We start from the raw sequence: 72089 nt of genomic DNA, 5'->3' as shown, positions 1-72089 counted from the left end.
CTCAACCCTTCACTTTAGTGGAAGATATATATTCAAGGCGATTTTAAACGCCCTCGTCTCTATCTCTATATCTCTATGTTAAGGAAGAGTTTCACAAAGATGCCACGTAGCAAAAATTTAGAGGTTCAAGAAGGAGAGAAAGAGGCTTGAGGAGATTTAGGTAGAATTTGAATTTGGAGTCTCAGGGGTTGCCCACTAGTAGCTATTATGGCTAGCATTTAAAAGACACTAAGGGCGGGTTCAGATAAGGCGGCAGCCAAGCTGCCGCCAGCCTGCGCTGCAATCGCAGAGTGCCCCATGGCACCTTTCATTCACAGTGGGCGGTGGAAATCCACCCCCCCTTGCCACGTGATGGAAGAAGGGGGTTGATGTTGTGCCGACCCCCCCCCCCCCCCCCTCGCCCAAAACGTATTCCACTCTCCACGTGCAGGAGGAGCCCACGAAATTCCCAACGTCCATTTTTCCCAACGTTCATTTTCCAACGTTAATTTTCCAACGTTCATTTTCCAACGTACAAACCCCCCCTCCCCCCCCAACACCCTTCAATTTCCTATAAATTAAAGGGTTTAGGGTGAGATTTTGTACCCTCTAGAATTTCTAAAGAACATAATAAGCTTCACAAGTTCCATTCTCCAAGGTGCTTTTACATGCACTTCAATCATGCTTTCTTTTTATCCACCCATTTACCTTTCTTTTAATGTTTTTGTGGTACACTTGACATGCCTTTGACATTGTGTGCTTTTGTTTTTCTTTTAGGGGTGTGCGAAAAGGGCGGGAGGCAACGTGAAGCGAGCGCATAAGGTGACCCCTCACAAACCGCATTTCCATTATCATGACTTATCTATGTGTTTTTAATTTATGTGGTGCTAATATTCTCTTCGTGTTTGATGTAGGTACTATGGATTCCAACACGAGCCATGAATTTGATTCATCGCAACAACGAGGCGACGATGATCCTATTTTCTCCCAAACTTCTCTCCCGCACTCTAATTTCTATTCATTTCCCCATCCTCCTTTTCATGTGCCACCTCATGGCTTCCAAGCCATGCTCAATTCTCCTTCCTTTTCTCCAAACTCTCCCTTCATGTTTCGCCCCCCCCCATTCACCTATGGTAGCGCAACCTCCTAATCGATCATCCCCCCTAGGTATCCCAAACATGGGTTCCATTCCCAATTCCCCAGGAAGCCAACCATCACCCAACTCGCTCAATAACCCCCCTTTATCTTCTCAACCAAAGCGAGTTCGTGGCATGAGGAAGGAGCCTAGCGATGAGGAGATTGTGTCAGAGACCCAACCTGCGCCAAAGAAACCCAGGAACTCCAAAAAGAAGGTGGTGGTGGACTTGGGGGAAGATGACGACAACGACAATAAGAAAAGCAAGTGGCAAGACTTTTGGGTTGACCAACTCATTCATGTCAGGGGGGGCATGAGTGAGGAGTTCAACAATCCTGGGAAACAAGGGGTCAACTTGTGGGCAAAGGTGGCTACAAAGCTAGCCGGCATTTACCCTGATTTCAATAAGGATAGTGAAAGTTGTCGCAAGAAGTGGCAAGCGGTGCTAGCAAAATATAGAGTGGACAAAGCTCACAACTCGGTATCTGGCAATGACAGGAGGCACACATGTAAATGGTTCGATGTGGTGGATGAGTATTACCACGATAGAGCCACGGTCACTCCTCTTAGCCACGCTTCTTCATCAACAATGGATGATGCTACTTTCCCCGGCGGTGACAAGGATGAAGTAACTATAGCACTAGATGACGAGAAGCCACAAGCACCCATGTCCTCAAGTCGTCGAGTGACTCCCAAGTATGAGGAATCTTTGGCCACAATGGCCGATACTGGGAAACATCTATTGGACCATCTCAAGGAGACCTCTAGCCAAAATGTTGCCTTGGAGAGGGAGCGACTGAAGATATTGGCAGGATTGCATGCCACAATGAGTGAATTCCTTAAGGAAGGAAGGGGGGGCAACAAGTAGCCTTGGCGGAGGAAATTCTTGTTATTATTCTTGTATGAGTTTATAAAGTTTGGGATCTCGACGTTGCTTTGTTCCTATGCGTTGTATGGATTTATGAATGTTTCTAAGCTCCTAAGAAGCCATATAAGGTGAGAATTTAATATGTATCAACTTGTTTTGGATTTGCAGGTGACAATGGGCATGTCCAAAGACATTGCACTCTATTGTGCGTGGTTGTGTTCTATAGCGATCTATGAATTGCTTAAAGAACCAAGCATGCACAATGATGAGTGCATAGTGCAGACTTGGTTGCATGTTACCGAATGCATGGCACGATCTGTGAGGTTGAGGAAGATTGCGAACCGTAGGAGGGGTCATGAACATAGACAAGCGTGGGCATATCCACGGCCTCAAGGCTTTGTAAAATGCTATCTCCTAAGTGCTTATAGTGCTACCATGTTCAAGCAGCGTCTTAGGGTTAGCAAAGAAACCTTTCATTACCTTTGTGGGAGTCTAGCACCATTCATGCAAAAGAAAACCACAAACTTCCGTGTGCCTGTGTCTATTCAAGATAGGGTAGCCATTGCTCTAAGCAGACTTGCTACAGGAGATGGACTACTGGGCCTTGGTGACACCTATGGTTGCGCTAAGAGCACATGTTGTGAAATAATCCTTGCATTTTCCAAGGCAATTGTGAAATCGGGTCTCCGAAATATGTACATAAGATGGCCTTCAAGATCTCGGCTTGCAACTTTAGCACGAGAGTTTGAGGCACTTAGGGGAATTCCCTACGTCGTTGGTGCAATAGATGGTTCTCACATCCCCATCATTGCACCCCGTGACAACCATGTTGACTACTTCAATCGGAAAGGGTTCCACTCTATTTTGCTACAACTAACAGTAGCCGCCAATTGCTCAGTATGGAATTATGATGTCGGTTGGGCTGGATCAGCGCATGACTCCTTGAACTTCTCCAGAAGTGATATAGGGCAAGCATGTGCAAGGGGCGAGCTGGGTAACTATTGTTTGGTTGGCGACTGTGCTTACCCCGCACGGCCATACATGTTAGTGCCTTTCAAAGGATGCAAGGAAGGGTTGACACGTCTAAAGTACCATTGGAATTTCATTCAAGCGAGCACAAGGATGCCAGTTGAGAGCGCGTTTGGTATGCTCAAGGCAAGGTTTCGCATCTTGCTAAAAAGATGTGACATGAATCTACGTCATGTCCCAGATCTTGTTGCGGCTTGTCTTGTGCTACACAACATTTGTATCCAACATGGAGAGTCTTTTGATATGGAGTGGGTACGTGAGACGAAAGCAGAATTGTCAGCATGCTCTGGACGTGTAGAAGAGGATCGAAGAGCAATAGCTACCTCCATGAGGGAGCTTCAAGCAATACGTGAAATTGACATAGAGGATGCAATGGAGCGCGCTCAAGGAGGCAATGAAGGGGGTGCGAGTGACCTTGGAGTTGGCTCGGAGCGGCGAGATAGTCTTGCCCGAACAATGTATAGAGAGCAAGCAAGGATGAATGTCCTACAAGTTTTTGGAAGGGTGGCTTTAGAGGAGCTGGACTCACCTACCAACTCCGATTAAGCCTTTGTAATACAAGTCTTTTGTCTGGCTTATTGTGGTTTGTAGTGTGGCGTTTTTATTTTTGTAGTTACACTATGCTTTGTGGACATAATATAGCTTTGTTCTATGGTTTTTGGTATGGTGTTTACTCTTTCTTCCCCCGCCCCCCAGTGTTCACAGTGGGCGGCGGAAGAAGTCAGGCTCCCTTTTACTTCCCCCTCCCTATGTGAACACTTGGACGGCGGAAGTGTGCATTTTGTAAGAGTTCCACCTGGAAAAGTGTGTTTGAGAGTATGTTTTCCGCCGCTCCAATGTGAACCCGCCCGGCATGTGTAGTGTGATGCTTCCGCGAAGGGCCCGAGAAAGACACCCGAAGCCTCAAAAGCACCTCTCATTCGGGACTTGGAAGGGTTGTTTCCGCGAACAGCCCGAGAAAGTCCTCAAGACTTCGTGTAGTTACCTACGAGGCTCTGTACAGAAACCTTGTCAAGACCACGAGCTCCACTAGCATACATCTCTGCATTCTCCTCTCTATTTCCTACACCGACGTCCTCAGGATTCCAAGGGCCTTTGAGCATCCGAAACCCTGTGTATGGCATCAGCTCTTCTTGTTCTTTAATGGCCTCTCCTTCTTCTCTTCAGTGGGCGGCCTTTTACTCGTCACCAGCAGCAGTTTAAGCAAACTCGTGTCTTCCTCGAGATCCAGCAGGGAAAAGCCCCCTTTTACCGCAGAACAGGAGTACGCTTCTACTCCAGAGGGCAGAATGAGTCTGGTGGCGACCTCTTTCCCGCAGTTCATCTCCCTCATCTCCTGCCTCCTGCTCTCCCTCGCCTCTGCCGGCTTCTCTTACCTCTTCGCAGGTCTGGCCTTCCTCCAGGGGCCAACGTGGCCGCAATTCCCTGTCATCCTCATGTGCGTTGTCGGAAGCCTGCTTGACATGGAGATCCTCCTTGAGAAGGTCGACGAGCTGCAGAGAGTGTCCAGGGAGTGCATTCGTTCCCACCCTCACAGCTACGCAGGGAGACTCTCTTTGGCAGCCTCTTTCCTGCCTACCTCGAGTATTCAGTGAACGTTATGGTTATGGTGTAACGGGGGTGCGTGTTAATATAACGCAACGTTGGCTTTCTCTACTACTGTGTATATATGCCCCCAAAACTTTTTTAAATAATTAATTTGTTTGGTGGGAAGAAAAAAATTCACAAAGAAATGGGCGGACATAAAAATAAAATGGAAATGGAAAGGCTAATGTTTTTTTGAAACCTTAAGAGAGATCGGATTTTGCAGGCGGGGGAGATTTCGTGAAGGCGCATATATGGCAGAAATGTCGTTTAATTCTTTCGGTGCCGTTCACTGCAAAAGCGACGAGCCCTTAACCTTAATTGTTAAAGTAATATTAATTAATACGTGTGCATAGTGGGGGCATTGATTAATACACTGCAAATAAAAGCGTCAATATACACCACAAATAAATTAATTAACGGGTTGGGGGTGTGTATAAATCATGGCAATGAAAAAATACTTTGTGGTATAGTTTTATCCAAAGTCCTACCAAATGAAGTTTTGGATTAAGAATCTTCTACAATTATCAAAAGAGACGCTTTTAAAGTGAGTCAACTTTTTGAGAAACTATGGCATAAAATTGTAGCTTCAATTCCCACATACATATATCGTGTACATGTGTGTTTTCTATTCAAAATTGAAGAAACAAATAGGTTCAATATACGATTAAGAGTGAACTTTCATAAGAAAGATGATTGCTACCTCACAACACCTCACAATTAAATCCTATAAGAGCATGAAATGAGCAAAAAAAGATAATACACTACTCCTTTTCAAGGCTTACATGTGGATTTAGATGTAGGTCAGTCAATGATTACTTTTGAAGCATTTCTTCGCTTTAAAAGCTTGCAAAAATGTCATCAACAAATGTTCTCAAATTTGTACTTTCCAAAATATAAATAATGTTTTTTCTTCATTAGCTTTCAAAGAAATGTCTTTTAATGTTAGGTTTCCATTTTTTTAAAGAGTTTTCTATGAATAACATTTTGACCCATGTACACATACATTTGCATCTACCTATAAGTTTTTCCTTCTTGTAAGCTACAATGTTTGTGCTTCTTTAATAGATTTCAAAGAAATGTCTTTCTAGCATTAGCTTTCTATTAAATCTAGAGTTTTTCTAGCTATAATGAATAGTTAAACATAGGTACATAAATTTGAGTATATGTATATGTATATGTGTGTATATTACATGTATACATACATGTGTGTGTGTGCATGTGCGTGTGTGTGCATGTGTGTGTGTGTGTGTGTGTGTGTGTGTGTGAGAGAGAGAGAGAGAGAGAGAGAGAGAGAGAGAGAGAGAGAGAGAGAGATTAAATTTAAATGCTTTAATTTCTCGGTTGTGGAGTGAAGGAAATATATCAATAGAATGAAAGAATTACCAAGAAGACATTATCTCAAGAAAGGTTGGTTTTCTATTTTTTTCGCCTCATGAAGAGTTGGTTCGACCATAGAATATGCTCAATGTAAAGAAGGGATGGTATGTAGTAATGGGATGTGTGATTTCTCCCATGGCTCTTTGCATTTGGCTAAGAGGTGCAACCTTGTGCAAGTAAGGAATCCATGGTAGTGGACTAAGGATGTATCCCACCTTGAGCATACCGAAAAGGGGGTTATGCTGGTTAAGTTTTCTCATAAAAGAATAGCAAAATGGTAAGAAGGGTATTGAAGCCTTTCATGTAGATTATGCACCTACTAGATTTCAAAGAGAAACCTTGTGAAGATAAGCACCCTGGTTGCATGCAAGTTTGGACCTCTATGATGAGCTCTAGTTGATGCGAAAGATTGAGGCAAGTTAGAAGGCACAAGATGATAAACTGCTCAAATAGTGATTACAAAGCAACAAAATGTAAGCTTTGAAGTGAGAAAAATGTAAAAAGAAAGGGGTGAAGAAAGTAGACGAAAGGAAAATCCATCTACTCTGGGTGAAAAGCTACTGAACGAATGCCAAAAATGGCAAAATGGAAGCCGCAACAACTGAAACTGGGTGTAACATGAGGGTGTTTACAAGAACTCTCATGCTAATGGTGTTTATAAACACCATTATCATCATGAGTATCAAAGCCAAGAACACTTGTAGAAGTGTAACTAAAGATAAAGGACAAGGTTAGACAACTCATGTCCAAGATTACCGACTTGGTCTCCTACACAACAAATGGGGTGGACATGCAACGCAGCAACAATTAGGCTATCATCAAGTTGTTTGGGTTGGCTATTTGGACTGCATTGATTCCTGCACACATATACATGGCATACATGTCTTTTTCTATTCGAAATTGAAGAAACAAATAGTTCAATATACTATTAAGGCTTAACTTTCATAAGTAAGATGATTGCTACCTCAGACCTCACAATTACATCCTTTAAGAGCATGAAATGAGCAAAGAAAGATAGGACACTAGTCCTTTTCAAGACTTACATGTGGATTTAGACGTGGGTAAATCATCACTTCTAAAGCGTTTCTTCGCTTGAAAAGCTTGCACAAATGTCGTCAAAAAATGTTCTCAAATTTACACTTTCCAAAATATAAACAATGTTTTTTCTTCATTAGCTTTCAAAGAAATGTCTTTTTAATGTTAGGTTTCCATTTTTTAAAGATTTTTTCTATGACGAATATTTTCACACATGTACACATACATTTGCATATACCTATATATTTTTCCTTCCTGTAAGCTGCAATGTTTGTGCTTCTTCAATAGTTTTCAAAGAAATGTCTTTCAAATGTTAGCTTTCTATTCTTTCTTGAGTTTTTCTAGCTATAATAAATAATTACCCACATGCACATAAATTTGACTATACTTATGTATCTGTGTGTATATTACATGTACATACATGTGTGTGTGTATGTGCATGCACGCATGCAAGCATGCATTTTGTTCATGCACACATGGATGTGCATGTGTGTGTGTGTGAGAGAGAGAGAGAGAGAGAGAGGGGAGAGAGAGGGGAGAGAGAGAGAGAGAGAGAGAGGGAAGGATTAAATTTAATTGTTCTAATTTCTCGATTGTGGAGTGAAGGAAATATATCAATAGAACGGAAGAAGCTACCAAGAAGACATTATCTCTCAAGAAAGGTTGGTTTTCTGTTTTTTTTTTTGGCCTCATGAAGAGTTGGTTTGACCATAGAATATGCTCAATTAAAGAAGGGATGCTATGTGATGGGATGTGTGATTCCCATGGTTTTTTGCCTTTTGCAAAACAAGGAATGTGAAGAGGTGCAAGCTTGTGCAACTAAGGGATACATGGTAGTGGACTAACGATGTAGCCCACCTTGAGCATATCGAAAAGGGGGTTGTGTTGGTTTTGCTTGCTCATGAAAGATGAGCAAAATGGTAAGAAGGGTATTGAAGCCTTTAATGTAGATTATGCACCTACTAGATTTCAAAGAGAAACCTTGTGAAGATGAGCAACTTGGTTGCATGTCAAGAACACGCAAGTTTGGAGCTCTATGATGAGCTCTAGTGACGTAAAAGATTGATGCAAGATGCAAGGCACAAGATGATAAACTACTCAAATAGTGAGCAACAAACAAAGCAACAAAATGTATGCATTGAAGTGAGAAAAATGTAAAAAGAAAGGGGCGAAGAAAGTAGACGAAACGATGAGCTATTTACTATGGGTGTGAAAAGCTCATAAACATTTTTGAAGGAATGCCAAAAATGGCAAAATGGAAGCCGCAAACTGAAGCTAGGTGTAACGTGAGGGTGTTTACAGAAATCCTCATGATAATGGTGTTTATAAACACCATTGTCACATGAGTATCAAAGCCAAGAATACTTGCAGAAGTGCAACTAAAGATGGGGGAGAAGGTAAGACAACCCAAGTCCAAGATTACACACTTGGTCTCCTACACAACAAATGGGGTGGGCATGCCATGCACCAATAACCAGGCTCTCACCAAGCTGTTTGGGCTACACTCATCTATTAATAGCCTGATGTGATGTATCAATAGGAGGATGCTTTGCCAATGGCCTAGTGATGGGGGTTGAAAAGGACCTACTTTGAAATAATAAGGGGGCGGTTTTCTTATGGTCTAAAGCATACAGTCACCTATAGAGGCCCTAGAGAGACTCATCTAGGTAGTTTTGTAGACCCTGATCTCTTTGGTGATGGTTCCATCATTAAGATTTTGCAAAGGGTAGCATGGTGTACACTAAATCCTAAAGCTAAAGAGAGGCGACAACCTCGACTAGAGTAAGAGTGAGAAAGAAGAAAAATGTATTGGTAGCACATATGTAGGTGAAGTTGACAGAACCCACAACTCCAAGCATAGCTCTAAGAAGGTGATGTAAGAGGATACGACCTTGACTGCAGTGTGTAGAAGGCGGAAATAGCTCTTGGATAGTATGAAGGGGAAAAAATGACCTTAAGCTTAAGAGTGGCTGTAAGGCGACTAAATTGTTAATGGTTCGAATACATAAATGATCTTGGTAAATGACCTTGGATGTCTATATTTGTCACCTCATTGACAATGATCAATACATATAGCAGTAGGCAAGAGATGGTGACCTTGGCTACATTAGAAGAAGGAACCCTCTCGCGCCATAAATGACCTTGGATGTCTACATTTGTCACCTTATAGTTAGGCGGTGAGCAGGTTCCTTAGTGGTTTTTCACAATGATCTGTGGCATTTTGTGATGATGTATCTGGGATGATTCTCAAACTTGTGATATTTATTACATTGAAAAGTATTGATTTTAATAACATTAAAAAGTGGAGTGCGTGTGAACTTTGTATTCAGTTTTGTGTGTGTAATAAAAAAGAGAACTTTGGTTACAGGTGTGAACTCTGTATTGAGTGGTTGTTATGGCTCACCCTAACCCTCCTTGAAACACATCCAAAAAGAGCTTACGTGGTGAACTGCAACTATCGTGAGGATCTTTCCAATGGCCGAGCTCGTAACCCTTGAGGTCCCCAAACTTTACAACTCCTTGAGAAGCAATTCCACCGCGTCTCGCGAGCGTTGTCACACCGCTGCATTGCACTACGGGTCCTCGTCCCTCCTCTCATCTCACTTCACTCACACACACTCACTAGTATGCATTAGGGAGAGAGATTAGCAAGAGCAAGACTCAATTGCACAATGGGAGAGTATCTTATATTATGAAAGAAATTCACTTATATACATGGCCATAAGTGTTCACACTCACTTAAACTATGGCCGACCGGGCATTTTAGGCTCATAAGAGGCCTAATGCTATTACAATGACTACTCTCATAATATATCCATGAAGTACATCACTTAGGCCTTCATCCTAACTTGCTACCATACGCTCTTGAAGCGGGAATCACCATAAATACTTCGTCACACCATTACGAGCGCCCATCCAAGTTGTAGCTTTTGACACTATTACTTTAAATTTTGAATGTATGACCCTTTGGTGTATCTATCATGAATCCTTGATGTAAGATAATGGTGGTGGTTCTTATTAATCCCAGAATTGGATTAACATTCCCCCCTTCCTGATGTGACAATCGCGTCCTCGTGATTGCGTTGAAGACCTTTGTGTGGGGGGAATGAACAAGATTGTCGATGGCTTTGATGTTGAATGACGTTCAATGGTCTTTGTTCCTCCGGAAGGAATAAGAAAAGCTAATTAATGAATGAAGAGGTTAGTGGTGTATTGGTAATTCCTAACGGGGTGGGGGGTTTTTTGCGAATGATTGCATTTTTATATTTGTGTGACCCACTTTTTTTTTTGGCCCACTTTGTTTTTGGCAATCATCGGCAAAGTTACATGTGATTTTTGTTAATGGGGACACTAAGAGATATCAATAATGGGAGAGAAGAAAGAGAAGGATCCGGAGGAATGTAGACTTAATCATCCAAAGGAGATGGTCATTCTCAGTTCCTCATTTGATTCATTGAAGTGACATTTCATCATTTGAAGTAATTGGCTTGTGATGGATGATGTCCCTTTGTGTGGCAGGATTCTTGTCAAATGTTGTTGATTAGGACCTGATCCTGTCTTCTTCTGCCCATGTGCTTTTTATGTTTTTATGCATAACTAAGTGCTCTTAGAAGTAGATTTTCATGAAGTACAAGAATTGAGTCATATAGACTCTTATTGAACTGCTCTGTGTTTAAGTAGCCACTTGTTGGTGAGGATTGAAAGAATTACGTCGACTTGCGAGGCTAATATGGATATCTTCACTAAGGATTGAAGATCATTGATTTGTGAAGATGGTGGCATCGTTTGGAGAGATTTGTAATTTGAAGAAAAATTCCTAGCGGTGGGTTATACCATTGATCAGGCTTTCACCCACCATGGCCCCCCCATCCAGAGATATACCTGGAAGTTGTTGATGGTGAGGCATTGGTGCAAATTTTCTCCAATGCATGAGTATGAATTCGTACTCATGGAGTAGCTGCTGCTACATTAATTTAGCCAAAAGAATAGTAAGCAATAAGCTTAACAAATATATAGTGGCTATTGTGTGATATGGCTTAATCCATGATGAGACTTAAATCGTGAAAGTGCAAGTTCTTAAGCCTTGAGATGGAGCTCCTTGAATTTACAAATTTTAATCTCGAATTTTTTTTCCACATGAACTGCTAAGACGCAAAACACTGAGGCGTGAAAGACCAGACGTGAAAGTCATGACGTGAATGGGCAGACATGAAAGTCATGACATGAAGATCCAAGACGTGAAAGTCATGACGTGAATCTGCAGACGTGAAAGTCCAAGATGTGAATGATGAAGATGTGAATCTGCAGACGTGAAACTATAGACGTGAAACTGCAAGGACTGACATGGGCCGTGAATTTACAGTTGTGTTTGCACATGCTTAGGATGGATCATTTATCATTTCCAGAGGGGTGACAAGAGCATTTTTATATTTTTCTTGATGTGCTCTTAAGTCTCCGTATTTGATCTTGAATTTGGTGCTGAAATGATGTCGAGGTAGTAGGAAAAACTGCTAATTGTTTGCTTGAACAGACAAGCTCTTGTATTGGTGCTGAATGCACGAGAGTGGTTAAGTGATTTGCTTAACCACTCTCGTGCTGAATGCACGAGAGTGGTTAAGTGATTTGCTTGCTGTTGCTTGGGCCTCCATTTGTAGCAAACTTTAGGTGAAGTTGTTGGGGTTGAAGTCGGTGGTGAGGTTTTCTTCACACTGTTTGATTTTGGCAACCATATGATGGAATTACCATCATAGTATTTTTGTTGTTGAAGCGCATGCATAGGCACCCATCTTTGATGAACACTATAATTTGGTGGCCAATGTGCTTGGTGTTGAGGCTTCCTTCTTTGTGCAAGTGTAGAGGACTTTGTGATGCGCTTGGGGATCCAAGCTTTGGTATTTCTTTGGTAGTACCCTTGTGCTTTAGCAATGTTTTTGGTACCCACACTTGTTGCATTAGAGGAGTTCTTTGAGGAACTTGCATCATAGGCTTTTGTGGACGGTGTTGTGGAATACTTTTCTTCTTCCTTGGCTTGCGAGTGCTACGTTGAGGAATAGGTTTTGACTGCCGAGGCGCCCAAATTTGATCAGCACCTTCATAGTAGCCTTGAGCTACAAGTAGCTACTTCTCCACCCACATTTTGATACTATTAAGATATCTTGATTGTGGTAGTCTTGGTGGAGTTTTCTTTAGGGTTTATGTGGAAGGTTTGGGGCCCTCCTTAACTTTGGTTAGTGCTGAGGCTGTAGGTTTGAGATTCATTGGCATTGTTGATGATGAGGTTAGAGTCTCTTGTGGAGTGGTTGTCACTGGATGAGGCCTTTGAGCGTGCAATTGTCTCCTTTGGTGAGGTTTGTTGATGAAGATGCATAGATTCCGGGGCCTTTCCTTTGAGTTCCTTGTTAGAGATAGTTGGTTTGTTGGCTACGAGAACTTCTTCAAGAATAGCTGTTAATTGCGAGGTTTTGGCATCGAACTTCGTAGGTGAGGATGGGGTTGAAGGAGTAGAGGCTTTGTCGGAGTCGTTTGTTGACGCAGATGGTAGGTCATTGTGTAGAGGGGCTTTTGTGGAAGAGGCTTGTATCCTTTTGCATTCAGCATCATAGATATCCATTAAAGTTGGATCCTCTTCCTGGCAGTATGGTATTATCAACTTTTTGTTGTTGACCATCATGATGACTCTATCGCTAGCAAAGCACAGTGGTGCTTGGGCAGCAACAGTCCATTTATTCCCCAAGATCAAATCTGCTTCCAACACATACTCAACAAAAAACTTGCAAGTGAGGGGGTTAGTTTCAATATACATTGTATGTTCAAAGTACCCCAAACATGGCATGTTCAAGTCATGTGTAAAGGTAATCCTTTCAGGATTTACTCGTGAGTGTTGGTTGACCTAACAAATCCCATAGCTCGAGGGTCATGAGATTGTGTTCTCATGTTGGATAAAGCTGTGCTTGAGCTGTGGTGATTTCATTCGCAATTTCCAATCCAACCAGAATCCTAGATAGGGATCTTTTCAGTAAGATATGTTGGAAGTTCTAGCTCTTGCATAGCAATTGTACATTGCATACAGGAGTGTTCAAGGTGACTATTTACATGGATTCATCTAGTGAATACAACGATTCACTTATCCAAGGTCTGCTAATGATGACATCATACTCAAGGGAATCTAGGGTAACATGAAATGTAAATTCCATATCGCCAATCGATTGTTCGAGTAGTGTATCTAAAGTAACCTGGAACTTCAATGTTTTGTTCATTGGTTCCTTTTACAGGACTATTGCTTGTCGAGGTGAGTTTAGGTTGTCCCAATGACACCCAAGTGTCTATTGTCACATGATGTTATGACTTGCTCGAGGGCTAATCAATGCGCGTTTGCGTTGAACATCATTGCCTATAGGAAAATCCAACCATACCATGATAGAATCTTCCAAAGGAACCATAGGTGTTTCAGTTATTGTTTCAGCTTCAGATCCTGTGTCTATTTCATATTCCCATTCACTTTCATCCTCTGTTTGGGTCTCAGTTTTTTCAAGAGTACCCAATGGGTACAATGGCACACTTGGCCCTTTGAGAACTCTTAATGAGGGCTATTTGGAAGCTTGTGAATCCTCACAGTCTTGGTTTATGTAGTTCATTATGTCCTTGTATAACTCAGGTTGAGCCATTAAAGGTGCAAGTGTTGATATGATGCTGGCTTTATCGAGAGAAGAACATTTCTCCGAAATAAGGTTTTGAGAGACTATTTTAATCTTGTAAGGGAAGTATCGAATTTCTTACGTGCTTTCTCAAGCCTGTAGTTCGTACAGTCTGTTTCAAATCTCTTCAGTAGAGAGTATGTCTTCCTCTTAAAAGGAGAAGCGGTACTCCTCTAGGCTTTGTATCTTGGTTGCTGTTTTAGATTTGGCATTATGAGGTTCAATCACAACCGGTGACCCTGTAAGACATTCAACCAAGCTAAGCATGCTCTCCTAAGCTTGCTTTTTGCGTTCCGCATATGTCATGTGATCATTATTATCCATTTGGGGTGGTTGGGTGTGTTCTAGTTTCTTGATTGGTTTATATGGTGCACTGAGCGAAGAGTAAGAACTTGTCTCATCCTCACTTAGTGGTGTACTAGAACTTGTTTCATTCTTTGACTTTCTTTAGTTTGTCAGTTTTTCATTATGTTTACCCATACGACGAGATCGAATTTTCTTTTGGATTCTGGTATCATGTGTCGTACATATGGGTGTTGAGGTTTGTGTGGTGGTCTTTGATGTGGATGCTTCTGCATCATGTATAGCTTTTGTCTCTTTTGTGTTTATGTCCCCTTTTGGGTTTATGTCCCCTTTTTGTTTATGTCCCCTTTTGGGTTTATGTCCTTTACAGACTCCTTTTCCCTATCTTTTAACTCGACCTTGGTTGTTTTTCTTGGTTTTAGAAGGTTTTTCTCCTTCTTTTGGGTTCTGTTTTAAAACATGTTCTTCTACCCATGTTGAGGTATTGTCTTTTAAGTTTTTTTTTTTACTGTTTGTCGTGCCTTGGCTTATAAACGTGTAAGCACATTCAATGGCATTGTGGCCAGTTGCCCATTTTATACGCTTAAGATGTTAAGAGTTGTATTTTGTGAGACAAGTTGCATTGAAGTAACTCGTCTTGGGAAATCTTGGAACATGTGATCAATGCCACATCGTTCACACATTGGTCGCAAGGTGTCAGTGACTATGGGCATGGAAGTACTCCAAACTGTGCAGTCTGCCACCTTGTGAGGTCCACGACAACAATAGAAACACTGAAGTGCTTGATTAACTGCTTTCTGAGTAGTTTCTACCCTTTGGACTGTTTCTGTTTGGTGCACGGGAGGTTTTGAGTCCATTGTGGATGAAGTGGGACACTTTTTAGAATCATGGTCAAAGGTTTTACAATATATGCAGTATAGAAAAACAGGTGCCTTGTATGTACAATGAGGATTGGGATGGTCGTATTGATTGCATTCAACTCAAGGCATTTCTCTCCTCACTATTAGAGGCATTAAGGATGTTTGCTTTTGAAGATTTTCATCCTGTCTTATAGATGTCTGTGTAATGTTTTAAGCAAGGCTGCATAAAATTCTGGGAATGTCAATTCTAAGATCGATCTTTCTTTTGCCATTGCTTCACTTGGTTTAGATGAGGAACACCTCGTAGCATGATCATCTTCTAGCATGTTGTCATCTAAACGTGTTACTTCTTTACAACATTGATCAAATGTTTTCGGATTGGTTATAATGATCAAGTTATGTAAGCTGTTATTCTTCAAGCCCATCATGAAACATCTCCTCAATTGAACATCGTTTAATTTTTCCCATGACTCACAACGTGAGTCCAAGAGTTTTATCCGAAGGATAAAATCTATAATGGATTCATTTGGTTGGCATTCAATTGAATAGAGTTCTGTTGTTGCACTCCACCGATCACCTTGTCTGGAAAAGCCATGTATAAAGGCTGATTTCAAAGTTTTGAAGTTGGTCTTGATTGCTGGCATTAATGCGATGAACCATCGACTAGCTTTTCCCTCTAAGCATAAGTTCAACGCATGTATCTTAGTGGGGCAGTTGGGATTTCCAAAGGCTTTATATCTCTGTTCAAACATTTGAATGAATTGAAGAGGGTCTGTTGTTCCGTCATATTTGCCCATAATTTTAGAAATTTGTACAGCCGTATTTCTGTATGAATCATTGAGGCCGTATGTGAGTGCTCTTGTTGGAAGAGAGACTCAGTGAGTCCTTGGGCCAACCCCCTTCCTAGACTAGTTAGTATGTCCAAGGTGTGGGCATCCAGGAAAGGGTTGGTACTTACAGGATTTGTGGGAATGTTAGGCAAGGGACCAAAGCCCGGTGGGATCGAAGTCATAGAAGGTGTAAAACCTGATGACACGCTTGCTATAGGCATGGTCAATGGCATTGGGAGGTTAATTTGTGTCATGGGTCTTAAAATGGCTCGAAGATGTCAGCCATTGGGTTTAGTCCTTGTGTGACCCTTGGCCATCCCTCCATCCGCGGCCATGTCAAAGTGCCTAAATGCTCCTAAATGAGCAATTACAGTTTTTTTTTGTTAGTAATTTAGTGTTAGTATGTTAATCTGTGAGTGTATAGTATGTTAGTCAGATGAGTTACTAGGCGTGAAAATGATGTGAAAGTACAAGACGTGAAAGTCCAGGACGTAAAACCTAAGACGTGAAACATATGATGCGAATGTCCAAGACCTGAGTGAGCAGACGTGAATTATCAGACGTGAAAGTCTATGACGTGAATTAGCAGACGTGGGAGTCTAAGATATGAAAGTCTAAGACATGAATTAGCAGACGTGCGAGTCTAAGACGTGAAAGTCTAAGACGTGAAATTCTAAGATGTGAATTAGCAGATATCGTTTTTTTTTGTCTAGTGGGAAATACGAATTTTCCTTTTTGGAGGGAATATTTTTTGAATTTAGAATGAAAGAGATATGGGCATTTTCCCAAAAAAGGTAAGTGGAATAAAAAAAGTCAACCTTTCATGACACACCTTACACCCTTCATAAATGACCCCCAAAATGGACAAATTGACAACTCTGAGCATCTTCTCATTGAGTGCTCATTAGCCTTAATGAGTTATGTAAAAAATTGATTAAAAATTAATCCTTTCACTAATTTTTTCCTCTTTTACACTAATCAAGGACTCTAATTAATCACTAATCCCTAATTAATTCACACAATTGAGCAGACCATTGGATAGAGCAAGAAAAAACTAATCTTTGTGCATCAACAATTGTATAAATTAATCTAAATTAAGAGATTAATTAGACTCCTAATTATAGTCTCCTCTTTAAGGCAAAATTAAGCAAAGAGAGTCAAATTTCTCCAATTGATCAAACAATTAATGTGATTAGGTGTTTTGATGCATCTAGATGCTCTCAAAACACTTAAAAACCTCAATTTTGACTACTTATATGATCAATTTAGACTCCAATTAACATATTTTCTATTTTTTAAGCCTCTTTGAACAAGATTAATCACTCTTAATGACAAAAACCAGTCCATTAAGAGAAATTAGTCAAATTCAAGGGGTTTTTTAATGGTTTTAAGAATTTTTTTGAAAGATTAAGCTACTCCTAATGCTTGCTAACACTCTAATCCAAACAATTTCAACAAAAAACACACAATTAAACTAAAATTAATGATCTTAGATCTATGCTTAAACTAAAGAGAGCTAACATTCACTAAAATGCATTCTCTTGCATTGTTTAATGCAATGGATGCAAACTAAACCTAATACAAACTATGTGCAAGCCCTAAGAACATGAAAAACCACAAAAACAACAAATTAATCTAAAAATTAAGTAAAAATCATTCTTTTCAAAAACAAAAAAAAGAGCTATTCTACACCAAATCTCACACAAATCACCATCAAATCCACATCTTTTTCACAGAAAACCACTAATCAAGATAATGGGCAATGGGTTATGCGACAACCTGATGGAAAAAGCCAAGGGATGGCTCCCCGACAGCGGCGCCAAAAATGTTATGGCTCACCCTAACCCTCCTTGAAACACATCCAAAAAGAGCTTACCTGGTGAACCACAATTATCGTGAGGATCTTTCCAATGGCCGAGCTCATAACCCTTGAGGTCTCCAAGCTCTACAACTCCTTGAGAAGCAATTCCACCGCGTCTCCCGCGAGTATTTTCACACTGCTGCGTTGCACTACGGGTCCTCATCCTCCTCTCACCTCACTTCACTCACACACACTCACTAGCATGCATTAGGGAGAGAGATTAGCAAGAGGATTAGCAAGAGCAAGACTCAATTGCACAATGGGAGAGTATCTTGTATTATGAGAGAAATTCACTTATATACATGGCCATAAGTGTTCACACTCACTTAAACTATGGCCGGCCGTGCATTTTAGGCTCATAAGAGGCCTAATGCTATTACAATGACTACTCTCATCATATATCCATGAAGTACATCACTTAGGCATTCATCCTAACTTGATACCATACGCTCTTGAAGGGAAATCAACATAAATACTCCGTCACACCATTACGGGCGCCCGTCCAAGTTGTAGCTTTGGACACTATTGCTTTATATTTTGAATGTATGACCCTTTGGTGTATCTACCATGATTCCTTGACGTAAGATAATGGCGGTAGCTCTTGTTAATCCCAAAATTGGATTAACAGTGGTGTGTGCATGTGTGTGTGTGTGTAATGAAAAAGAGAAGTTTGGTTACAGGTGTGTGAGTTCACATCGGCTCCATAGGCCTAGTGGAAGGGCAAAATGCTAGACCCATGGGATGGAAGGGGGCTAGGCTGAGCTTATGGAACTGGTCTAAGTTGTAAAGGATCAACAAAAGTAGGTGGTAGGGTGGACCCCGAGTGCTTTCCAAACTGAGAACCAATATGTTTTGATTAGACAAATACTTGTGAAAAAAGGGGAATAGGATTTGGTGAATTATGGTAGAATGGTTTTCTTCATTGTCGATGAGATAGGACATCATGTTGAGCTTCGAGGAACCATTGATAGGTCCTAATTAAGAGAATACTTACCTAGAGGAATCATGTTCAATTCCTTGTATAAGGACTATTCTAGTTCAACTATGCGTGAAAGTTGCTAGGATAGCCAGATGTCAAGGTATTGATACATGAGATTAGTCTTCCGTTGTAGATTTATAGAGTTAGTAAGGGTCAGGGGTTTTATAGTAGGTTAGATTCTAACACAATACCTTCTCCTTGGAGACATGGGAAATATAGATATTCTATCTATTGGAGCTATTTTAGAAGGGCTTTAGCTTTCGAAGCATATTTTACATGTTCTAACAATGATATATTTTCTCTTCAAATAGTGCCGAATTCCTTCTTGAGATCACATTAGGTGGTGCTTTTTATTTTTATTTTTTACTTTTTAGATAAGTTCTTAAAGATCCGTGTTATCTGGGGGCATCTATGCCGTTCAAAATCACCCGGCCCAACCACGAGACATTCACTTCACCACAATTAACACCCAACCCCAAGAGGCTACTTCCATCCGTTGGACCCAGGTACTTTTTCAGAGACTTCAACGTCCTATCAATTGGATTAGTGACTGTAAGATAGCGGTATTAAAATTTCAATGAGCATATGAGATAAGTAGGCACACCGTTTATTCTCAACTCTTTAATTTAGTGGAGGATATATATTCAAGGCTTTTTTTTTGAAAGAGCTGGAAATATATTAAAAGAAAAGGAAAAAACAAAAACAGACCATACAATCTAGTCTGAGATTACAGCGAAGCTTTTATAAAGAAGCTTAACTTCATATAATTATGATACAGCTCGTTTCTCAATGCCGTTAGGCTGAGGATATATTTCTACAACTTTGAGTCTTTGATTAAGAGGTCCACTTCTTCATCTGCCACTAGGCCGTCCTGAAATCTGTGCTATTTTCGAATTTCGCAGATTTTCTCCTAGTAGTCCTCTTTTGCCTTGTTCACCTGACGCACCTCTTCCATGACATTCTTGGTATACTGCGCTTCACATGCTTTTAAGCTAGCTTTATGTAGCGTCTTCATCTGCACATATAATTCAGCTCTCAGCCCATGCATCAAATTAATGTGTGCATTTTTAAACAAACAGTTATTTCTATTAATCCAAACAACCCATAGAAATTCAGCATGTATGACATTCCAAATATCGGCAAAGCATTTAATTTGTTGTCCAAGAAGGATTTCCTGCCATGTCAGATCCCACTTCTGTACAGGGTATACACAATGGTTCAAAAACTTAATAGCTTACGTGTTGTGGGCACACCCTGTAAACAGATGTTCAATCATTTTTTGTGCGTAGCAACACCTTGGGCATAAGCCATTTCCATATCTCAAGCTCTAAGCTCGACAGGCAAGATTTTTTTGGAGAGATGAAAGGTGACCAGATTTTTTTAAATTTGAACCCTCACTGTTATCTATCCAAAAGGATGTTCCATCTTTTGTTTAGCTTGCAATGGAGCGGCGGGCCTCGGGCAAGGAGAGAAGGAATTGGCAATAGATTACATTTGGACTTCTAAGAAAATGCTTTATGGGTAAACGCGACTCTGAGTTGGATCAACGCCAGTCTGTCAGCAACCATAGCTTCATTCTACGTTGAATTATGAGTATGTCTTCCTCTGATAGTCTGTAGATATTTTTGAGCTCTTGTTCTGAATGGCACCTGCATTCATTTCTGCACCAAATATCCTCCCAGATTTGAATCCCCTTCTTGTGTAGCTTAAACGTTTGTTTATACAATTCTACAGGGATATTACTAGATAATGCTGAAGAGAACTAGATATCCAGATGCAGAATATGAGCATGTTTTCTTGTATTGCTGTGCAGTATGATTTCTGGTCTACACCTGTTCCAAGCTTGCCATATTGCTTTAACCAATGGGCTTCCGTGCGGCTTGATGTTTATAGGGTTGAAGAAGAGCGTCATCAGCGGAAGTTTTTTCCACTGAGGGAACTCTGTAAGACTGAATTTGTCCATGTTACGGCGTAAAAGAACTGCCCAGTCTGCTTGAGGCATAATGAAGCTTCGGGCATTCCATTTGGTTGCCATTCGGTCAGCAGAGTCTGTTATGTTTGGAAGACCCAATCCACCCTGTTTTTTGGATCGTGTGCATACATTCCAAGCACCTTTAGGATTCTGGCTTCCTCTGCATTTCCCGAGACCATAGGAATTTCCTGCATAGTTTCTCCAACTGCTTTAAGTCAGAGTTAGAGGGTCGCCAACATGACAAAAATTATATGGCAGTGGGGAAGAGGATATGCTTTAGAACTACTATTCTACCAGCCAGATTATGTTGTATACCAGACCATTTCCTGAATTTACTCTGCATTTGTCCACAACCCATGAAAATCTCTGATGCATAGACACTCAGAACCCCATTGGGATCCCAAGGAGCCTGAATATTTATCCTTCTTGAAGGACCATACATCCTTGATCCAGTGACTACTGTGATGGCTCTGCAAGCATAGTTATTATCCCAGTTTTTAAGTGGTTAATAAATGAACCTGATGTCAGACAAAATAACTATACGCATTTCCAAAATGTACGAATTGAGGCCGTGTCATTATGTATAAGGCCATTCGTATCATCAGCAAATTGTTGAAGACAAGTTTGGCTTTCATGCGGCAGATGGATGCCCTGCATCTGTCCATCTTCCATGGCCTTATGCACCAACCACTCGAGTGCATCAGCTACAATGGCAAAAAGCAGTGGAGCTAGATGACAGCCCTGTCTAATAGATTTGCACAACTGAAATGGCTTTGTTAGGTTTCCATTGACTGTGACCCTTGCCTTGGCATTACCAAATAGGACATGCACCATTTTTATGAAGTTAGGCCCCAAACCCATGTCTTTGAGGGATAGTAGAACCAAATCCCATTTTAGTCTGTCGTAAGCTTTGTCAAAGTCAATCTTAGAGAATATAAAGTCTTGTTGGGTCTCTTGGGCATGTTCAACTCCCTCCCATAGGGAAATAATGGCATCCAGAATGTATCTGCCTTTAATAAACCCTTTCTATTTGGGTCTTATCCAGTCCTGTAGATGTCTAGATAATCTTCTAGCTAGAGCTTTGGCATAGGTTTTATGGCTGTGGAGAGCATGGTGATTGGTCGCTTGTTAGATATATCTTCTTTGGCCCCTCTCTTATGAATAAGTTTGATGACCCCTTCGTTTATGGAGAGTGGAAGAGCACCAAATTTGATAGATTCTTTCCAAACCTCAAGAAGGGGAGTAGTCAGGAAGTGCTTGAAAGATTTGAAGAACTCTATGGGAAGGCCGTCAAGCCCAGGGCTCTTACCGTTTTTCATGGCCATAATTGCTTCTTCTATCTCCCCACTAGAGAGGTCAACCTCTAGAGTTCCAGCCACACTTTGAGAGACCTTTTTTCTTCAGAATTTTGAAATAGTCTGCATAGCTTTAAATCTTTCTTCTGATTGGGCTTTTCTGACAATAAAGATATCAGAAAAGTGCTCCTTGATAATTTCAAGGTTCTCAGGTATCGATTCTGCACAAGTTCCATTTTTATTCCTGAGCATAGGAATGTGATCTGTTGCTGCCTTCTTTTTTAGAATATTGAACATCTCTTTAGAAGGTCTGTCCAGCTTACCTGCCCACCATTCCCTAATGAACACCATTCCCTAATGAACAGTTTAAAGTGTTGGCATTGTATCTCATCTTCTTTTTTAACTGTTCTCTTACTGAAATCAAATTGTCTTGAAGGTGCAGCTGGCCTTAGCTTATTCTCTGCTCAAGAAACTATAGTTCTCAGAATTTCTAATGCCTTATGTCAGCCCTAATTTTGATCACTTCCTTTTTAATGTCCATAAGCAATTTTTGAGAGTCTCTCAGAGCTTGGCTCCATGATTTTAGAAGGGGAGGAGAAAGTATTGAAGTGCTTTATCCATATTAATTCCATATTATTTTGAACTGTCGAGAGTTGGAATAGTTTGGGGTCCATATGGAACCACCCTGACCTAACTTTTTGAGTCCCTTGGGAGAAAGAACAGAGAATTAGATAATGGTCTGAGAGGGCTATGCTATATTGCACTTTCACTTTAGTGTTTAAGAAGCTATTACATATGGATGATGAAGAGTAGCAATGATCCAATCTAGCCTTTCTCAGTTGATTTCGTTGCCTTCCATTGCCCCATGTGAAGTCATGGTTGCATGCTATATCATGAAGGGAATGAATGCCCTTCAGATCTACCCAGCTTGTCCTTTCTGCACCTCTGATAGTTTGTCCCAAATTCAAGAGCCTATCCTGAGGTGATTCCACCATGTTAAAGTCCTTTACAAGGATGATAGGGTCCACAAAATGGACAAGATTCCCAGAGCTCAGCTTTGGTGACCACCGGACCCGTGGCATACATTGAGACCAATGTAAACTTACGGTCTTGATGTTGTAGATGAATGGCGACCCACCTATTTTGGGAGCCTATCTAATGGTTCAGATACAAGCATCCATGAGTTGTGAAGTCCTACAGAAGTACCACCCCTGTCACGTGGCGCACTTGGATGCCACGTAGACATTTCTGTACAGAAGGTGCAGGACCTGGGATGGTGAACTGGTCCCATGTGAGCCCAGTCCGGGACGAGTCAGCCAGGGATCCATCTCAGTCGTCCGAGGTCAGGTGTGCATTGTCCTGCACATGAGTCCAAGGTCAGGTGTGCACTGTCCTGCACATGAAGCAGTGCCAGTCCGCACTGTGAGTCTCCCTCTGGAATGATGTCAGATGTTCTGTGTATCTGGTTTGCAACTGGATGCCAGGCCTCTGTAGGCATGTAGGTTTGCATGTAGAGATGGGGCCAGCCCATAGGGCTACCCCAGTGCGAAGATTTGCACTTGCACTCTTAGTATGGGCATGGGGGAGGTGTAGAACCACCCCCAAGGGGCCAGGAGGGCCCAAGCTTTGCCCACCAGCCAAGGCATGGGCTGGAAGGGCTGTCGGCCAGCCCTAGGGCTGCTGGACAGGCAGCCGACAGGGGTTGAAACCCTACCCAGCAGGTCAGGCCAGGTGTAGGGGCAGTCCCACACCTCTGCGCAGCATGCCCAGCAGCCAGGAGCTGTCCCAGAAAGCATGCGCAGGCTGGACAGCATTTATTAAAGTGTGAAAGCATTTTATTAAATAAAGACCCAGTCGTGGAGCTTCCTGAAGCCAGCCGACTGGATGCTAAGTGGAGTATAAATACTCCAGCCCATAATCCATGAATCCATCTCATAATTCACCAAGTGCTCCAAGTAGACAAGGGCCAGGACAGCCAAGAACTTGCTAACGCAAAGGGGTGAAGGACTGAAGGTCAAGGACAGGTTTTCCAGCCAAGAAAAGGTCAAGTACTTTGTATTTGTTTTCAGATTTACATCATTCTAATAAAGCAAATACACCATCCGTGGTGGGGGCCCTACAGAGGGTAATTGGGACCCAATACTGTGTCCTCTCCATCTCCCCCCTTCTCTCTCTATTTTCTGCACATCGTCTTTCAGTTTGTGCGTTAATTCCGTCGCGAAAAGAGTGCTGATTTCTGAGTTTTGAAGTACCGATCCTTCTCCGAAGCTTCCGCATAGTACAGTGGTATCAGAGCCTACTTCAAGGACGAAGATTCAGCAAAGAAAACCAGAAAATTTTTTCGCTCGTGTGGTTGGTTTTTAGACGCCGGTGGACTACCCCTTTCGGAGTGACTCCTGTCCCTCGAAGGACGGTTGGTTTTTAGCCTCCGGAAGCCTCCGGAAGTCTCCCACACAGATAGTGGATGGTCAGATTGCGTTCCGGAAAGGAATTGCATTTTCCCGCTATGGCGAGCTTTGGCGACGAGAGAGAACCAGAACCATGGGACCAGAGTGCACCAAGCAGCCCAGCTAGGGCACCCGGCTTGAGTGTCACAGACATGTTCCAGCAGATGATGCGAGCAATCGCAGACCAGACAACCAAGTTGGATGAGCAGAAGGCGCGGATTTTGGCTCTGGAGGAGCGTTCTCGCTCTCCAGTGTCGCGTTTTCCATCTCCTCCTCCCTCTCCTTCCGTATCCCAAATACCAGATCCTCGTCACAGGGACCCTCTCGCGGGGTCACAGCCGCAACCAAGCTCCCTGCTTGAGATGCAGATGCGTGCATTGGAGATTCGACAACGAGAAGACGACGCCATGCGACGAGTGGAACACGAGCGTTACCTCCGAGCTTTGGACGCTAGATTGACACCAGCGGCGCCCTCGAATCATTTTCCCGAGAAAATGAATTTCAGTAAGTATAATGGTAAACTCGATCCCACTACTCTGTATTCATGGTTACATCAATTTGAAGCTTACTTTGCCGCAGTTAGGAAAACAGATATTGACAAAGTGATCTTAGCTAGTTGGTACTTGGAAGGTGAGGCCATTCCTTGGTGGACTCAGTGGGCTCATGCCCACACCAGAGCAGGTTTGGCAGCTTATGTGTGGGACGAGTTCGTCCGCGACCTTAAGCAGCGGTTTCTACCGCCCCACTACCTTGAGCGACTCGAAGACGAGTTCAGGGGAGCGCGTCAGAACGCGCAACCAGTCCTTCAGTTTGCCAAGAAGATTTCGACCTTGTGTCTGCAATTAGGCTTATCTGATACGGACAAGAAAGGGCAGTTTTTGTATGGCCTGGACACGCAAATCCAATGGGAGGTGCGTATGTTTAGGCCAACCACCTTTGAGGACGCACTCTCGCTTGCGCAGAGTGCAGAAATGAAACACAATGGTGGCAAGCCCAAGACTTCCCAGCCGGCTTCTCCTAAGGCTAACGCCTCAGGGGGCAAAAGCCAGAACCAGACGGGGTCTTCCCCAGGACAGAGCCCGGGAGCCTTTGGCTCCAAGAACTCGAACAATGCGTCTAAGCTTACTCCAGACCAAAAAGCGGAGGCAGGCAAGACAGGTGGCAAGTTGAGTGCTGAGGAGCTTTCTCAGTACAGGAAGGAGGGTAGATGTTACTTTTGTCACACAAAAGGACATACTTCTCGGGATTGTCCGAAGAAGCCCCCAAAGGCCGCCGCCGCCTCCACAGCTTCCGTGGTGAGCACAGCTCCCACACCGACCCCAGCGGCTACCCCTAGTTCTTCAACCCCCGATGCTTGAGTTGGAGCAATTATTAGCCGGGAGCTCGAAGATAAGCAGAAGGGCGCCCATGACCAGGAGTATGAGCGCAACGAATTGCTCAAGTCCTTTGGCTACATAGGTGGCCAGAGAGTCGTTGTCTTGTTTGACAGCGGCAGCACGGAGGATGTGATCACGGAAGAGGCCGCTAGGCGTGCCCGTTTCGAGCTAACTCCGGTGGACAAACAAGTTGAGGGTTTTAGCACAGGTATGACAACGAGCGTCAAGTATGAAGCTCTAGGTGCTAAGTTAGTGATTCAGGGCATAGTGTTTGTGCGTGACTTTATGGTTGCCCCTCTTGTAGGAGCAGACATAATTTTGGGTATCCAGTGGTTTCACAAGTTTCTTCCTGATGTCAAGTGGGACAAGCACACGTTCCAAATCGATCGGAATGTGTCAAACACCCCGGTGACCATTAAGTGTGAGCCAGGTATTCCAAACTTTCCGCTCATAAGCCACTTGCAGGCTAAGCGAGCAATCAGGAAAGGCGCACAGTGTGCGATGATTTACATCCAGACAGCCCAGACGGTGGCCAGTGCTTCCGAGAAGTACTCGGTTCTCCATGAAAAGTTCCAGAAGATTTTTCTTCGGGACAGTCTCCCTCCCCAGCTCCCCCCGTCCAGACCGGAGGATCACAAGATTGACCTCCTCCCAGGCTCGGAACCCCCGAGCAAGTTTCCGTATCGCCTTTCTAAGGCAATGGAATCGGAGTTGGACCGCCAACTCCAAGAATTGTTGCAAGCTGGCTTCATCCGCCCCAGCGTGTCGCCATTTGCAGCACCGATCTTATTTGTCAAGAAGAAAGATGGGTCTTCTCGGTTGTGTGTCGATTATCGTGCACTCAACAAGCTGACTATCAAGAGCAGATTCCCGATGCCTCGCATTGACTATATTCTCGAGAGGCTGAATGGAGCTAAGGTGTTCTCTAAATTGGATTTAAAGAGTGGGTACCACCAGGTACGGATTGTAGAGGGGGACATCCCCAAGACAGCCTTCCGTACAGAACGGGCCCACTATGAATTTGTGGTTATGCCATTTGGATTGACGAACGCCCCAGCTACATTTAACCGCATGATGATGCGTATTTTCCGGGAGTTGATTGGAGTGTGTGTGTTCATATTCCTGGACGACATACTCATATTTTCAGCTCTAGTTGAGCAGCATGACATTGATGTGGAGAAAGTCCTTAAGTTGCTGGAAAGCAACGAGCTCTATGTCAATGAAAAGAAGTCAGAATTTTATCTGTTCCAGGTACATTACTTGGGATATATAATTAGTGCTGAAGGCATTCGACTTGATCCGGCTAAAGTGGCCGAGATTGTTAACTGGGAAGTACCTCAGACCGCTTATGACATTAGATCATTTGTGGGTATATGCCAGGCATATTCCACCCACATTGACAAGTTTTCTGATCTCTCGGCAGACCTCACCGATCTGCTAAAGGGAGTGAAAACAAGGAGGCAAAAGATTCGAATGACTCCACGAGCGTTGGAGGCATTCCAGAACCTCAAGGTGGCTTTGTCAGAAGCGCCTTGTTTAGCCCTTGCCTCGTGGGACGAACCGTTTCAGGTGATCACCGATGCGAGTAACATCGCAATTGGAGGTGTATTGCAACAGAATGGTCATCCAGTAGCTTACATGTCTCGTAAGTTACTGCCCGCCGAAAAGAACTACTCAGTCTATGATCGTGAACTCCTAGCAGTTATTCAGGCCTTGAAACATTGGAAACATTTCCTGTATGGCCGTGACTTCGAGGTTCGCACTGACCATCAGGCATTGCGCTGGATTCAGACGATGCCAAGTGCACAGTGGAGTGATCGACAACACCGCTGGAGTCAGATATTCCAGCAGTTCGGTGGTATGATTGAGTACCTTCCAGGAAAGGCCAATCCAATGGCCGATGCTTTGAGCAGAAAGGGACAAGTATCTGCGATTCAGACCACTAGACTTGACCTTGTTGGTACAGGACTAGAAGACATGAAGCACACGTACGCGGATTCCGAGGAATTCGGTACACAGTGGGAACAGGCATTGGATGCCACAGGACCATGCCATTTTCTGATACGCGATGGTTGGCTTTTCTACAAAGGCCGACTATGTGTCATGAAATCATTCCGGGCAGCTCTTCTCCATGATACCCATGATGCCATTACAGGTGGTCATAGGGGCATGAATTCGACTCTGGAGAAATTAGAACGACAATACTATTGGCCAAAGATGAGGCGTGATGTGTTTACATATGTACAACGCTGTGACATTTGTCAAAAGGTGAAAGCTCCTCGTGGAAAGAAGATAGGGTTGTTACAGCCTTTGCCAATTCTTGAGGGTCCTTTCCAGGACATTTCGATGGACTTTGTCACAAATCTGCCTCCCAGTCCGAGTAAGCGTAACACGCAGTGTTTAACTATTGTTGATAGGTTCAGCAAATTTGTTATGCTTATTCCTTGCAGGGCCAATGTGACCGCCGAGGATGTTGCCCAGCTATTCATTCGGCATTGGTACTCGATTGGCGGGATTCCTAGAACCATAGTGTCAGACCGAGATGCCAAGTTTACCAGTCATTTTTGGAGGGCATTGTTTGATAATTTTGGTACTAAGTTGAATTTTTCCAGTGCATTCCACCCACAGACAGATGGCCAGACAGAGATATACAACCAGTTGGCCTTTGATGTGCTGAAGTGTTATGTCCACGATCAGCAAGGTAAGTGGGAATCGTTTTTGCCTTTAGTTCAAGCTGTTTTGAATGACTCTTTTTCTTCAGCTATTAGCAGGACTCCATATGAGGCAGCGTTTGGAAGGCCTTTCCGGTCGTTGTTAACCAGGACTTCGTCTTCAGTACCGGAGGCGAACAGAGTGACGGAGTCTTACCAGGAGATCCTAGAGTCCGTTAAAGACAGATTGGCTAAAGCGCAAGAGGCCTACACCCGACAGGCCAATAAAGACCGAAGGGACATGAAGTTTTCGGAAGGGGATTGGGTGTATCTTCGGATTATGAAGCAAAGATTAAAGCAGGTGGGCAAGCGATGCCCAAAGTTGTCTTTCAGGAGCTTCGGACCATTTCCCATCCGGAAAAAGATTAATGAGGTGTCTATGCAGTTAAAGCTACCTCCGAGTTGGACTATGCACGATGTATTTCATGTCAGTTGGTTAAAGCCATATGCAGGTCCACCCCCTTCAGAGGTCAAAGACGAAGCGGAACCAGACATTATTGATGAAGCGGAAGTAATGGTTCCAGAACAGATCCTTCTGCACCATTTCAAGCATGGCTCAGGCCGAAGACTACGACAGTTCCTCACGAAGTTTCAGGACCGAGGAACTCATGAAGCGGTATGACTCGACAAAGAATTTTTCGAAGACTATCCGGCATTATTGACGGATTATTTGGAGGCTATGCAGCTTCCGTCAAGTTAAGCAGAAGGGGATGTCACGTGGCGCACTTGGATGCCACGTAGACATTTCTGTATAGAAGGTGCAGGACCTGGGATGGTGAACTGGTCCCATGTGAGCCCAGTCCGGGACGAGTCAGCCAGGGATCCATCTCAGTCGTCCGAGGTCAGGTGTGCATTGTCCTGCACATGAGTCCAAGGTCAGGTGTGCACTGTCCTGCACATGAAGCAGTGCCAGTCCGCGCTGTGAGTCTCCCTCTGGAATGATGTCAAATGTTCTGTGTATCTGGTTTGCAACTGGATGCCAGGCCTCTGTAGGCATGTAGGTTTGCATGTAGAGATGGGGCCAGCCCATAGGGCTACCCCAGTGCGAAGATTTGCACTTGCACTCTTAGTATGGGCATGGGGGAGGTGTAGAACCACCCCCAAGGGGCCAGGAGGGCCCAAGCTTTGCCCACCAGCCAAGGCATGGGCTGGAAGGGCTGTCGGCCAGCCCTAGGGCTGCTGGACAGGCAGCCGACAGGGGTTGAAACCCTACCCAGCAGGTCAGGCCAGGTGTAGGGGCAACCACATGTAATAAAGTAGGAACTTTATTAAATAGGATTAATAATGGGGACAAGTCCAGGTATAAAAGAGGGGGCTTGGCCCATGGATGTAACTTTTGATGATCATTTTTAGAAATGGAAACTCATGTTTCTTGGAGCTCATGGCTTCTTGGCTTGTGGAAGGCTATTTCCATTCTCTTGGTGTGAGAGACTAAACACACTTAGGCATCATGTTTACATGGTGATTACTCATATTTTCATGCATTACATCCCTTCATTCCAATTGGTATCAGAGCTCTTGATTTTGATCATGGGCATGCATGGGTTGTTGGGAAAATTTGCTTGAAAATTTGAGTTTCTTTTAATTTTTTTTCATTTTCTTGTAATCCTTGAGTGATTCTTGACAAATCTTCTCTAATCTTGCTTAATCTCATGGAGATGGTGAGCATTTCATGGAAATTGCTTGAATTTTGAGTGATTTTGGCCAATTTTGCCATTTTTGGACCAAATTTTGGGCCTCTGGACCAAAAATTTGGGGCAGTCGGGCCAAAACTTAGGGCAAGTGACTAATTGCAATTAACTTTTCTGTTAATCATGATTAGTAATCATCTTCTTCTTCCTCAAGCTTTCCATAGCCATGGGATGCTCTTCCTTTACCCGTTTTGATGCCAAACCTTGGGGTTTTTGTAGAGCTCATTGAGATCTTTCATTTGAGCCTCTTCTTGCTAATTTTTTTCTCAAGATTTGGGAGCTTTTGTTCATTCCTCCATGGCTGAAAGTTGAGCTTAACCTACCTTCCATGGACCATATCTTGCATTGCTAAGCTTCTAAACATTTCATATGCATGATTGGCACTCTAATCATCTCATGGAGGGAGTAAAGAAGCAAACGGCGGGCTGCTGCAGCCTCAAATCTGCGCTGAAAATTGGTGAGGGAAGAGCTAGGTGAAGCCTAGCTCTACTACCTCAAGACATGGAAGCCTTGCAATAGGGTTTTTAGCTATTATTTGGAGCATATTTTCAAGCCTTATTCAAGCACATGGGAGATGTATTTTGGCTGCAAATTTCAGAGCAAAAGAGAGCTACGTTTTTCTTCAACAAGAGGCTTCTTCAACATATTCTACCATTGAGGCTTTCCGGATGACATTGGTGAGTGGTATGATCAATTTCTTGCAAGTTTGAAGCATTTGGTGGAGCTTGGGAATGAATTAGGGTTTTCCACATGAAGAAACCCTAATTTTCAGAAATTAACCATTTGGCTTGACCATTCACATGCCAATGATGCTTGTCTATGCATTATTGCTTGCATTTGTGCAATGGATTGCTTCTCCATGCATTATTGATGGCAATGGTGAAAGGAATTGATTCCACATGAGCTTGGCCAATTCATAGATCATATTTTTGGAGATTCTCTTCACTTTGATTCAATTGGCATGCCATTGATGGAGTATCAAGTTTACTCAATGCTTTTGGGAGCCATTCATGCTTATCTTTATGCCACATAGATGCCTTGAATCATCTACATAGCCATTCAATGCTATGACTTGCATTTTGGCATAAGAAAGCATAGCTCTTGGATCAATTTTGGGGGATTGAACTCATATTTCACAAGTGTCAATGTGTTGTTGGATGTTGTTGATGTTGGAATTTGTTTGATGGATGGTGAACACTTGGAGTGAGGAGAATGAGCATGAGTTCATGCGTATTGATTCATGAGAAAATTGTAAATGGCATGAGTCATGCCATATACTTGTAAGTGATCTCTTCCATTACATTCACATCATTTTTGTACCTACACTCACCATTGCTACCACTTCAAGTTTTCTAGAATCTAGCAATGTGTGAGGGTACCTTGGCATTGGTTGGAGAGGCCAAGGGGAGAATGTCTTGAACTCTTTGTGCCGTGATTGCCTTGGAAAAGCGGTACAAAGAGGGATTAGGTACACGGAGTGAAGAAATGGCCTCAACCTTCACCTTGGAGGAAAACTTGGTGAAGGGGTGAGAAGGGCTTGGCCGGGAGATCGGCAAGCTTCAACGCGCGTCCTCAACAATCCTCACATCGACTTTATGGATGCATTTGGGCAATGGGGCCCCCTATTCCATCATATTGTGTGGATGTTGCTAATGCCTTGATGGACAAAGATTGCATAAGAGCTTTCATGGCATTGTGGGATGCAAAGAGCATTGTATTTTGATTTCAGAAATTGCATTTTCAGTTGAGATTTGGCTCCATTTACAAAGGAGACTATGACGAAATTTTTCCAAAATCTTGGCTATGCATGGCAATTGAGGTTGGTGAAACATTAATTGCAGACCTTGGGATGCAAAGGAAGTGCAAAAGGTGCTAACAAAGGTGTGGGAACAAGCAAGGATCATTGGGGGCACAAAAGGGTCACTTGGGCAAGAAAATTGCAGATTTACAAAACCCTAATTCAGTCCCAAACCTTTTGGACTGAATTAAAGGTGATCATACGAGCTCTTAGTGCTTCCTTAGAGCTACCCAATGAGCCCTTAACCTTTCCGTTTCGATATCTCTTTGGGGTAGAAATTAGGGTTTTTGCAGAAACAGTAAACCCTAATTCAGTCATAGGGGTTTTAAGGTCTTCAAGATCTAATCACATAGGCTCGTAGTACTCATCGAGGGCTTCGATTTGAGCTAAGAAGTTTTGCATTCGGATATTTCTAGCTCAAGTTATGCTCAAAATACTATTTCAGCCTATAACCCTGTAAACCCTAAAACAGAGAATAGTAGCACTTCTCACTTCTTAAGGGTCTTTGTATAGTGGTCTAGCACACCTCATTAGCTCTCCAACAAGCTCTAGACCACTTCAATCGGACATCCCTACCTCAAGTTAGAGCCAAATCTTTGAAACCGATACTTTCCATGGGAACGAGGACAAGAGGGCGACCAAAGCATAACACCTTGACTCCCGACGAGGTAGAGGGAGAAGAAGCAATTATGGAGCAAGGAATCTTAGATGCTCCGGAAGATACTTGTGGGCATACTTCAAGGGAAGTGCATGAAGAAGTGAATGTTGGAAGTGCCCACAAGCCCACCCCACAAGCGTCACATACCATCCCCATCGATTCGATCATGCAAATGCTGATGCAAATGAATGCGAAGATGGACACGATGGCTACAAGGGTGGAGGTCAATGATAGACTTGATACTATGGCCACAAGGATGGAAGTCTTGGAAGGGAGGGTGGCTCGGCCAATGAGCCAACCTTCATTTGATAGTGGTCATGGTGTTTCACATGCAGGCAAGCAATATGGGACAGCTTTTGAAGGCCGTAGGGAAGGCAAGCTACCTATGGCACAAGAGGGTTCTCCCAAAGTAATGCATGAGCATGCCACCAAGAATGCTACTTTTGGATTCATGGCGGATGCACGGAGGCCCCTTGTCAAGGACATGTTTCATTCTTCTTTTCACTCGGGTCCATCTAATTCCAATATGCACATGATTGATGAAGAGGTGGTACTCGATTGGAACCAATTGTCCTTTGTCCAAAGACAAAGGGATGCTCATGAGAAGTGGATGGAGTTACCAAATGACATCAAGAGGGACTACAAAGACTTTGCGCAATTCATGGAATCGTATATGAAGATGCAAAGGTTCAAACCCTCTACCCAACATGACAACCCATCCTACACAGCTTCTAAGGATGTCAAAGACAAAGTCTCACTATCAAAGTTCAAAGGTGATGGATCATCTCCGCAAGAGTTGGAGGAGTGGGCTACCAAGCTTGACACCTATTTCCAACTTTACCCAAAAAGTGAGCGTGATATGGTACAATTTGCTTCCCTACATCTTGAAGACTATGCTCATCAATGGTGGAGGTATATGGTCAAACAAGGGAACACGCCATCAACTTGGGAAGGATTGAAGCGGGAGATGAACTTGGCCTTCCTTTCATCCTTAGTGCTTGATCGATACCATGAAGAATGGTATGAGCTTTCTCAAAAGGGGATGATGGTGAGAGATTATATCAAGAGGTTTTTGAAGCTTTCAATGTATGTGGAAGGTTTGAGTGAAGACATGAAGATGAGAAAGTTTGTGCATGGGCTTGAACATTTCATCAAGGCGGATGTGTCGGCTCAAAGGCCTAGCTCTCTCAAAGAAGCTATGAGGTTAGCCGAACTTTATGAGCCAAAGTACAAGAGGTCTCAGCCCATGACCTTCGCCATAGACACACCCAAACCAACCACTACTACTTGTAACCTTGGGAAGGATCCTACCTCCACATTACCATCCTCTACTCCAAGGTTTCCTACATCATGTGGGAGTGGACAGCCAAAGGATGGAGTGCATATTGATGCCAAAAAGGGTCGTGATCCTACGAAGAAGCCCTTTCAACACTTCAAGGAGATTCAAAGAATGGATGATCAAAACATTGAGGAGTTGAGAAGCAAAGGGCTATGCTTTAAGTGCAAAGAGAGGTGGTCACCCGGGCATGCTTGCAAATCAAAGAAGATGATGATCACTATGATCCTCATGGACAAAGAAGAGAACAAGTATGACTCTCATGACATTGAGGAATGGGAGGATTGCAATGATGAAGTGCATGAGGATGGTGAGTTTCCTTTTGACCCGGGAGGGTGAGTTAAGGAAAATCTTGTGGATGGAGACATGCCTACCAATGCAGAAATTTCAGTTTGCATATGCTCTATCTCACAAAATGTATTGACGGGTTGCAAGGACCCAAGCACACAAAGGTTGGTGGGGCCTAGAGTGCTGAAACTACCTTGCCAAATGGATACAATTACCCATGAATATGGCTACTTGGCAATCAATGGACTATGCCCAACAACATGGCTTACTTGTGGATGATTTTCTTGGCCAAGTGGTATGATTTACTTGAGCAAATTGGGTAATATGAGGAGGATTATACATGCTGTAATTTCTGGACAGCTTTGGAAAGGTCTACTATTGGGCCTATTTTTCTACTCCAACAAGCTTCATTCGGCATCAAAATGGAAGACCATGATGTGGGACATATATGGCTGAGTGTACATATCATTTCCAGCCCATTTTATGGAGTTTACATGAAGAATTTTCAAGGTACTTCATCGACTAGAAGGGCTGTCATAACAGTCTCACTCATACTTTTTGGACTTGGAGCTTGGCGGACTTGTGTACATCCGGATTTTCATTGCATATGTGCTTTGGATGTACTTGAGGACTCTCAACCACTTCCCATTGATTACATTAGAGTCTCATATTTGGAGATTGTACACATTATAGATTTTGAGGACAAAATCTTTGGGAAGGGATGGTTTGTAATAAAGTAGGAACTTTATTAAATAGGATTAATAATGGGGACAAGTCCAGGTATAAAAGAGGGGGCTTGGCCCATGGATGTAACTTTTGATGATCATTTTTAGAAATGGAAACTCATGTTTCTTGGAGCTCATGGCTTCTTGGCTTGTGGAAGGCTATTTCCATTCTCTTGGTGTGAGAGACTAAACACACTTAGGCATCATGTTTACATGGTGATTACTCATATTTTCATGCATTACATCCCTTCATTCCACCACACCTCTGCGCAGCATGCCCAGCAGCCAGGAGCTGTCCCAGAAAGCATGCGCAGGTTGGACAGCATTTATTAAAGTGTGAAAGCATTTTATTAAATAAAGACCCAGTCGTGGAGCTTCCTGAAGCCAGCCGACTGGATGCTAAGTGGAGTATAAATACTCCAGCCCATAATGCATGAATCCATCTCTTAATTCACCAAGTGCTCCAAGCAGACAAGGGCCAGGACAGCCAAGAACTTGCTAACGCAAAGGGGTGAAGGACTGAAGGTCAAGGGCAGGTTTTCCAGCCAAGAAAAGGTCAAGTACTTTGTATTTGTTTTCAGATTTACATCATTCTAATAAAGCAAATACACCATCCATGGTGGGGGCCCTACAGAGGGTAATTGGGACCCAATACTGTGTTCTCTCCATCTCCCCCCTTCTCTCTCTATTTTCTGCACATCGTCTTTCAATTTGTGCGTTAATTCCATCGCGAAAAGAGTGCTGATTTCTGAGTTTTGAAGTACCGATCCTTCTCCGAAGCTTCCGCATAGTACAACCCCCTCCTTGAACAACATGGTTGGAGCTAAACCACTTGTGGTGTTTGGAGACTAGTTCCAAGTCTTTTAAAAGAAGCAGTCCTACAGCCTTAACTTCTTGTGAACAAATTATGACAGCTTGAAGGTTGATTTGGGACATCCAATTCTTTATAACCCTCGCTCTATTGCCATCAGTTAATCCTTTAGTGTTATAGGATAAAATAGTAAATTCAGTCATAACTTTTGATTTTTAGGGGGGGGCTTAGATGACTCTTGAGATCTCTTCTCTATGGAGATCAAGGACACCATTCCTCCTACCTGTGATTGCCTTCTTTTCAAGGCTATAGGGTCAGTCTTAGGATGTCCACTATTTCTCATGGACTGTTTTACCACTGACAACGAAGGTGACTTTTTATTTCCTAGTGGGAGGGATTCTTCTTCTGCTTGAGATGGGCCTGGATCAAGATTGATTTTGGATGCATCCTGGAAGTCCACATCTTCTAGTTCCTTTTCCAAATCAGTGTCATGGACCTGTGTGTTTGGAACTTCTTCATCCTCTTCCTCACTTGAGGAATCCTTGCAGGTTTGTGAGGGGTCTGTTATATCTACTAAAAGAGGAGAAAACCCATTTGGGTTGGTTCTTCTTGGGAGGTTTCGAAGGGTATGAGGGCGATTTTTGCCTTTTCCCCTTCTGCCCACATGTTGAAATCCTTGACTATCTTCTTTTTGGACAGTCTGTTGGGTTAGGTCTGGGGGGGCGGTGGCGAAAACTTGATTGGGCAATTTCTAATAAAATGATCCTTTGACCCACAATGGAAACAGGTATTGGGCACATTCTTAAACACAAGGGGTTGGTCTTATACAGTATCTAATCCAACATTGATGGCAAGAGAAGACGGGAGCTCCTTGCTCCGATCAATTTTAACCAAGGCTTGGGGGTGCCATCTGGCGTTTAGTTCGGCATTCGCTCTAACCCCCAAAAGTCTTCCTATCGGTTCCAGAAGCAATTTAATGATCATATGAAGGTGCAAAGGGAGGTTGGGAAGTTCTACCCAAGTAGGGCACAGAGAAGGTTTGGGCCCTATAAGAGAAAATTCAGGGGACCACGGAAAGAGAGACAAAGGGGAATTCCTAAGGACCCACAGTCCTGCCCCCAAAGCGTTAAGTGCCATATCCTCCTCTCTGAACAGGAAACAAAAATAGTTGTTTGGTAAATACTAAGTATGCTCAATTATCAGGCCATGGGAGAACTAGTTATTTTTGATCCAAGATTTTAAAACATCAGCCAAGGGGTCTTGGTCCATAGCACAACCCAATAAGTGCTTTAGACCGGTAAGTCTTCAGCCACTCTTAAACAAGATTTACAGGAAGAGTGACCGAAATCTTACCGTGTCTGTCTGTTGTAGCTTCTCCTCCAATAAATCCATTGCTTCCAGTCGGGTAATGTTGGGGTTGATGTCGATGTTGGCTCCTCCCGGCTTCTTCATGAGGGCGACCTTCAGTTGCAACATCTCCTTCTCCGTCAGATAGTAGAATCGACAAGTCTCCAGGGTTTTCTTCTTTTTGCAACTCTGGTTGGGACCCTCTGGCTGCTCCGTGTCTAAAAACAGGGCCTTTGTCGGAAGAGAAGGAAGAAACTGTCCAGCAGCAAGGAAGGGCAAGGGTGAAAAGAGCCCATTTTCGTGAACGACGATGTGTGCTAGGTGTGTCGACTGAGCCAAGGAGTCACCAAAAAAGGGGGCAATTTGCATGATGCCCGCGTGGCTCACATGTGGAAAGAGGAATTTCGAGGAGAGCCTCTCTACTTCATGATTGACGACAGGTGGGGCGACGTAACCAGAGTGCTAGGTCTGGTTGAATCCGTCTGGTTCCGTCCTAGAATCCTGCATGTTGATGGGACTGTTGTGCTGCTCCCCATAGCTATGAATCTACTGCATGACGTTGACCAATTGCAAACCAGCATTCGGCCTCGAATTTCCCACCTGATTAATGTGTAGTCCCTTTGGCCTAGTGATCATTGGGACAAAGGGGAAGACCTAACCTTCACTCACCCTGGAGCCGAACTAATGGGCGCGTGGAGAAAAGATGCGAAAGAGGACAAAAACCTAAGATAGGTCTGTCGTACATTCACAAACTACACCATTGTTGACGTGAAAATATGGCATATGTCAGTAACTACGCGGCTCTGTACAGAAACGTTGTCAAGGCCACGAGCTCCACGAGCATACATCTCTGCATTCTCCTCTCTATTTCCTACACCGACGTCCTCAGGATTCCAAGGGCCTTTGAGCACGCGCGAAACCCTGTGTATGGCATCAGCTCTTCATGTTCTTTAATGGCCTCTCCTTCTTCTCTTCAGTGGGCGGCCTTTTACTCGTCACCAGCAGCACTTTAAGCAAGCTCATGTCTTCCTGGAGATCCAGCAGGGATAAGCCCCCTCTTACCGCAGACCAGGAGTACGCTTCTACTCCAGAGGGAAGAATGAGTCTGGTGGCGACCTCTTTCCTGCAGTTCATCTACCTCATCTTCTGCCTCCTCCTCCTCTCCCTCGCCTCTGCCGGCTTCTCTTACCTCTTCGCAGGTCTGGCCTTCCATCCTCATGTGCGTTGTCGGAAGCCTGTTTGACATTGAGATCCTCCTTGTGAACGTCGACGAGCTGCCGAGAGTGTCCATGCACTGAGGCCTCTCGTCACCTTCATGACAATACCTAAACGTTAGCTCTCTCTCTATAAGGGTGTGCTACCTACCTCGAGTATAAGGGGGTGGGGACAATAACTCAACGTTAGCTCTCTCTCTAAGGGTACCCGTGTGGGTTAACGTTAGCTCTCTATAAGGGCAATGAAAAAATACTTTCTGGTTTAGCTTTGTCCAAAGTCCTACCAAATGAAGTTTTGGATTAAGAATCTTCTACAATTATCACAAGGGACGCTTGTCATGTGAGTGAACTTTTTGAGGAGTCCCTTGTCATGTGAGTGAACTTTTTTAGCAACTATGGTGTAACAATGTACACACATATACATTGTGTACATGTCTTTTTTTAATTCAAAATTGAAGAAACAAATAGTTCAATATACTATTAAGGCTCAACTTTTTTCATAAGAAAGATGATTCTTACCTCACAGCAAAGAAAGATAATACACTAGTCCTTTTCAAGGCTTACATGTGTATTTAGATGTGGGTCAATAATGATCACACCTAAAGCATTTCTTCGCTTGCACAAACGTCATAAAAAAATATTCTCAAATTTATGCTTTCCAAAATATAAACAATGTTTTTCCTTCATTAGCTTTCAAAGAAATGTCTTTTTAATGTTGGGTTACCATTCCTTTTAGATTTTTTTCTATGAAGAATATTTTCACACATGTACACATACATTTGCATATAAATTTGACTATATCCATATGTTTTTTCTTCCTCAACATACCCCAATGTATGTGCTTCTTCAATAGATTTCAAAGAAATAGCTTTTAATGTTAGCTTTCTATTCTTACTAGATTTTTCTAGCTACAATGAATAACTACACACATGCACATACATTTGACTATACTTATATGTATATATGTGTATATTACATGTATACATACATGTGCATGTGCATGCATGCACACGTGTGTGTGTGTGTGTGTGAGAGAGAGAGAGAGAGAGAGAGAGAGATTAAATTTAAACGATGTTATGATTTCTCGGTTGTGGAGTGAATGAAATATATCAATAGAATGGAAGAATATAAGTGCCTCGATAGGAGCAAAAATATAGTATCTACTTAGAAAAAAATGTTTTGATTTCAACAAAAAGGATTATTGAGCAACGATTGTTGGCAAAAACCAGCATCATGTTGCAAGCACATGTATATGCTATAAAACCTACTAAAGCCCAAATTTCTTGGCTTAATTTTAAAACATATTAAAAATGTTGATTAAGTATACTCTATAAAAGAAAGACATGTGATAGTAGAAAAAATCATCATAGAGAGAGAGAGAGAGAGAGAGAGAGGGTTAAATTTAAATTTTCTAATTTCTTGGTTGTGGAGTGGAGGAAATATGTCAATAAAAGGGAAGAATATAAGTGCCTCCATAGGAGCAAAAACATAGTATCTAGTTAGTCAAAAAATGTTCTAATTTTCAATGAAAAAGATTATTGAGCAACAATTGTTTGCAAAAACCAGCACCATGTTACAAGCACATATATACTTTATAAAACCTACTAAAGCTCAAAATTTCTTGGCTTAGATTCTAAACATATTAAAAATGTTGATTAAGTATACCTTATAAAAGAAAGACATACGATAGTAGAAAAATTCATCATATTTTGTTACTTCCCACTCTAGCCTAGGTTAGAATGAAAATGTTATTAGCATTGTTACCCTTATCGAGCAGAGCTCTGAAGTGCTACTTTATTTTGGTCACTTCTCTCCTTCGCAGTCGTTTACTGTGTCACTCATTGTTGTTTTGCTAACTGTGGTTGTGCTGAGCCACTTAATAGATGGTCACTCTCTCACTCACACAAGAGTGAGAGGCACAATGCATAACCTAACCATTCTCTCACTTTCACTCTCTTGCTCTCAAACAAGACCCAGAATGCATAGCCTAATCACATTCTCTCCCTCTCTCTCACACAAGAATTGACCCAAGAGTCTTCATAACTAAGCATTCCAACAATAGTTCACACTCACACAAGAGTGAGAGGCACAATGCATAACCTAATCATTGGACATGGGCACTCTAGCTATTTTTTTTTATACATATTTTAACTTGATGATGTATTTTCTCTTCAAGTAGTGCCAAATATGTGGTGCTTTTTATTTTTTATTTTATACTTTTTAGATAAGTGCTTAGAGAGCCGTGTTATCTGAGGGCATCTATGCCATCAAAATCACCCGGCCCAACCATGAGACACACTTCACCACAATAGGCACCCAACCCCAAGAGGCTACTTCCATCCGTTGGACCCAGATTCTTTTTCAGAGACTTCAATGTCTTGTCATTGCATCAGTGATCCGAGGATAGCGGTATTAAAACTTCGATGAGCTTATGGGATGAGTGGAAGATATATATTCGAGGCAATTTAAAAACCCCTGGTAGATGTTATAGCCAGCATTTAAAAAGGATGTAAACAGATGTGGGGGTAAGATATTTTGACGTAAGGGTTTTCTGCTGGTGTATATATATATATATATATATATATATATATATATATAATTATTGATTAGAAAAAAAAAAAGACACGGGCCTTGACCGGTTTGCTTCCGCGAAGGGCCCGAGAAAGACACCCGAAGCCTCCAAAAACCTTTCATTGAATCATTCGGAACATGGGAGGGATGCTTCCGCGAACGGCCCGAGAAAGACCTCCAGACTTCATGTTGTTATAGAGCCGTTCCATAGATCTCAAGACTCAAAACAGGAACATGGGAGGGATGCTTCCGCGAACGGCCCGAGAAAGACCTCAAGACTTCATGTTGTTATAGAGCGAACGCCTGTTCCATAGATCTCTGCAGAGCAAAAGCTAGAAGCTCCCGTCTCTCACCCAGTCATCTTAAGCGTGAAAATTATGGCATATGTCAGTAACTACGAGGCTCTGTACAGAAACCTTGTCAAGGCCACGAGCTCCACGAGCATACATCTCTGCATTCTCCTCTCTATTTCCTACACCGACGTCCTCAGGATTCCAAGGGCCTTTGAGCACGCGAAACCCTGTGTATGGCATCAGCTCTTCATGTTCTTTAATGGCCTCTCCTTCTTCTCTTCAGTGGGCGGCCTTTTACTCGTCACCAGCAGCACTTTAAGCAAGCTCCTGTCTTCCTCGAGATCCAGCAGGGATAAGCCCCCTCTTACCGCAGAACAGGAGTACGCTTCTACTCCAGAGGGCAGAATGAGTCTGGTGGCGACCTCTTTCCCGCAGTTCATCTCCCTCATCTCCTGCCTCCTGCTCTCCCTCGCCTCTGCCGGCTTCTCTTACCTCTTCGCAGGTCTGGCCTTCCTCCAGGGGCCAACGTGGCCGCAATTCCCTGTCATCCTCATGTGCGTTGTCGGAAGCCTGCTTGACATGGAGATCCTCGTTGAGAAGGTCGACGAGCTGCTGAGAGTGTCCAGGGAGTGCATTCGTTCCCACCCTCACAGCTACGCAGGGAGACTCTCTTTGGCAGCCTCTTTCCTGCCTACCTCGACTATATCCTCAACATAGGCTCGATGACATATGGTTTAACGTTAAGGTAGACCTCCGAGCTCTCGCCTGCGTATAAATCATGGCAATAAAAAAGGGGTGTGTATAAATCATGGAAAAATACTTTATGGTATACCAATAAAGTTTTGGATTAAGAATCTTTTACAATTATCACAAGGGACACTTTTTAAGTGAGTGAACTTTTTAAGCACCTATGGCATAGCAATGTAGCCACATATTTATGGTGTACATGCATTTTTTCTGTTTAAAAGCGAACAAACAAATGGTTCAATAAACTATTAAGGCTGAACTTTCATAAGAAAGATGACAGTCAACAATCACTTCTCAAGCATTTCTTCACCTAAAAAGCTTGCACAAATGTCATAAAAAAATGTTCTCAAATTTATACTTTCTAAAATATAAACAATGTTATTTTTTCATTAGCTTTCAAAGAAATGTCTTTTAAATGTTAAGTTTCCATTCTTTTTAGATATTTTCTATGAAGAATATTTTCACACATGTACACATACATTTGCATATATATTTGATTATACCTATATGTTTTTTCTTCCTGAACATACCACAATGTTTGTGCTTCTAATAGATTTCAAAGAAATGTCTTTCTAACATTAGCTTTCTATTCTCTCTAGAATTTTTCTATCTACAATGAATAATTACACACATGCACATAAATTTGACTATAGTTATATGTACTAGTCCCCCAACCCATCCTTCGGACAGGGAGGAATGTATACCATGGAGGCAGGCCTTAATTTGTAACCCATCTTGTGCTGCTGTTGCAAGCATCATTCATTTGATATGCATGTCCACGAAGGCATGCATATTCATCTTAGCATATCCTAAAAGTCCCTTTTGTACATACATGAGCACATTCCAAGAGAATTACACTTGCCATACTGTGCATTAGAGTGTGCATTAGAGCACCGCACCTACAAACATATCCATGAGCATGGCAAATGCATACATATCCATGAGCATCGCACCTGCATACATATCCATATGAAAGCGTTGCAGAGCAGAATATCATTCCCCATCAACCCTTGCCTACTTGTCCACCTTGGTCCTCTCAGGCATAAACTGCAGCTAATGCACTCCAAGAGATGTCTTGAGAAGGGAGTTCCGCTCTTGGTATTCTTTTGCAAGTGCACCACACTTGGCATACATATGAATTCAAAGTTTGATGTGTTTCATTGGCCTTGCTATGCATATATTGCAATTAGTGGAACTCAAGCTATTGCAAGAGCATTAAATTTGGCATACACATCCATCTTAAGATATCCCAAAAGTCCCTTTTGTACATTCATGAGCACATTCTAGGAGAATACATCCCTGCTCATACATATCAAGAAAAAGAGTTAAGAGCATTCCAACCTTGCTTTTTTTATGAGTACACACCAAAAGAACAAAACTCTCCTCTTATGCATGTTAAGAAAATACACATTTGCAAAGATTTGAACCCCTCTCTCTCTCTCTCTCTCTCTCTCTCTCTCTCTCACACACACACACACACACACACACACACACACACATTAAAATCTCTCTCATAGCACACATAAATCAAGTCTTTCTCTTTCTCTCTTCACATGCACACACATTTGCAACTCACATTGAACACACAATCACACACATTAAAATGTTTCTCTCTCTCTCTCTCTCTCTCTCCACACACACACACCATCTTGGATACACACAAAACCTACATTAAACACAAACATACACAAAAATTTGTGCCACCGAATCCACACCAACAGTAAAATAAAAGCCTCAAATTTATATATATATTTTTTCCAACCTTGAGACGCTTCGACTAAGTGCATTCTTTATCAGAGGCTTAACCCTTATTCTAGTTGCTTAATGCTGTGCCAGCCTTTTATCTTGTTATGTTAGAATTTATGTCCCTACGCCTTAAAACGCTTTCACTTCTTGTGTTCTCTTAACCCTTAATTTAGTGCTTAAGGCAATAGGTAACCCATTATCTTGTTGCTTATGGCACTAATGTCTAAATAAGTTCATGATGCATTATGATGTAGATTAGCACTATTGAATAGATTAAAAATTCCAACACGTTAAGAATTAATTACAATGGCACTATTGTTAAACAAATTAATAACGCATTAGCATGCAGATTGGCATGCACTATTGGGGGTACTAACCAATACAGAGGCTGAAAGACAGTAAATAAGCATACCACATCCTCAGTGGAAGCAAGTTGGTAGAAGCGATTCTCCACAGCTTGGGATTGGATGGAAGCATCCCGCATCCCCTGTGGTTTTACTGATGAAACGGAGGCCCTTAAGGGTGAACTCTGCACTGGTCTGGTGAGAAAGGCCTTCAGCGAGCAGTTGAAAGAACCGAATCGCATGGAAGAAGGCACATGGGAACTAGAAGAATAAGCTGCGTTTGAGGAGCTATTGCTTGGATGTCCACCTGCCCCCCACCCTCTTCCTTCCTCCAATTCTTTTTCTTAGAAGCTGTCAGTCCATGTCTATGGCGATGCAAGGCAGAAACCACTAGAGTAAGCGCCCTGCATGACCATAATTACTCCCTCCTTCGCACAGAGAGCCCGACTGAGAGGGACGCCTCTCCTCCTCGTGAGCTGGGGGGAAGCTAGGTGAAGTGGGGAGCCAGGGGGAAGTTGAGCGAAGTGAAGTTGGAAGTGATTTCTCCCTCCACCTTCACACAAAGAGGCTGACTGAGAGGGATGCCTCTCCTCCTCGCACCCTTGGACGACTAAGCGAACTGAGGACTCGAGGGGAGGTTGGGGGAAGTGGGGAGCCGGTCGGGGGAAGCTGAGTGAAGTGAAGTCGGAGGCGAAGCCTCACAAATGATCGTATCCACCAAGGTAAACAAGTTTTGGTAGATAAAGGTAAACAAGTTTTGGCAGATACATAAGATAGACCTTAGCTTGTGGTGGCGAATCGAGGCCCTCACTAGAAAGCTACTTCTAGTGGTAATCAAAATGTGGTGCTGGTCATGGTGCCTCTTCATCATTTCGTCTGCTGGTGCCATAAGATGGACTCGAGAGAGAAAGATAACCAAGGCATGGTATCACACTCTTTAATTAATCTGAGACCTTGAGTTACGAAAGAAAATTAGGTAAATTTTCCCCTTCTATTTGATAAAAAAGGAGTTAGGGTCTCAACCTAGGACAAGAAGTATCTGGATGTCAAGTGGAGACAAGATACATCACCTAATTATGCCCGTACTTTAGGTGAGAAGGAACGGGTAGATGTTTTGCTCTCTGCGAAGAGTATGGGAACAGATGGAGAGAGAAGGCATTGAGGATCTTGTGCAATATTTTAAGGGAAAAGAGGCCGATGGTGGTACCTCTCATTGTGATTGGCTTTCTGTTTTGATGGATTATGAAGATTTCTCTTTGAAATGTAAAAGGTGTGTTTACCATCCAAGAATTATAACATGTGGCGTACTGTGTTTCAAGGGATATGGGATATGTTTTGTGCTATGGAGTATAAACAACATTCCATGGCTGGACAAGTGTATGATTACAAGGAATTTTGTGTGTTTTATAGTGGGCACCCCACTACACAATCATGGGTCATGATTGCAGTGAAATCTCAGTTTAAGTCATCATTGGTTATGCAGGATATCCGAAGGCGGTTCATTATTGTGGAAGTGGAGTTTATGGATGAAAAATTATGGCTTGTGGGGTTGTATACGCCTAATGCTGCTGCACAACGTCGTCAATAATGGGATGATTTATTGTGTTTATGCAACCTTAAGCCTGGCTTTGTGTTGGACGATTTTTAATGTATGTGAATTGCCAGAGCATGCTTCTACACCTCACTCTATTATGGATGGGCTAGAGAGGCTCAATTGGAATGTGTTTGCCAATCAAGTTTTGAAATAAGATATGTGGTCATGGCTACACCCACATGAGAGAGGATTTACATATGCCTCTCAAACGGTATGTGGGTATAAGAGCTCGTTTGGACCGAATGTAGAAAAAATCATCATAGAGAGAGAGAGAGAGAGAGAGAGAGAGAGAGAGAGAGAGAGAGAGAGAGGGGGGGGTTAAATTTAAATTTTCTAATTTCTTGGTTGTGGAGTGGAGGAAATATGTCAATAGAAGGGAAGAATACAAGTGCCTCCCATAGGAGCAAAAACATAGTATCTAGTTAGTCAAAAAATGTTCTAATTTTCAATGAAAAAGATTATTGAGCAACAATTGTTTGCAAAAACCAATACCAAAATACAAGCACATATGTACTTTATAAAACCTACTAAAGCTCAAAATTTCTTGGCTTAGATTCTAAACATATTAAAAATGTTGATTAAGTATACCTTATAAAAGAAAGACATATGATAGTAGAAAAATTCATCATATTTTGTTACTTCCCACTCTAGCCTAGGTTAGAATGAAAATGTTATTAGCATTGTTACCCTTATCAAGCAAAGCTCTGAAGTGCTACTTTATTTTGGTCACTTCTCTCCTTCGCAGTCGTTTACTGTGTCACTCACTGTTGTTTTGCTGACCGTGGTTGTGCTGAGCCACTTAATAGATGGTCACTCTCTCACTCACACAAGAGTGAGAGGCACAATGCATAACCTAATCATTCTCTCACTTTCACTCTTTTGCTCTCAAACAAGACCCAGAATGCATAGCCTTATCACATTCTCTCCCTCTCTCTCACACAAGAATCGACCCAAGAGTCTTCATAACTAAGCATTCCAACAATAGTTCTGTAACGTCCCTCCCAAGCCATGTATGTATATATCTCTTTTAATATAGATTTTAATAAGGAATGAGAGTGTACTTAGAGAAGAGTGAGACAATAAGGCTAAAAACATTAGGAAAGTGTTAGAATAAAAATATTAGCTCTAAAAATCCTAAAAGAAATAAGAACATAAGGATAGTTTTATTAAGAGATAAGTATTCCCAAAAATAGAATTTCGAGTTTAGGTGATAAGAGGTCATATTTAGAGTACTTTTACACATTTAGAGTCCATGCATACTAAAAATGTGGAAAAACAACGCGTTTCTAAAGATGGTGCGTTCGCGGCTATATACAGACGTTTTTGCCTATTCTGCCCGCGCTAGCTTGTAGACCAGATGCCTTCCCGTTCTTTTGAGTGGTTACATGACTATATTCTGAGTTTTTATCAGAGAGTTATGGCCGAAACAATTTGCTGTTTCTGTCAGGGTCTCTACACAGAGAAAACTGTGAGAAGGCAGCAAGTAGCCTCAAGGTAATCCTAGGGTTTGAGATGCATATATCCCTTCATTCTTATCTAATATCTCAGAAAATAAGCTTAGATTTCTATGGTCTTTCGGAGGAAGAGACCAAAACTCCATAGCTTTTCTTTTAGAGAAAGAATACTATGTTGTAGACCTGTAGGAGAAGGCTATTTTGCCATAGATCTTAGAAAGAGAGAAGAGTCACAGTATGAGTAAGAGGATATAAAGCTTGGAGATTATTGGATGATTTCAATCATAAGAGAAGGTATTAGAAGACTCTATATTCTAAAGCTCTTGATAATACGAGCAAAGACAACGATAAACGACAAATTTCTATAAGGTATATACATACTTTGTTTTTCAATTATATATCATTCTTAGGGGTTGAGGTATGGCCCCGGCTTCTCTATTGATTATTACAATGATCTAATTGATTGATTTACCATTTAAAGTTTATATTCTTTTAAACAACAGCATATGCCTTTATAAAGAATGTCTTATCGCAATCTCAAGTTGAAATGCTAAAATTTGTGTGAGAAAAGGATTGTTTTCTTAAAGAAGGTGACATGGATCATAGTCATATGGTTTAGTGAATAAATGGATGGTTATCTTGGTTAAATTAAGGTACAGGTACAACTTCTCCCTGCCTTGACGCTGCCCCGTTCTTGTGCTTGTGTAGCCGGACGGCGGAGACGTTAGTAAGGCCCAGAGTTGGCCCATGGTATCCCTCATACCATTGGGAGAATGAGGTTTGCCGATTGAGGCAAGTGATTGTGATGATGCTGCCTAGTTCTGAGGGCCCAGGCTAGTGCGGTGAATTAGCCCACCCTAGTGCGCAGACATCCCTCTGAGGGGCGGGAGGATCAAGCGATGGAGCCTGAGAGGGCGACAGGCCGGCTTGAGTCCTCGCCAGCGGCCGACGATGAGGTGTATGGTCCCGTAGGGTTTTGCCCAGCATGTAGAGGCTGGAAGGCCGAATTCTAGATCATCGGCGGTATAAAGGAAAAGAATAAGAGAGCCGGTTTGGCTTGTATGAAATTGATTCATGATTAAACTTTGTTTTTATAAAGCTTGTCTTTGGTATGATTGTATTGTAGAAAAAGGCTGTTTTAACAAACCATGTGAAAAGGACCTTAATTAAGGAACATGTTTTTTTTTATGTCAAACAGTGTGGTAGGATTAATTAGAAAACAAATTGACGCGTGAGTAGGGTGGAAAGTGGGAGGATGAAATGCCCCGACGGCACCATCCTACGGACGGGTGGACCCGATTAGTCGGGTAGCTTTCCAACAGATTAAGTGAAAGCCCTACGCTAGATAAATAGATTCTCGGGCAACTCTATTCTAGAAGACTAGGCCAGCGGCTGTGCCTTGCATGGATGAGGAAAAAAGCGTTGCCTCTAGAAATCAAGTCTTGTAGTTGCCCAAATTTATGTGATCAATTACCCTATGGGTGATTTGATTTTAGAAGACCACGCTTCCCCTGTGGGATAGAACTAGGTCTTACCTATGAATCGTATCCTTGAATCTCTGTATGGTCAAGGTGTCGATGAGTAGGAAATTTTCTCTAAGATAAGACTTAGCGGACTATCTTAAGCGTTTCCCCCATTTGTGGAAGGGGGGGAACCTTACAAGTGGTATCAGAGCTGATCTTAGTTCCTAGGATTTGTTTTTCAAAGGTTAACTGTCAAGGGATTAAAACAAGTGATTGTTTATCATATGAGGACGAATCAATCATCTCTACTGGCCATAGAAGTTGTTTGAATATCCTCACATGTTGAGACAATCATCCTATGAAATTGTGCTTGTATCTTGGGGGTGCACACGCAAGATATTTGTACAATAAATTTGAGAAATAAGATTGGGGAGAAAACCTTTTGTGAGGAAAAATATAGGGTGATCAAATTAAGAAACTAGTGAGAGATTAAATGACTAGAAGGATAGACTGAATGACTAGAAGGATAGACCGAAACTTTGTTTAGAGAAATTTTCAGGATATCTCATTAATTTGTGTATTATAAACTATTAAGATTATAACTCCATTAAGATTTGAATAGTTGACGTGTGAATGCCATCCATTGGATGCTTTACACTAGGATAATCATCCAAGATTTTGAACCCATCTTAGACAAACATGGGTCTCGGATGTGTAATTCCTAAAGGATCATGCTCTTAGATGTGTTAATCCCAAGATACTAGACGTGTAATTTTCAGAAAACTAATCATCTCAGATATGTCAATCCTGATAATCTTTGGATGTGTCAATCCCAAGGCACCAGATATGTAATTCTCAAGAAAATGAAGAATCTCAGATGTATTGATCTTGACTGCCTTCAAATGTGGTGCTATGATAAGTATTTGATAGTTTTAAACTTTTAATGGATATAATGAAAGAAGCAAGCTCACCCTTTCTCGCGTTTAAAAATCGTAAGAAATGCCAAATTAGTTGGAAGCACTGTTGTCAATCTAACCCACTAGAACCAGAATCAATTTATGAGATGCCATGAAATTACACCTTCATGAAAGGTTTTGTCCTCCAGGATTTCGAGAGGACAAAATGAATGAACTTTTGGAGCTAACCCAAGAAAGGAAGACCCTAAAAGAATACCACTAGACTTTTGTTAAACTTCTCCGATTTGCTCCAGAGATGGATGAGGTAACTCTTCTCCATTAATTCATCTGGAAGCTTAATCTACCTTTGAATAATCTCATCAAAAATGTAAAACCATCCTCTATTTCAGAAGCCATAATTATAGCCAGAGACTGTGATAAAGTTTTTTTGTATAGAAAGTGTCGAGAAGGACATGAGTCCTTCCATGTTAATCAAGAAGAGGTCTCCTAATTCAACAGGAATGTCAAGCCCACCCCTGGCTACAAGGAATCATGAGCTAGAGCAAAAATTAGGTCAAGAAATAGGGATAGCAGGATTAAAGATAACCGAATTGAACAAGTATTTCTATGAGTAAATAGAAGAGGATTGGTGCAAGAATGTGAAGTAATGTGCATGATGAATAGAGGTATTCTACAAGACGTTACTAAAATTATGAAATTGCTATCATAGGTTAGATTGCGTAAAGAATTGATTTTCTTACATTTTTCCATGAAAATTTGTTAAGTACTATATTACATGGGGGTATAGAATAAGGATTTCGAAGGTTCATATCATATGAGAGGTATATGGATGCATGAATTTAGGATAATAAGGCCTATTAACTTTAGAATGATAGACATTTTGGAGGCACAACAAAACAAGCCAAACACATGAAATAAAAGACTCTTTAAGAACAATGTTTAGATAAAAGAAGATTTTTACCTAGTGGTGGGGACACCAATTTGAAAGAGACAGGAGGATTTACTTAGATACTACCCCAGCTCGCGAGATGAGGACATCTCGAATCTTTTAAGTGGGGGAGATTGTAACGTCCCTCCCAAGCCATGTATGTATATATCTCTTTTAATATAGATTTTAATAAGGAATGAGAGTGTACTTAGAGAAGAGTGAGACAATAAGGCTAAAAACATTAGGAAAGTGTTAGAATAAAAATATTAGCTCTAAAAATCCTAAAAGAAATAAGAACATAAGGATAGTTTTATTAAGAGATAAGTATTCCCAAAAATAGAATTTCGAGTTTAGGTGATAAGAGGTCATATTTAGAGTACTTTTACACATTTAGAGTCCATGCATACTAAAAATGTGAAAAAACAACGCGTTTCTAAAGATGGTGCGTTCGCGGCTATATACAGACGTTTTTGCCTATTCTGCCCGCGCTAGCTTGTAGACCAGATGCCTTCCCGTTCTTTTGAGTGGTTACATGACTATATTCTGAGTTTTTATCAGAGAGTTATGGCCGAAACAATTTGCTGTTTCTGTCAGGGTCTCTACACAGAGAAAACTGTGAGAAGGCAGCAAGTAGCCTCAAGGTAATCCTAGGGTTTGAGATGCATATATCCCTTCATTCTTATCTAATATCTCAGAAAATAAGCTTAGATTTCTATGGTCTTTCGGAGGAAGAGACCAAAACTCCATAGCTTTTCTTTTAGAGAAAGAATACTATGTTGTAGACCTGTAGGAGAAGGCTATTTTGCCATAGATCTTAGAAAGAGAGAAGAGTCACAGTATGAGTAAGAGGATATAAAGCTTGGAGATTATTGGATGATTTCAATCATAAGAGAAGGTATTAGAAGACTCTATATTCTAAAGCTCTTGATAATACGAGCAAAGACAACGATAAACGACAAATTTCTATAAGGTATATACATACTTTGTTTTTCAATTATATATCATTCTTAGGGGTTGAGGTATGGCCCCGGCTTCTCTATTGATTATTACAATGATCTAATTGATTGATTTACCATTTAAAGTTTATATTCTTTTAAACAACAGCATATGCCTTTATAAAGAATGTCTTATCGCAATCTCAAGTTGAAATGCTAAAATTTGTGTGAGAAAAGGATTGTTTTCTTAAAGAAGGTGACATGGATCATAGTCATATGGTTTAGTGAATAAATGGATGGTTATCTTGGTTAAATTAAGGTACAGGTACAACTTCTCCCTGCCTTGACGCTGCCCCGTTCTTGTGCTTGTGTAGCCGGACGGCGGAGACGTTAGTAAGGCCCAGAGTTGGCCCATGGTATCCCTCATACCATTGGGAGAATGAGGTTTGCCGATTGAGGCAAGTGATTGTGATGATGCTGCCTAGTTCTGAGGGCCCAGGCTAGTGCGGTGAATTAGCCCACCCTAGTGCGCAGACATCCCTCTGAGGGGCGGGAGGATCAAGCGATGGAGCCTGAGAGGGCGACAGGCCGGCTTGAGTCCTCGCCAGCGGCCGACGATGAGGTGTATGGTCCCGTAGGGTTTTGCCCAGCATGTAGAGGCTGGAAGGCCGAATTCTAGATCATCGGCGGTATAAAGGAAAAGAATAAGAGAGCCGGTTTGGCTTGTATGAAATTGATTCATGATTAAACTTTGTTTTTATAAAGCTTGTCTTTGGTATGATTGTATTGTAGAAAAAGGCTGTTTTAACAAACCATGTGAAAAGGACCTTAATTAAGGAACATGTTTTTTTTTATGTCAAACAGTGTGGTAGGATTAATTAGAAAACAAATTGACGCGTGAGTAGGGTGGAAAGTGGGAGGATGAAATGCCCCGACGGCACCATCCTACGGACGGGTGGACCCGATTAGTCGGGTAGCTTTCCAACAGATTAAGTGAAAGCCCTACGCTAGATAAATAGATTCTCGGGCAACTCTATTCTAGAAGACTAGGCCAGCGGCTGTGCCTTGCATGGATGAGGAAAAAAGCGTTGCCTCTAGAAATCAAGTCTTGTAGTTGCCCAAATTTATGTGATCAATTACCCTATGGGTGATTTGATTTTAGAAGACCACGCTTCCCCTGTGGGATAGAACTAGGTCTTACCTATGAATCGTATCCTTGAATCTCTGTATGGTCAAGGTGTCGATGAGTAGGAAATTTTCTCTAAGATAAGACTTAGCGGACTATCTTAAGCGTTTCCCCCATTTGTGGAAGGGGGGGAACCTTACAAGTGGTATCAGAGCTGATCTTAGTTCCTAGGATTTGTTTTTCAAAGGTTAACTGTCAAGGGATTAAAACAAGTGATTGTTTATCATATGAGGACGAATCAATCATCTCTACTGGCCATAGAAGTTGTTTGAATATCCTCACATGTTGAGACAATCATCCTATGAAATTGTGCTTGTATCTTGGGGGTGCACACGCAAGATATTTGTACAATAAATTTGAGAAATAAGATTGGGGAGAAAACCTTTTGTGAGGAAAAATATAGGGTGATCAAATTAAGAAACTAGTGAGAGATTAAATGACTAGAAGGATAGACTGAATGACTAGAAGGATAGACCGAAACTTTGTTTAGAGAAATTTTCAGGATATCTCATTAATTTGTGTATTATAAACTATTAAGATTATAACTCCATTAAGATTTGAATAGTTGACGTGTGAATGCCATCCATTGGATGCTTTACACTAGGATAATCATCCAAGATTTTGAACCCATCTTAGACAAACATGGGTCTCGGATGTGTAATTCCTAAAGGATCATGCTCTTAGATGTGTTAATCCCAAGATACTAGACGTGTAATTTTCAGAAAACTAATCATCTCAGATATGTCAATCCTGATAATCTTTGGATGTGTCAATCCCAAGGCACCAGATATGTAATTCTCAAGAAAATGAAGAATCTCAGATGTATTGATCTTGACTGCCTTCAAATGTGGTGCTATGATAAGTATTTGATAGTTTTAAACTTTTAATGGATATAATGAAAGAAGCAAGCTCACCCTTTCTCGCGTTTAAAAATCGTAAGAAATGCCAAATTAGTTGGAAGCACTGTTGTCAATCTAACCCACTAGAACCAGAATCAATTTATGAGATGCCATGAAATTACACCTTCATGAAAGGTTTTGTCCTCCAGGATTTCGAGAGGACAAAATGAATGAACTTTTGGAGCTAACCCAAGAAAGGAAGACCCTAAAAGAATACCACTAGACTTTTGTTAAACTTCTCCGATTTGCTCCAGAGATGGATGAGGTAACTCTTCTCCATTAATTCATCTGGAAGCTTAATCTACCTTTGAATAATCTCATCAAAAATGTAAAACCATCCTCTATTTCAGAAGCCATAATTATAGCCAGAGACTGTGATAAAGTTTTTTTGTATAGAAAGTGTCGAGAAGGACATGAGTCCTTCCATGTTAATCAAGAAGAGGTCTCCTAATTCAACAGGAATGTCAAGCCCACCCCTGGCTACAAGGAATCATGAGCTAGAGCAAAAATTAGGTCAAGAAATAGGGATAGCAGGATTAAAGATAACCGAATTGAACAAGTATTTCTATGAGTAAATAGAAGAGGATTGGTGCAAGAATGTGAAGTAATGTGCATGATGAATAGAGGTATTCTACAAGACGTTACTAAAATTATGAAATTGCTATCATAGGTTAGATTGCGTAAAGAATTGATTTTCTTACATTTTTCCATGAAAATTTGTTAAGTACTATATTACATGGGGGTATAGAATAAGGATTTCGAAGGTTCATATCATATGAGAGGTATATGGATGCATGAATTTAGGATAATAAGGCCTATTAACTTTAGAATGATAGACATTTTGGAGGCACAACAAAACAAGCCAAACACATGAAATAAAAGACTCTTTAAGAACAATGTTTAGATAAAAGAAGATTTTTACCTAGTGGTGGGGACACCAATTTGAAAGAGACAGGAGGATTTACTTAGATACTACCCCAGCTCGCGAGATGAGGACATCTCGAATCTTTTAAGTGGGGGAGATTGTAACGTCCCTCCCAAGCCATGTATGTATATATCTCTTTTAATATAGATTTTAATAAGGAATGAGAGTGTACTTAGAGAAGAGTGAGACAATAAGGCTAAAAACATTAGGAAAGTGTTAGAATAAAAATATTAGCTCTAAAAATCCTAAAAGAAATAAGAACATAAGGATAGTTTTATTAAGAGATAAGTATTCCCAAAAATAGAATTTCGAGTTTAGGTGATAAGAGGTCATATTTAGAGTACTTTTACACATTTAGAGTCCATGCATACTAAAAATGTGGAAAAACAACGCGTTTCTAAAGATGGTGCGTTCGCGGCTATATACAGACGTTTTTGCCTATTCTGCCCGCGCTAGCTTGTAGACCAGATGCCTTCCCGTTCTTTTGAGTGGTTACATGACTATATTCTGAGTTTTTATCAGAGAGTTATGGCCGAAACAATTTGCTGTTTCTGTCAGGGTCTCTACACAGAGAAAACTGTGAGAAGGCAGCAAGTAGCCTCAAGGTAATCCTAGGGTTTGAGATGCATATATCCCTTCATTCTTATCTAATATCTCAGAAAATAAGCTTAGATTTCTATGGTCTTTCGGAGGAAGAGACCAAAACTCCATAGCTTTTCTTTTAGAGAAAGAATACTATGTTGTAGACCTGTAGGAGAAGGCTATTTTGCCATAGATCTTAGAAAGAGAGAAGAGTCACAGTATGAGTAAGAGGATATAAAGCTTGGAGATTATTGGATGATTTCAATCATAAGAGAAGGTATTAGAAGACTCTATATTCTAAAGCTCTTGATAATACGAGCAAAGACAACGATAAACGACAAATTTCTATAAGGTATATACATACTTTGTTTTTCAATTATATATCATTCTTAGGGGTTGAGGTATGGCCCCGGCTTCTCTATTGATTATTACAATGATCTAATTGATTGATTTACCATTTAAAGTTTATATTCTTTTAAACAACAGCATATGCCTTTATAAAGAATGTCTTATCGCAATCTCAAGTTGAAATGCTAAAATTTGTGTGAGAAAAGGATTGTTTTCTTAAAGAAGGTGACATGGATCATAGTCATATGGTTTAGTGAATAAATGGATGGTTATCTTGGTTAAATTAAGGTACAGGTACAACTTCTCCCTGCCTTGACGCTGCCCCGTTCTTGTGCTTGTGTAGCCGGACGGCGGAGACGTTAGTAAGGCCCAGAGTTGGCCCATGGTATCCCTCATACCATTGGGAGAATGAGGTTTGCCGATTGAGGCAAGTGATTGTGATGATGCTGCCTAGTTCTGAGGGCCCAGGCTAGTGCGGTGAATTAGCCCACCCTAGTGCGCAGACATCCCTCTGAGGGGCGGGAGGATCAAGCGATGGAGCCTGAGAGGGCGACAGGCCGGCTTGAGTCCTCGCCAGCGGCCGACGATGAGGTGTATGGTCCCGTAGGGTTTTGCCCAGCATGTAGAGGCTGGAAGGCCGAATTCTAGATCATCGGCGGTATAAAGGAAAAGAATAAGAGAGCCGGTTTGGCTTGTATGAAATTGATTCATGATTAAACTTTGTTTTTATAAAGCTTGTCTTTGGTATGATTGTATTGTAGAAAAAGGCTGTTTTAACAAACCATGTGAAAAGGACCTTAATTAAGGAACATGTTTTTTTTTATGTCAAACAGTGTGGTAGGATTAATTAGAAAACAAATTGACGCGTGAGTAGGGTGGAAAGTGGGAGGATGAAATGCCCCGACGGCACCATCCTACGGACGGGTGGACCCGATTAGTCGGGTAGCTTTCCAACAGATTAAGTGAAAGCCCTACGCTAGATAAATAGATTCTCGGGCAACTCTATTCTAGAAGACTAGGCCAGCGGCTGTGCCTTGCATGGATGAGAAAAAAAGCGTTGCCTCTAGAAATCAAGTCTTGTAGTTGCCCAAATTTATGTGATCAATTACCCTATGGGTGATTTGATTTTAGAAGACCACGCTTCCCCTGTGGGATAGAACTAGGTCTTACCTATGAATCGTATCCTTGAATCTCTGTATGGTCAAGGTGTCGATGAGTAGGAAATTTTCTCTAAGATAAGACTTAGCGGACTATCTTAAGTGTTTTCCCTATTTGTGGAAGGGGGGAACCTTACAAGTTCACACTCACACAAGAGTGAGAGGCACAATGCATAACCTAATCATTGGACATGGGCACTCTAGCTATTTTTTTTTACATATTTTAACTTGGTGATATATTTTCTCTTCAAGTAGTGCCAAATATGTGGTGCTTTTTATTTTTTATTTTATACTTTTTAGATAAGTGCTTAGAGAGCCGTGTTATTAGAGGGCATCTATGCCATCAAAATCACCCGGCCCAACCATGAGACACACTTCACCACAATAGGCACCCAACCCCAAGAGGATACTTCCATCCATTGGACCCGGATTCTTTGTCAGAGACTTCAATGTCATGTCATTGCATCAGTGACCAGAGGACAGTGGTATTAAAACTTAAAACTTTGATGAGCTTATGGGATGAGTGGAAGATATATATTCTAGGCAATTTAAAAACCCCTGGTAGATGTTATAGCCAGCATTTAAAAAGGATGTAAACAGATGTGGGGTAAGATATTTTGACATAAGGGTTTTTTGGTGGTTTATATATATATATATATATATATATATATATATATATATATATAAACCATGAGTTGTGAAGTCCTACAGAAGTACCACCCCCTCCTTGAACAACATGGTTGGAGCTAAACCACTTGTGGTGTTTGGAGACTAGTTCCAAGTCTTTTAAAAGAAGCAGTCCTACAGCCTTGACTTCTTGTCAACAAATTATGACAGCTTGAAGGTTGATTTGGGACATCCAATTCTTTATAACCCTTGCTCTATTGCCATCAGTTAATCCTTTAGTGTTATAGGATAAAATATTAAATTCAGTCATAACTTTTGATTTTTAGGGGGGGGGCTTAGATGACTCTTGAGATCTCTTCTCTGTGGAGATCAAGGACACCATTCCTCCTACCTGTGATTGCCTTCTTTTCAAGGCTATAGGGTCAGTCTTAGGATGTCCACTATTTCTCATGGACTGTTTTACCACTGACAACGAAGGTGACTTTTTATTTCCTAGTGGGAGGGATTCTTCTTCTGCTTGAGATGGGCCTGGATCAAGATTGATTTTGGATGCATCTTGGAAGTCCACATCTTCTAGTTCCTTTTCCAGATCAGTGTCATGGACCTGTGTGTCTGGAACTTCTTCATCCTCTTCCTCACTTGAGGAATCCTTGCAGGTTTGTGAGGGGTTTGTGATATCTACTAAAAGAGGAGAAAACCTATTTGGGTTGGTTCTTCTTGGGAGGTTTCGAAGGGTATGAGGGCGATTTTTGCTTTTTCCCCTTCTGCCCACATGTTGAAATCCTTGACTATCTTCTTTTTGGACAGTCTGTTGGGTTGGGTCTGGGGGGGGGGGGGCGAAAACTTAATTGGGCAATTTCTAATAAAATGATCCTTTGACCCACAATGGAAACAGGTATTGGGCACATTCTTAAACACAAGGAGTTGGTCTTATACAGTATCTAATCCAACATTGATGGCAAGAGACGACGGGAGCTCCTTGCTCAGATCAATTTTAACCAAGGCTTGGGGGTGCCATTTGGCGTTTAGTTCGGCATTCGCTCTAACCCCCAAAAGTCTTCCTATCGGTTCCAGAAGCAATTTCACGATCATATTAAGGTGCAAAGGGAGGTTGGGAAGTTCTACCCAAGTAGGGCACAGAGAAGGTTTGGGCCCTATAAGAGAAAATTCAGGGGACCACGGAAAGAGAGACAAAGGGGAATTCCTAAGGACCCACAGTCCTGCCCCCAAAGCGTTAAGTGCCATATCCTCCTCTGTGTGTTTTATAGTGGGCACCCCACTACACAATCATGGGTCATGATTGCAATGAAATCTCAGTTTAAGTCATCATTGGTTATGCAGGATGTCCGAAGGTGGTTCATTATTGTGGAAGTGGAGTTTATGGATGAAAAATTATGGCTTGTGGGGTTGTATGCGCCTAATGCTGTTGCACAACGTCGTCAATAATGGGACGATTTATTGTGTTTATGCAACCTTAAGCCTGGCTTTGTGTTGGACGATTTTTAATGTATGTGAATTGCCAGAGCATGCTTCTACACCTCACTCTATTATGGATGGGCTAGAGAGGCTCAATTGGAATGTGTTTGCTAATCAAGTTTTGAAATAAGATATGTGGTCATGGCTACACCCACATGAGAGAGGATTTACATATGCCTCTCAAACGGTACATGGGTATAAGAGCTCATTTGGACCAAATGTATATTTACCAGCATGATTTGTTTCTGCCAGAGATATTGTCCATGCAGGTGGAATACAAACATATTTTGTTAGATCATTTCCCTTTGGTATTGGAGATTCATAGCAATTCTGTGGATGCTTATAGGCAATTATTAGGTTCTTGGAGCATACTATTTTCCATCAGTTTATGTTGCAGGTGTTACAAAACTTTCGAGGCCATGTAATCTCTGTTGGGGTGTCAGCTTGGGAGTGTTGTATGTTTAATATTCAAAAGCTTGCTCGCTAGTATGGGATTCATAATGCACCATATTTTAGGGAGAAGTTTTGGAACCTAGAATCGTTGTTGGTTGATTTGAACCATGTGGTTTAAGAGGACAAGTCTTGCCCTGCATTGAGATAGCTATTGATTGGTTGTCCCATCAGGTTGTTGCAACATTGCACGAGAATCAATGTGTGAGATATAAGCTTATGGCTCAAATGGATTCCCTAATGGATTCTAATTGTCAGTCACATACATTCTTTGCTCATTCGCAGCAAAAGCATGCACGTGAGAATATTGTCAGGATGCAAGATAGGCAAGGAGTATTGATCATTGATCCTACTTGTGTTATAGATGTGTGTATAGACTTTTATCGCCATTTTTTTTGGGTTAGCAGGAGGTCATATCTCTTGATGTCATTGTAGCTAGAGAGTCTTTGTTTCACTTAGTTTGTCACCAAGTATTAGACGTTTCTGCAAATGAATTGGAAAGAGATATTTTTGCAGATGAGGTGGAAGATGTGCTGAAGCATTTTCCTAAAGGGAAAAGTCCAAGATGGGATGGGCTCCCCAATGAGTTTTTCACGAAGTATGCTGATGAGTTGAAGGACCATCTTGCTTCTATTTTTCAAGAGGTATGGAGTACAAGTATCATGCCTACGAGTTGGAAGATTGGGCTTGTACGTTTATTGCCTAAAGTTCCATCCCCAGTCAATCTACGTCAGTGGAGACCAATGGGGGCCATGTATAAGATATTTGAAAAGGTCTGGCCAACATGTTACTCAACGATTTCCATTAAAAGAAATATGGATTCTCCATTTGCCCCTTACGGAGTGAATAAAAAAAGATTGGCCTAACCAATGAGAGAGCTGGGATTCTAGATCCATGTAACATGGATCTTTTTATCATATCTTTGCCCAAATCTCTTAAGACAATAAAATAATAGAGCCCATATCTTAAAAAAATAGAGAAATGCAAAATTTCATGTCATAAACTATTCTTTCAAGTCAGATGTACCTTGTGGTCAACACATGGAAGTTTGAAAATCGAATTTCATTTTTTCTCGAAAATTTACAGGTATGTTGTTCTCCACCATATCTCTCTCCTCCTAAAATTTCATCTCATTTGAACAAAATGTATGTGAGTTATGCCCATTTTCTCACATGAACTTTCTCTTCTCTGCACCACATATAGGTATCTTGATGTGAAGTGGCATCAAATTCTTGTGAGTAATTATCATATGTTTAGGGTTTGCCTATGTTTTGTCTTGATGTGAGAAATGATCATAGGTTTAGGATTTGTTTATGTTTTGTCTTGATGTGTTGCTATTTATTTTCACAGGAGCAAGGTTGTGAGCAACAAGGTTATGTAAATCAAAGCAGTAAGTTGCTATTTATTTCTTGTTGTTTTAATCTTTATTTATCTTCTTTGCATAGTAATGATTTGAAGTGGCATAAAATACCACAATAATGATTATAGATTTAGGATTTGTTTATGTTTTGTCTTGATGTGTTGCTATTTATTTTAATAGGAGCAACAAGGTTGTGAGTAACAAGTTGATGTTTATTTCTTGTTGTTTTAATCTTTATTTGTTGATTACAATCTTCTCTACACAGCAATGATTTCAAGTGGCATAAAATACAATAGTAATGATCATAGATTTAGGGTTTGTCTATGTTTTGTCTTGATGTGAGTAATGATCATAGGCTTAGGGTTTGTTAATGTTTTGACTTGATGTGTTTATGTTTATTTTCATAGGAGCAATAAGATTATGTAAATCGAAGCAGTAAGTTGCTATTTATTTCTTGTTGTTTTAATCTTTATTTATTGCTTACAATCTAACATATATATTTATTAATCATGCGGTCTAGTTTTATTAATTTAGATGTCTTCAAGGAGGAGGAATATCAGTAATATTCACACAATGGAGGTGTTTAACAAGAGAGATGATGAAGGTAACTGGATCCCTAATCAGTATAATAAGTTAAATTGGATTTTAATGCGACCAAGTACTCGTGGCAATTTCAAGGTCAAGCTTAAAGATGTCACCGACCCCAGCAAGCAATGGAAAGGTAGAATCATAAAGTTGAGAAGACGCACAAATGGTATGAGTACAATAACAGAGGCTTTCATTCAACATGTTTATATGCACAAAGAGATTTGAGTGCATCATGATAACTTCAGTGTGAAAGACATAAGCCTAACAGTAAGTTTATATCTCTGTGCTTTGTGTTCTTGTGCTTTGAGTCCATGGTTATTAGATATAGTTTTAATACAAGCATGTTTGCTGTTTATAGCATTATATCCATCAACTCTGCAGCATGAATGACAGAATGTAGAATGTTAGTGGAAAGCTAAATGTTTTACATGTAGAGATAGGTGCCTTGATCTATGACAACAAGAGTGCAAGCAAATTGGCATCTCAAAATGTTTACTTTTATGATTCAGTGTATGATGTGTCGAGAGACATAGTTTGGAGTATATTCCACTACCACCGTTGTCTAGCCAGGAATGGTATAATCCTAGCTTAGACATGTCAGAAGCATGTAGGGTAAAGATAAAAACTGATGTTCATGCTGCCATGAAACCATCCACAGGCTCTAGAGATGTGCATCCAAGTTGGTTTATACCATTTGGTTTGTTTGCACATTTGTTTGGATCCTGTGAAGTAGTTAAGAAAACTAAGATTACTTATCAATGCAAGTGTCCATCTGAGGATTGGATGACTCAGTTACTGGGTGAGTCATGGCATCTCAAGAGAACTCACCAACGATGATATCATTGAGTGTAGAATTACTGTGTCAAATGTTACCTTTAGGTAAGATTGCACTTCTGTTGATTGTTGATGGTTTTTTAAGTACTTCATTTTGCAAGACACTAATTGTTGATTGTTGATTGTTGAATGTTGATTGTTGATTTTATGTTTTTATGTTGGTTGTTGTTTGTCTTTTATGACAGGTACTTCATTTGCAAGACAAACTGTGTATTCGCTTCAAGTATAGGAGGTGGCGACTTCTATGAGGGGAGTGGCTCATCTTGGACCAAGACATGCGAGATAGCACGCATTCAGCACTCATTGATGTGGTTATTCTTTGGGAGGGGTCATGACCCTTTTAGCGTTAATGTAGAGAGTCATTGGCCCCTTAGTTTTTTGAGGTAGGAAATCCAACTTATCCCCCTTGTAATTGTTGAAATGTCAAGCTTGTATACAGCTGGAGGATAGCACATGGGTGCTGACAGAGTGACAGTATGGTAGATAGATATCGTGTGGTGTGTTTATGACCGCGTCCAGCTGGTCATGTGTGGTGTGGACATTACATTAGGTTTACTTGTAGTGTGGACATAACATTATGTTGTGTTCTCCTTTGTGTGCGTGAGAGATATGGTGACTATGGCTTCTCTCCTTCTTTATAATTGATGGATATGGATTAGGGTTTGCTTCTCTTGTGTGTGCTCCCTCCTGTTTCTGTTTTTTATCATGGTATCAGAGCCTAGAGCTCATTAGCTGTGTTGTGAGAGTGAGTGAGAGAAGAGGGAAGAAGAAGAAAAAGCTGTGAAGGAAGCCATTGGAGCTTGGAGCAAAGGAGAAGTTGTGGAGCACACATCGGCATCAGATCTGAGAGCTAAGGACCATTGGTAAGTGTAGCAAGACCCCCTCTGCGGATTGCAGGTATCAAGAGCAAGTGTATGAGAAGATTAAAGGTGCAAAAGCAAGCAGAAAATTTCTGTTTTGAAGCTTTAATGGAAAGCTTGAAGGAGTGTGTCTTGGCAAATGTATTGGATCAAATGCAAAGCAAACACTGAGGCTCTCATGTATTGTGAATGAACACATGTATTAGCAACTTTGGGGCAAGTCATTGCATGGGAAATTGATGCATTACAGGTAATTTGTGAAGGAAAAAATTCTGGTTTTTTGGACTCTACAAAAACAGAGAACATATGCCCGGTGGAGGATCGATTGCAGAAGTTAGAGGAAGAATTGAGCCAAACCCTTCAAGCACAAGTTGGTTTAGGTCATTGCTAAGAATCTTATCACCTCAATTGTGAATTGCCCCTCTTCTACAGCCCCCAGGAGCAGGCGGCGCATTTTGAAGCAACTTCTTGGACAGTTTGCAATGATTATGGTCCAATTCTCTCATTTGGACACCAAATTGGATGCTTTAAAGCTTGGAGTACTTAGAAAAAGTTTGATTGAGAGCAAGATAACATTTGGGGCAGCTCATTTGATGTATTTGGAGCTCATTGAACTCAATTAGCAGAGGGTTGCAGGTTTGCAGAAAGTCTGTCCAGAAACAGAGCATTATTAATCAAGGCATTAATCCTTGTCTATATCAAATTGGCCTAATTCCTTTGGTACAAGTAGAGTCCTATGAGTTGCTAAACTTTTGATTCAAAAAGTTTTGAATTTGGATAAGATTTGAAGGAGATAGAGCACTTTTAGTGAGAGGTGGTACCTGACAGATGCAGAAAAAGGCAAACCAGGGAGCTACAAAAATTGGTGGTTCTCATTCACCTTGAAGAATTTGATCAAACCCTTCTAGGATATGTTGGAGAAATGTGTTGGGAAGCCCATGCAAGTTGAATCATTGCATTTGGACAAGATTTGAAGGATTTAGAGCATAATCTTTGACTGGTTACTGGCGAGGGTGAGAAAAAAAACCAGCAAATTTTTTGTGAAGAAGTATCATTTGGTTTCAACTTTGATCGAGTGTACATTGTTGATGCATCATTGTGGGATGTAAATGCACACAATTTGCAAGCATTTGATGTGATTTGTTGACGTGATTTGGAGAGATTTGAAGCTTTACAGGTCCTGCATACAACTTGTCAAAGGGGTACATCTCCTATATTTTTGCAACAATGGAAGATGGTCCGATACAGATTGTTGGAGAGAAGCTTGACAGAACTAACTTTCAAGTGTGGAAGTTTCGAATGAAGAGTTTTTTGAAAGGAAAAGGTTTATGGAGTCTCGTGTCGGATGAAGACCCGGAGCCATTCCTACCTCCTCAACCAAATAATGCTCAGTTGCTGGCTCACAAGCAATGGGTAGAGCGGTCTTCGAAAGTGTTGCATTATTTTTCAATATGTGTAACAGATGCCTTGCTTATTCACATCCAAGATGCAGATACACCAAAAGAAGCATGGGGTATATTATGCCGAATGTATGATACAGACACTGGTGCAAGGAAGATACAACTAAAGCAACAGATTCACAGTGTAACACGAAGGAATAGGAGTATACATGAGTATGTTCAGGAAATCAAGGGTTATGCAGATTCCTTGTCATCAATCCATGCCCCAATGGATGATGATGATTTGGTTGCTCTCACATTGCGTGGTCTAGGCAAAGAATACAAATCTTTTGACACTTCCATCTCAGTAAGGTTGGGAGGAATGCCAGACTTTAATGAGCTTGTGTCATTGCTCATTGTGGAAGAATTAAAGCTTGGACTTGGTGGTATGAGTCTTACAGGTGGTGCATCCTCGTTGAGCAATGATGAGCATGCAAGGAATCAGGCTTTTTACTCATCTAGAGGCTTTCGAGGCAGGGGGAGATTTACCCCTCGAGGCCATGGAGGACGTGGTTGGAATGACAGGTCTACTCAACCACAATCAAATCAGAATTTTCAGAATTTACAGTCATCATTTGGATCACGTGGAGGTCGTGGATTTCAATCCCATAGGGGGAGAGTTGGAACAGGTGCTCGTGGTAGAGGACGATGGCAAGGTCCTCAACAAAATTTGAATGGGATTGAATGTCACTATTGTGGCAAACTTGGACATATGGCAAAAGATTGTTACAAAAAGCAGAATGATGTCAGGAATGGAAGACCACAACATGGAAATTATGCATCTACTAGTAACAATGATGGGAGTTCAAATCATCTTTTTGCAATGAAGCACATTATGGGAACAATGGATTCTCAGAATGCTGGAGATGAGTCATGGTATATGGATTCAGGTGCCTCAAACCACATGACATGTCATGGTGAGTGGTTTGAGAAGATGCAACCATTGGATACAAATGGTTATGTGGTCACAGGAGATGATACTCAGCATCTTATAACACATGTTGGCAGTGTGCCTTTGAGGATACATGATGGAAATGTGAAGAATATATCAGAAGTGTTATATGTACCATCCATCACAAAGAATTTGGCATCAGTAGGCCAAATGGTTGAGCAGGGATTACAAGTAAGATTCAATGAGAATGGCTGTTTTGTGGAAGACTTTAAGCATGGCTGTAGATTGATTGCCAAGGGCAAGAAGGAAGGAAGGTTGTTCAAATTGGATGCAGGCATACCAGAATTGAGCTCAGCCATGTTTTCAAAGAGCAACGGGATTGTGCAGGACATTGACATGTGGCACAAGAGGATTGGACATGTCAATATACAGAGATTAAAGAACATGCAAACAAGAGGCATTGTCAGTGGATTGCCTAGATTCAAATATGATGGACATATGCATGTTTGTGAAGCCTGTCAGTTTGGAAAGCAGGCAAGGTTGAGGTTTCCTAGAGAAGGAAATATGAGTAACAGGCCACTTGAGATAGTACACAGTGATGTATGGGGCCCTGCACAAAATCCATCTATCAAAGGCAGTCTATACTATGTGACATTTATAGATGATTTTAGCAGGATGACATGGATATACTTTTTGAGAGAGAAGAGTGAAGTGTTGGAAAAATTCATGGATTTCAAGGCTCTTGTAGAAAAGCAATATGGCTGTTGGATTAAATGTTTGAGAACAGATGGAGGTGGTGAATACACCTCAAAAGCTTTTGAGCATTTCTTGCGGAAGCATGGGATAAGAAGACAGTTGACATGCAGGTATACACCTCAGCAAAATGGTGTGGCTGAGAGAAAGAATCGAGTCATATGTGAAGTGGCAAGGGCAATGCTCAATGAAAAGAGCATGCCAGATTACTATTGGGCAGAAGCATGTGCTACTGTAGTGTATATCCTGAACAAAACCCCTACAGCAGCCATTCATGGAAGCACGCCAGAGATGCGGCTTACAGGTTACAGGCCAGACATTGGACATCTCAAAGTCTTTGGATGCGTAGCTTATGTTCATGTGCCTGATGAAAGAAGACGGAAGTTGGATCCTAAGGCAGAGAAATGTGTATTTGTTGGATATGCACAGGATCGAAAGGCCTACAAATGTTATAACCCTCAAACTAGACAAGTAGTCATCTCACGAGATGTGGTGTTTGATGAGCTTGCTAGTTGGTACAAAGCAAAAGATGAAGGAGTCATTGACTCACTTGAGGCTAATGTGCCTGTGAACTTGCCATCACAAGCAAGTTCTAGTTCTACTACTATGTCTGGGCCAGCAGAAGCTGAGAGTAGCAGTGTACGTCCATGGTCAGGACGTTTGAGGCATGAGAGTGTGAGCATTGGGAGTAGTGCTATGGATAAAGGCAAGAAGAAAGTTGAAGGAATTGGAATCACAGGTTATGAGTCATCTAGTTCTGAAAGTTTGGATGAGGAGCTCGGCATACCTGTTTTACGCACACCTGGTGCTAGGCAGGACAGATATGTGCCACCACATGCTAGAGTTACAGGTGTACAGAGTGACCCGCATGCATTGCGGAGATCCCAGAGAGTCAGATATCCAGTTGAAAGATTGACATATCGAGATTTTGCTATGCACTATGCATACATGACATCTATGGTAAAGCATGTGAAACCTACATGCTATACAGAGGCTATTGGAGAGCATGTATGGGAGAAAGCCATGGATGAAGAGATGGATGCTTTGGACAAAAATGATACATGGGAATTGGCTGAGTTACCTCAAGGAAAGAATGCAATTGGTTGCAAATGGGTGTATAAAGTAAAGTGCAAGTCAGATGGCAGCCTAGAGAGACATAAGGCAAGGCTAGTCGCTAAAGGATATGCACAAACTTATGGTCTTGATTATGATGAAACTTTCAGCCCAGTGGCTAAGATGGCTACAGTGAGGTCTATCATTGCACTAGCAGCACAAAAAGGTTGGGCTTTACATCAAATGGATGTAAAAAATGCTTTCTTGAATGGTGAACTACAAGAAGAGGTGTACATGGAACAGCCAAAAGGATATGTACATCCAAAATATCCTACTTTTGTTTGCAGGTTAAAGAAAGCAATCTATTGGTTGAAGCAAGCACCTCGTGCTTGGAGTGACAAGATCAGCAGATATCTTGTCAGTATTGGATTTGTGGTTGGAAATGCAGACTCTTCACTTTATGTGAAGAAGACACATGATGGTATCGTGATGATAGTCATTTATGTTGATGGTTTGATTATCACAGGTGATTGTGGGAAAGGCATTGATGAGGTTAAGGCCTCTTTATGCAAAGAGTTTGATATGAAAGACCTTGGTGATTTAAGGTTCTTTCTTGGCATTGAGGTGATTAGAACAAGCAAGGGTATATTGTTGGTGCAAAGGCAATATGCACTTGACATGCTGGCAAAGTATGGTATGACAGCATGCAAACCAATGTTGATACCATTAGAGCAAAACATGAAGCTTAGGGCTGATTTGGGTGATGAGCTTGATGATATCACCATTGTGTGTGTGAGAGATATGGTGACTATGGCTTCTCTCCTTCTTTATAATTGATGGATATGGATTAGGGTTTGCTTCTCTTGTGTGTGCTCCCTCTCCTGTTTCTGTTTTTTATCAGTAATTTCTATTTTAAGTTGGATGGTAGGAAGGTTGGGAGTCAAAGTGAACATTACAAAACATGCAAGCACTGTGTTGCTCCATACATCCTTGAGATTGTGGAGTCAATGTAATTCTTATTCTTCTAAGTGAATATAAGAAGTTTCTCTAAAAGTGTTGTAAATTTAATTTTTCTTCATTTTCATAAAATGTTGTGTTTTTTAAGTATACTGTGTTTCAAACCCTTTAATATGTAAGAAAATAATGATAAGTACAAGTAAGTACAAATGTCAATGTAAATATAAGTATATATTTAAGTGTAACTAATAATATAATTAATTATGCTAGAAATATAAATATTATAAATTTAAGTGTAAGTATAAATATGAGTATAAGTTATAGATCAAACTCATTTATACTATCTATTCTCTAGCTCTCCCTTTTTGTGTGCTAGCTGTCCCCCCATCATGGCCGCCTCCCCTTCTTTCGTCGCGTGGATTAGCAGCACTCGCTATGCTCACCTTGGGGACCCTAGGTTTTGCAAGAGTTGACCTCGAGGATGTCATCTCCACCTTAGACCGAAACTCCACCTTGCTAGCTGCATTTGCGATGCAATCGACGACTTCACCTACTCTATCCCAAATTACACCTTGAGTTGGATTCCTTTGGAGTTCCTCTTCAACATGAAAAGTGGATGCAACCACAAGAAGGCGGTGAACAGAGCTCTAGCTCATGTCGGACAAGATTTCTGCACTACCGCTGTCCCAACCTCCTATTTTATGAAGAGAACATCCCACCCGATCTCATTGAGTGGGATATTGCTTTTTCTATTTACATCTTGAACTCTGATGTTCAAGAGCGAGAGGATGATGACATCCACGATCTCCCTCTAGTGGAAAACATAAACACAAAGCCAAAGAAGACCACTCTAGACCTTATCCGTTGAGGCCACAGAGAGCTCTTGCATGGCACTTGCATCCATCCAACCTGATGAAACCCAAAGTCATGACCCACCACTAGTTTCATTGAGTGCCATCACCATCGAAGGGGTGGAATACCTCCTCATGCAGGATGTGTTGGAGATATTGGACTTGAGGGAGGAGGAACTATAAAGTATACTTGTGCGAGATGCCAGTGATGATTTCTTGGACTTTGATTACCAAGAAGCCCTACCACAGGTTGAAGAGGTAGGAAGATATTATGAAAGTAGTATAGATGATATCTCTGCTATCATTGCCATCCAGAAGCAGATTGAGGATGCAACTCCTCAATATGAAATCTCATATGATGAGTTCGAGCGCTTACAGAATGAACTCTTCAGACCTTGACCACATCATGCGATACCTGTGGTCCAGCTGAACGATGGTTGACCCATTCTAGGAGCAGATCTGGAGGCACCCTTACGCAGAAGGAGCTCGACGAAGCAGAAAAGATATCTCTTTTTACTAGTTGCTCCCTAGATTTGATATTTAAGGCCTTTAGGGTATGTAGACCCCACATGTATGATCCTATGCCCATCAGAGGATGGGAAGTGCACTGTCTAAAGGCTCGCGTGGGAAGCCCTGAATTTGCAAAAATGAGGGCTTCCCCATGCGAGCCTTTGGACAGTGCACTTCCTAGCCTCTGGTGGACATGGGTTCATACATGTGGGGTCTACATGCCCTAGAGGCCCTAAATATCAAATTTGGGGCCATTATTAAAAAAAATCATCCTCTCCCATGCATTGCATGATTGATGCTAACATCAATTTTATTGGTTTGCAGGAAATTGTATATCTTGATGAATTTGGATTGAGGCAGAGTGGAAGATCTGGGGGCCAAGGAAGGGTTCAGGACTCTCCACTCAAGGACATTGGCAAACTTGCCCAATGATGTGATAGTCTTCCACAAGACTTGCTCTTTGGGGTATGTAGAGAACTTTTTGAAGATTAAAGCACTTACAAAGGGTGCTACATTCAAACTTATTCCGACTAAATCAAGTTTGAAAAAAGTTATTCTACTTCGACGCTCAAAGTTACTTTACTTGTTCTCGACTCAAAGATCGGGGCGGCCTTTACATTCTGTGGTGGCCCGTGGCATTGTTGTTGTGGGCGTATAGGGGATCCCACCTCATCAGGATAGAGCTTGAAGGGTTCCATGTTTTGATTTCCAGCCACCATCAAGGCGGCTTCAGAGTCTGGAGAGCCTAGTAGTAAGAAGCCTAGGATATAGCTATGATGATTATGTAACTTTGATGACTATGTAATTTTTAATGCTATGAATGGAAATTTGGATTGCAAAGTTTTTTGTTTAATAAATTTCTTGTAATGTATTTTATTAGTAGACTTAAGAAAATAAATTCAAATTACACATATAACTCAAATAAAAATTGTATCCATTCGAAGACGCATATAAATCAACAAATTTTATAAACTCAAATTAAAAGAGACTTCTTTGCAACACAAGATAAGAGATTTTTTTTAAAAAGATATACATCGAGCTTTACATAACTTTTGAGAATTACATTCATGCAAGATATACAAAAATAAAACTAAAGATCCTAGCTCGGAGGATCTCTCTAGCATCGCATGCGTTGAACACACTAACTGCATGTCCTTTTCACTGATGGTGACCCTCTTCGCATGGATAGCTGCAAACACCATGTCACCAAAAATGTCCACTAGGTATTCCTCCAAAGCTTTGCATGTCCACTGCATAGGTAGTGGGCTTGATGCTGCGCAAACCCAGAACCTCCTATCACACACGGTCTTGCAAATCTTGCATGATCTCTCACAGCACATTTTGGAAGGAGAGCTTCGGTATGAGCAGGTTCACCGTCTTTTGGCATTTCCTAATCTCACGAAGAGCCACAGTGCCATGCTTGTGTTAAGATATCGAGCTCATCTAGTGAGGCGGTGGACACTGATGACCCGCCTGGGGGATAGGCCCCACACTTACACCACTGGCATGGTTGTTGAGATCATGGTGGGTGATATGCGGCCAGTGGGATGACAGGCTGTGTGACAGCCATTCTAGAGACTGGCATAGTTATAGCGCCAGCTCATTTAGTTGGGTTCACACTATAGAGAACCCTAGTATGTATTTGGTTGAGTACCTTTTCATATAGTGTATACTCTTATCTTTGTATATGGTGTGTTGAGTGTTGTGTGAAGAAGAAGATTTTTAGCCTCTCACCTTGTGTGTTCTCTTTTAGGGTTTTGTGAGTGTGTGTGTGCTTGCAAGAGCTCAAGCTCTCTTCTCCCTGCATCTTTTCATGGTATCAGAGCCTGGTTCATGCTAAGGGCTGAGCTGCAAGCAAGAGAAGCACAGGAAGCGGTATGAGGGTAAGAGCTTCATCTACTCTTCCCTATTTGTGTTGGCGACTACACCCTTGTCGGGAGCTCTACGGAGGCACCAGCAAACGATCTCTGATTGAGGAGCTTTCTTCGTGGGAGTAAGGCTATAGGGCAACTATATTGTCCTATCGGACTTGAATTTTTGGGCCGAATATGCGTTTTGCGCGTTAGGACCTCTGTTTTTTGGAAAGCAGGCGATTTTGAGCACTGCGGGTCTCTGCAGAACTCTGTTTTAAGAACTGCAGGAAGACAGATTGATTGTGTAGACATTGTGTGTGCTGCAAGGAGGTCAACAGTTGCCATTGGGTGTATGTATGCACATTGAGGTCACTAGTTGTGACATTTGAGTGTAGTACAGTACCGTTGCAGAAAATACAGCAGTTTGTGTTGTAGGACAAACCAGAGTGCTGTTTCTGGTAAATTTGTGTGTCTGGCAAGATGTCAAATGATGGTATAAACCAGATTGTTGCTGAGAAACTTGATAAGAACAACTTCCATGCTTGGAGGTTCAGGTTGACAAATTTCCTGATGGGAAAGGGTTATTGGGACTACATAGAAGGTGAGCATTAAGAGGCACCGGAGATCAATCCGACTGCTACAGATGTGAAAGACTTCAAGGATTGGAACCAAGGAGCCAGAAAAGTTATGTATTAGCTCTCTATCAGTATACAGGACACCATGATGGGCACATACAGGACACCATGATGGGCACATACAGGATGCCAAGTCCGCCAAGGAGGCGTGGGACTTGGCGCTTTAGATGTTCATTTGAGCCAGTGAGTAATTAAGGTAAACATTTCATCAACTATGTTATAAAAAATTTCACTAACACATTCATGACCGCACACCGTAAGTCAATGCCATATTACCAATAGGAAAATGGCCAAGCAGAGAGCACCAACAAAGATCTTATTTCGATGTTGACAAAGACTGTTGAGGCTCAATGCACTGACTGAGAGTCTAACCTCAGCAATCATACAAAGTTGAAATTGGTTGCATGCCATTTATGAGATGGTGTGTGGAGACAGTAATGCCTTGGAAGTTCATGATCCCTAGCTTAAGTGAAGCTATTAATGAAAAGCTTGATGGGAATAAATGGCTGACCGATTATTTGTTTTGGCTGTAAATTGCAATGCAAAAAATGCTGACAGAAAAGGATCGAAGAAAGAGGTGGTTTGACCAAAATCTCAAGGATAAGGAGATAGAGGTAGGAGATCTTGTACCTATGCATGGGATCTGTAGTGAGAA

At 41.5% G+C, this 72089-nt stretch overlaps 1 protein-coding gene across 2 annotated transcripts; it reads right to left on the bottom strand.

Annotated features, from left to right (window-relative positions):
- Positions 1-19189: 19189 nt before the first annotated feature.
- LOC147612910 (uncharacterized) lies at positions 19190-38436 on the bottom strand. Of its 2 annotated transcripts, none has more exons than XM_086782181.1 (2): positions 37000-38421; positions 19190-19553 (listed from the first exon to the last, which is right to left on the bottom strand). In XM_086782181.1, the coding sequence occupies exons 1-2, from the start codon at positions 37360-37362 to the stop codon at positions 19449-19451; spliced, it is 468 nt and encodes a 155-aa protein (XP_086638307.1). In that variant the 5' UTR covers positions 37363-38421; the 3' UTR covers positions 19190-19448. The 2 variants fall into 2 exon arrangements, with proteins under 2 accessions (XP_086638307.1, XP_086638306.1); XM_086782180.1 differs by lacking the exon at positions 19190-19553 and adding an exon at positions 19564-20698 and having other exon boundaries at positions 37000-38436.
- Between the last annotated feature and the right edge of the window lie 33653 nt (positions 38437-72089).

This window comes from Cibotium barometz, chromosome 44, assembly GCF_041138505.1.
Source record: "Cibotium barometz isolate CiBa-2024 chromosome 44, ASM4113850v1, whole genome shotgun sequence".
Taxonomy (NCBI): domain Eukaryota; kingdom Viridiplantae; phylum Streptophyta; class Polypodiopsida; order Cyatheales; family Cibotiaceae; genus Cibotium; species Cibotium barometz.
The sequence above is the reverse complement of the archived record's forward strand: the minus strand, read 5'-3'. Positions and strand labels throughout refer to the sequence as shown.

Excerpts from the sequence above, each read along its gene's own strand:
- LOC147612910 (XM_086782180.1), bottom strand. The coding sequence starts at position 37,362 with ATGCAAATTGCCCCCTTTTTTGGTGACTCCTTGGCTCAGTCGACACAC. Across the intron at positions 20,699-36,999 it reads AGCTACAACAGACAGACACG|GAAATTCCTATGGTCTCGGG; the intron begins GTAAGATTTCGG and ends GAAACTATGCAG.